General features: G+C 43.5%; 4 protein-coding genes across 8 annotated transcripts; 2 read left to right on the top strand and 2 right to left on the bottom strand.

The window, feature by feature from the left end:
- Positions 1–30427: 30427 nt before the first annotated feature.
- On the top strand, positions 30428–33805 carry prop1 (PROP paired-like homeobox 1). Its single transcript, XM_061837366.1, has 3 exons — positions 30428–30521; positions 31484–31713; positions 33368–33805. The coding sequence occupies exons 1-3, from the start codon at positions 30428–30430 to the stop codon at positions 33740–33742; spliced, it is 699 nt and encodes a 232-aa protein (XP_061693350.1). The 3' UTR covers positions 33743–33805.
- Positions 33806–34510: 705 nt separating this feature from the next.
- mcfd2 (multiple coagulation factor deficiency 2, ER cargo receptor complex subunit) lies at positions 34511–39848 on the bottom strand. 2 transcript variants are annotated; one of them, XM_061837873.1, is made up of 4 exons: positions 39694–39848; positions 38057–38227; positions 37810–37969; positions 34511–35402 (listed from the first exon to the last, which is right to left on the bottom strand). In XM_061837873.1, the coding sequence occupies exons 1-4, from the start codon at positions 39711–39713 to the stop codon at positions 35271–35273; spliced, it is 483 nt and encodes a 160-aa protein (XP_061693857.1). In that variant the 5' UTR covers positions 39714–39848; the 3' UTR covers positions 34511–35270. The 2 variants fall into 2 exon arrangements, with proteins under 2 accessions (XP_061693857.1, XP_061693858.1); XM_061837874.1 differs by having other exon boundaries at positions 38057–38224; positions 39694–39847.
- A 3-nt stretch (positions 39849–39851) lies between these two features.
- LOC133510146 (3-hydroxyanthranilate 3,4-dioxygenase-like) lies at positions 39852–44054 on the top strand. The gene is made up of 10 exons (XM_061837872.1): positions 39852–40355; positions 40539–40617; positions 41094–41177; positions 42188–42294; positions 42461–42550; positions 42617–42660; positions 42735–42880; positions 43214–43282; positions 43658–43740; positions 43866–44054. Exons 1-10 carry the CDS (start codon positions 40267–40269, stop codon positions 43936–43938), a joined length of 864 nt encoding a protein of 287 aa, XP_061693856.1. The 5' UTR covers positions 39852–40266; the 3' UTR covers positions 43939–44054.
- Positions 44055–49632: 5578 nt separating this feature from the next.
- mertka (c-mer proto-oncogene tyrosine kinase a) lies at positions 49633–70843 on the bottom strand. Of its 4 annotated transcripts, none has more exons than XM_061837609.1 (20): positions 70725–70843; positions 70545–70669; positions 69286–69601; positions 65107–65207; positions 64868–65038; positions 58769–58855; positions 57927–58042; positions 57662–57851; positions 56890–57035; positions 55462–55597; positions 54118–54268; positions 53514–53602; positions 53209–53304; positions 53029–53109; positions 52863–52955; positions 52280–52398; positions 52082–52191; positions 51063–51222; positions 50483–50619; positions 49633–50393 (listed from the first exon to the last, which is right to left on the bottom strand). In XM_061837609.1, exons 2-20 carry the CDS (start codon positions 70630–70632, stop codon positions 49952–49954), a joined length of 2829 nt encoding a protein of 942 aa, XP_061693593.1. In that variant the 5' UTR covers positions 70633–70669; positions 70725–70843; the 3' UTR covers positions 49633–49951. The 4 variants fall into 4 exon arrangements, with proteins under 4 accessions (XP_061693593.1, XP_061693594.1, XP_061693596.1 ...); XM_061837610.1 differs by having other exon boundaries at positions 70545–70659; positions 70725–70841; XM_061837612.1 differs by having other exon boundaries at positions 70763–70835.
- Between the last annotated feature and the right edge of the window lie 452 nt (positions 70844–71295).

Below are 71295 nucleotides of genomic sequence, written 5' to 3'. Positions count from 1 at the left end.
AATCCCAGTGTCCCAGGTTAACCCCATCGGTGCCATCAATTTCTCTTGAAGGCCCAATTGGGGTCTTTCCTCTTTATCCACAGCCAGTGGCTGGCCTTTTCCACCGCCTTGGAGAGATCTCTGACTGCCTGCTGATGGGCCTTCCCCTGGACTCTCATTTCTCTGAGTAGCCTGGATGTTGAGGAGGCTATCAGCCCTCTGCACCCTATTTCCACCAGGCGTACCTCTGCTCTCCAGCTTCGCTGCTGCACTTCAGCCGCAAATCCTGCATACCTCAGCCGCTTCCGCTCATACGCCTCCTCGACTGCCCCCTCCCAGGGCACTGTGAGCTCAATGATGTAGACGAGCTTGAGAGAGGCAGACCCAAGTACTAGATCTGGTCGTAGGGTGGTAATTGCAATCTCAGATAGAAAACAGAACTTCTTGTCCAGGTCTGCCAGTAGCTTCCAGTCTCTTGCACTACCCAGCAGTGCGCTGTCTGGTGGCTTGTTGGTGTGGCCGGTTTGACTTGCCTCCAATCCTTCACAGGCCAACCAGTGCCATTGCTTGGCCTGCGACACAGCTTGGGGGCACCTTTTTGCTTTCTCGTCCCGACGTACCTTCTGGACCACCAGTTTATAATTAGTCTGATATGACTATTGAAACACAGGTCTGAATCTATCAGAACACTAAGGTCTCAGAATTTGTCGTTTTCAACCTGTTCAGTAGTATTGTACCTGTACTGTGATGACTTCGGAAACTTGTTAAAAAAAAAATTCCCCAAGTCCATTTAAGTTCAAGAAATAACTGAGTTGATTAGAATAGCTTTCTCAACAATTTTGACTATGAAAAGGAGATTTGAGATGGATCTATACTCTACAGTTTGCTAAAAAGTTCCTGCTCAAAGTTTGCAATGTCATTTGCCTAGATAAAAAGCAAGCCCGTTTAAATGTAAGCCTGACCTGAAACACTGCGGTTGTGCATACTTCTGAGCTTGCTACTAATCTATAAGGACAACTGATGGAAAAGGGGAAAGATTTTACACCAAACTTGCTGTAGACGACAGCAGCGACACATCACATACCGCCCAGCTATCAATACTCATCCTTGGAATGGACATGAAACTGTTACAGAGAAACGTTTAAGATTTAAATCCATATATGGCACAACCACAGAAAAATAAATCTTCAAGGTACCCAAATGTCTCAATGAAATGATGCTGCCTTAGGATAAACTGGCAGAACTAACGACAGATAGTGCATCTGCTGTGTGTGGTCAAAAAACTGGACTGGTGGGCAGCATTTGGGAGAAGATGCAGGAGAATCATGCAGGGAAGTTTACAGTTTACCACTTAATAATCCACCAGGAAGGGTTGTGTGACAAAGCCTTGAAAATTGAGCATATTATGAGCAATGTAACTCGAGTACTGTAGTTGAATTCATAAGGTTTAAATCACCACGCCATAAGGTTGAATCACCACCAGTTCAAGTCCTTTCTGGAGGAGTTAGGCTCAGTATACGGAGGCGTGCCCGATCACGCATTAGTATAATGGGTTAGCCGAGGAAAAGTACTGAAAAGATGCTTTGAGCTGTGTTACGAGATATTTCTGTTTAGGGAGAGCAAAGGCAAAAACACAACAGAGCTCAGGTATATAAAATTTGACTCGAAGTTGGCATTCTTGTGTGACATTGTGAGCCATCTTGATGCACTAAACCTGCAGGTTCAGTGATGGGGCAAGTCATTACATACATGTAAAGTGTGGTGTGGGCTTTTAGAATCAAGTTATTCTTGTGGGATACTCAGATGCAACAGAGAAACGTGCCTCATTTTCTGTGGTGCCAAATTCCCCAACTCGTGCACAAGGTGCTGAAATGCTGTCAATGTTCGGCAACATGTATCTCTGCAAACAACTTTATCTTTGATGAAGATTAGCAAAACTCCATAAAGGAGTAGTTTTACTAACGAGAACCTTCATTTAGTCATGAGGATTTCTTCAGCTCAGTCTGACCCAAGAGTTTGATTAACTAGGATCTAAGAAGAGTTGTCAAGTATCTGGTTTAGACTCAGATGCATCAGAGTAAATCACAGTGTAACAAGCTATCCATCCATCCATTTCCTTAGCCACTTTTCCTCACAAGGGTCACGGGAGGGCTAGAGCCTATCCCACCTGTTAACGGGCATGAGACAGGGTACGCCCTGAACTGTTGAAGAAATATTAAGTTTGGCCGGCCACTTTTTTTTCAACTTTTTTTTAATTTTGATCCTCTGGGAATTTGAATTTGACACCCCTGATCTACTTGGATTTGGTGCAGCAGAGACTAGGCACATCAACAGACATCCTGGAGGCGTCTAGTGAACCTTTTAAAGCCAGCCGGGGATGGTTTGAAAATTTTAGAAAAACCAGATACATCTGCAGATTTGGTGAGGCTGCTTGCGATGATATGAAGCCAGCTGAGGAAATGTGACCGTCATGGGTGTGTCTGTCCTCAGCCCGGTGCGTACCTGCTCCGATGAGCAGATGCGCCCACCTTCTTCTCATCTCGTTAATTACGGTCCGGATATATTGCCACGTGTGCGGTCTGGTCCTTGCCAGATCGTTGTACTTCCATATCACGTTCCCGCAACTCCATGTCCTTGTCCTTGATGTTCTGTGTACCAAACCCTGCCTCTTTAATGACCCTGCCTCTTCACCTAGTGATTCTGACACTGTTGCTTGTTTGGACTGCCTGCCTGTGTACCGACCTTAAATTGAATAAATATGATCCACGAACTGTATCTGGTCTCGTGAATCGTGCATTTTGTGTTCAGCCTCGTGTTGGGGTCATGACAGAGACAACTTTTGCAGAACTCAAAGCCAAAGGATACATCCTCCAGTAAGTCTTCAACTGTGACGAGATTGGGTTGTTTTGTCGGGGATCGAGCAGGTAGTCCGGTACAGCAGCGGTAGTTGGGACGTCGGGCGACGAGAACAGATGAACGGACAGGCAGGAGTCGGTACACGGGAGAACAATCAACGCAGGCAGAAGTATCAAAGGAGTCAGGCTTACAAGGTTGGTCGGAGAACGGACGAAGGTCGGTACACACAGGTTCGATCAGGGATACCGGAGCACACGAATGGGACATGAAGATCATACGAACTGGCGCCGGCCAGTTGTCATCGGGGTCATATAAATACACAGCATAATCAGGCTGCATGAGGCGCAGGTGTGCACCTTCCAATCAGCGCAACCGCGGACACCCGCCCAGCCCAGGCTGGAGCGGCAGGATCATGACAGCTGTGGCCTCAGGCAATCTTTGAAAGGTAATTTGAAGGATTTCTATTCTGATTTATGTTTTCATACAACATTATATAAAAATACACTTTTCTTACTTAAAAACACGCAATATTGGGGAAACAAATGGGGTGGAAGTTTATGGGCTGAAAGGGATGAATGGCATTTACATTAAGTTCCATGGGGAAATTCGTTTTGACATCAGAGCACTGTAATGGGACAAACTAAACTTGTATGTCAAGGTACAACTGTACTTTGGTGTCATTTTTTCTTGTTTGATTTAATTTTATACTTTTCAGTGGTGGTGGGGCATGAACATTCTTGGCCAGGGTCTCGTAAAAGTGGCTCAAATCTATTTGTAAATCTGATGTCAATGTTTAACATTGCCTTGTGCTTTTTTCTTGTCCTTCACTGTAGTGACCACCCATGGCTGGTCACTTTGTGTTGAGGCAGCCCGAAATGCAGGCTGGCAGGATTCCTCGGAATCTGATGGGGCTGGGTCTTCCCTAATAAAGTAGATGTCCAATATTTTGGGATTTTGCTCCCAGAATTCCAGGGAGTACTGCTGGATGATCTGTGATTGTTTCCACAATGCATCTCTGTAATGTTCATTGAGCTAAGTGGATGTCTGTTAGCACACTCCTGCTCACCATTTTGAGACAGCAGTAACACGCAATTTTACACAAATTAAGACAAAAAAACTACATTATGGGGACATGTCATAATAATGGGGACAGTTGACAGTCAGACAATCAGAAGCTGTAAAATTTATGAGACTGGTAACAACACTTCTGTGTTGTCCGAATTATGAATTATGGGCATGTCCTCATAATTCAAAATGTCCTCATAGTGTGGTGTGTATTCAGGTGCAACGTCCTCATAAACCACATAAACAAACACATACACCCCCCAACACACACACATACACACACACACACACACACACACCACACACACACACACACACACAGAGGAAGCGAGAGGCGCTGATGAGAGGTTAGTGAAAACTGTCTTATTGATTTGATGTGAAGCGTCCTCTTGCATTGGAAATAACACGATGACGATTATTATTATTATTATATTATTATTATTATTACTATTATTATTATATTATATTATAGCAGAACGGTGGTGCAGCTGGTAAATTGTTGGCCTCATAGTTCCCGCGTTCAATCCCGGACCCGCCTGTGTGGAGTTTGCATGTTCTCCCTGTGCCTGCGTGGGTTTCCTCCCACATCCCAAAAACACGCAACATTAGTTGGACACTCAAGCTTGCCCGTAGGTGTGATTGTGAGTGCGACTGTTGTCTGTCTCTATGTGCCCTGCGATTGGCTGGCAACCAGTTCAGGGTGTACCCTGCCTCCTGCCCATTGACAGCTGGGATTGCCTGCAGCACTCCCCGCAACCCTTGTGAGGATAAGCATTAAAAAAATGGATGGATATTATATTATATTATTATATTATATAACAAGCAAACAAAATGCTACAAGTTTGAAAACTCTTGTTTTATTTTCTCATGCTTTTTAGAATATCAAATTTTTGATTATATTACTTGCACTGTATGCGGTTTTAATTGTCTTTTTTTAAATATTGTTTTTCATTTTTATTGTTTTTATCCCGTTTTAAATGTTTTATCTTTTTGTTTTGAAATGCCTTTAATCATGTAAAGCACTTTGAGTTACCTCATGTATGAAATGCACGATACTCATAAATTTGCTTTGCTTTGCTTTACAATGATGCCTATGACAGAAGCTCTGGGAGGTCCAATATACAAGCCGTTTGATCTTAAAGATGTTGATTGTCTTGCTCGCTTGCCTCATCTCTCTTCTGGTGGTAATGCATGGCTGTCTAGTTTTGTGGAAACTATACAGGGGTATACACTCTGCATGGGTGACTGCAGACAAGCAGCATCTAGATCATGCACTAGTATTGAACACCGAGAAATCAAGACAACTGCAGGTATGCTTCACGTACCCAATGGAACCATATTGAGAGCAGACTGAGCGTCTGGCCGCAGCTATCAGAGAGAGGTTCCCCACTCCTGTTACATCTGCACCCACTTATTTTCCCTATGTTAAACAACCCACTTGAGCACTTGACTAAGTTTCCTAAACTTTGGACTGAATCGACTGGACGTCACCCTGGACAGTCTGGTTAGGAAGAGGCTATGGACTGCTACCCTGGCAGGTCTCCCTGAACCAGTACAGACCACTCTTAAAGCTGACCCTGACCTCCTGTCCGGAGATGAGCCTAGATTTAGATGAGACTTAGTGCATCACCTCAAAATTTATTTAAGCCAACAACAGGGTGAGGATAATGAAATTACTAAACTCCAAAAACAACTTCTTAATTTAGAAGTAGCACAGGCAAGACGTAAAGGTCCAAAACCACACCAGATGTAATTTTTTGGCAGACACAACCACCTTGACAGGCAGGTGAGTTCTGGGGTAATAGCCGGGGTGGATACGCAGGAAGGCGTGGAGGGGCGGGGGAGAGTGCAACAACATCAACGTGATCAAGGATGTTTTGGTTGTTGTTCTCTCAATCACTGGATTAAAGACTGTTTTACAGCTCCTCCACCTCAAGGTCCAATGCAAGGGCGTGGTGTCTGGTGCAACGAACTGAGGGGGGCCAAGGCAGAGGCAGAAATGACAGCTTTGGCAGCACACCCTGGCAGCAGGATGGACAGCAGCAGGTTGGACAGTACTACTAGGGGTGCCCAGGAAGCCAGGGGTTCCGGCGATGCAGGTGCCATGATCTCCATCTCTGTTGCGGGGCGAATGTGAACACTCTCGTTGACACAGGGGCAACCCACTCCTCACTCAACATCTCACTCCTGGACACTTAATTGTCACAACACACTGTGCAATTGATGGGCTTCTCAGGGACTCAACAGGCCTTGCAATGGACTCAACCCATACCGACAATCTTGGTTGGACTGATCTTCCATCTTTTTTTTAAAAATGCTTCAGCTGACACTGTCTGCCACTCTGGACAATGGCTTCTGACACCTGTGAGTGAACCAACTCCAACTGTGGACATTTATTGGGCTCGACTTGAACCAGAAACACAGCTCAAACCTGGTATGAAACATCAATTTCTGTTGTGGAAGCCCTGGTTAAACACTCTTTGGGCTTACCTGCCTAAACTAGATCCATACCATTGCACACTATATTACGACCTCAACCATGATCTAGTACACATGGAAAACTTTGCATGCATACAAGGTGATGCTTGGGACGTTACATCCGCACATACATAAACAGCAAGAGAGGGTGTAGCAGCATCCTGCTCTCTTACACCAGATAAAATGACATGGTTCAAAATGCAAGAGTCAGTCCCCCACATTTCACTCGCTCTGTCTCCAGGACATGAGGCTGGGACCTATGGCGAAACGACTGTCTCAAATGACTGACTGGGAGGACACACCACTCCCTAATGTACAGATCTCCAAATCTACAGATGCATAGGGCATCATTGTTCCTGATGCACCTCCAACAACTAATATCACCATATGAGAACACGAGACCCTAACTAGAGAACACGGACGTGACTACTCTGAGTATGACGACGCCAAGTCAATGTTAAACGAACTGCCTAAATTAGTTTGGTCCTCTGGACCCTTTGATGTTGGACATTGTACTAAGACACCAGACATTAAAATCACAGTTTTTCTAGGATCTCATTTTTACAGACCTCAATATCCTTGACCCGCAGCTGCTAACCAGGGGATGGAGGACACTCTCACTGGCCTGTGGAATTCTGGAGTCTTTGAGACATCCACCTCCTCGTGGTGTACACCACTCTGGCCAGTTTTAAAAGCAGATGGTAACACTTAGCATATAGCACATGATTTGAGAGCCGTTAATGATGTTAATGACCACACCATTGTTACCTCTACCACACCCCCACAGAATGTCCTCTACCATCACACCTGGTTTGAAATACTTCATAGCGATTAATTTGGCAAATGCATTCTTCTGTGTCCCACTCGCATTCGAGTGTAGACACTTGTTTGCATTCAGATATCAGGGATGCAATTTGCAATACACCAGGATGCCACAAGGCTTCCAAAATACACCTGGAATTTTTAATCAATGCTTGAAATCATTGCTGCAGGATCTAGATCACCCAACTCCTGATGTATGTTGATGACCTCCTGTTGGCAGCCCGAACAGCAGAGTTGTGTTTGTCTCTAACTAAACTTGTTTTGGTTCGTTTGCATGAGCTGGGATTCAAACCTTCCAGAAAGAAACTTCAGTGTTGTCGCAAATCGGTGACCTTCTTGGGCAGAGTGGTGTTCTCTGAAGGATCCACAATGTCCTCGGAGCATCGTTCTTCTATTCTACAGATTCTCTTCATCCACGTGCTGATCTCTCTGTCCAACCTCTGACTAACGGCAAGGTTCTGTTCACTGATGGTTATTATTACAGTAAGCCGAATGGCTCTTTGGCTGCGGCGGCCGCCGTAGTGGAGCAGCAGCCCCCAGGTGAATTTGTAACTGTTTCCTCTTCCGTACTAACATCTGCTCCCTCAACGCATGCAGCAGAAGTGCTTCCACTCTGTCTTGCACTGGAACTGGTGGTCGGACAATCTGTCACTGTCTATTCTGACTAAGCTTACGCTATCTCTGCTGCTGTGTTGAACCTGTCTGCCTGGAAACAGAATTATTTTAAAACAGCCAAAGGTACCCTTATTGCACATTTGACACTGATCCAACGATTAGACAAAGCCTAGGCCAAACCTTCAGCAGTGGCTATCGTCAAGGTCCCTGCCCACTCCGAATCCACTTCAACCACAGCCCTCGGCAATAATGCTGCCAACTTGGCTGTCAAGCAGGCTGCGGGCTATGTCCCACAGATGTTTCCCCAATTATCTGACAAATCCTCTCCTGACCTGCCCGAACCTCCATCTCATAGTGAATTATCTATCTATCTATCTATCTATCTATCTATCTATCTATCTATCTATCTATCTCTATCTATCTATCTATCTATCTATCTATCTATCTATCTATCTATCTATCTATCTATCTATCTATCTATCTATCTATCTATCTATCTATCTATCTATCTATCTATCTATCCATTTTCTGAGGACCTTAACCTGCTGGCCAAGGAAATCAGACTTTTCCTATTCCTCAAATGTGGTGTGTGTCAGATTAAAAAATTTAACTCTTCGGTTGCGTATAGATTACAGAGAACCAAACTCTCAAGACACATCGGCCATTTGGCTATCCCTCGAGTTCAAGTCATCATGGACAGCTTGGGTGGTAACTCCTGGTTCTCTCTCCTTGAACAGTGAAAAGCTCACCATCAGAGACTCCTGTCCCAAAAACGTAGGCCACTGACATATTTTGTTTTCCCATCTGGTGTATAGGAATAGATTTGTATCGATGCTGATCTCATGAACACGTCTAAGTAGCCCCGAAATACAGTAAATAACGTTAACACGTGCAGTATGTGCACATTAGTCTACATTGAACTTAAAATAGAGGGCCGGTACCCAGAAATTGTGCCATCTCTGCACAGAAATATCCAACTTATCTGGTTGTTGTGAGGCAGCAGTGCTAAAGCCTCTCTCATTATGCTCCCCATTTTTGGACCAATCACCTGTTAAACAGTTGAGTGATGCTATGGCAGACAGTTAAATTAAGCTACAGCATTTACAGCCTCACTAATCAGTCTTTTATAGCAACAATGGGTCCGTGACAATTGAAGTGAAATATAATGTGACAAACCCATTGAAAATTGCCTTTCAGATTATTTTTATAATCATGCGGCTTTGCAACTTTAAAAGATTTACTGGCCTTATCCTGCACCTCAACAGGCACTGTGGAATCCTGTGGAATCAATTCAGTTGTAAAATACCCTCTAGCACCAACCAGATGACCAAGGTACACAATTGAGCAGCATTATTGAAAATGGAAAATAATAGAATAAATATAGAACCAGCCGTTATTTATTTATTTATTTTTACGGTTACTAGCACATTTTTTCCCCCAACTATGTGATTACAAATGTAAAGTAGACATTTGTTTCATGCATCCGTTTTCTATACTGCTTCTCCTTATTAGGTTTGCGGGGTCCTGGAGCTTCTGACTTTGAACGAAAGGTAGACTACTCCCTGGACTCGTCACCAATCAATCTAATTATCAAATATCTACATACATAGATGTAAATATGTGGAGAATGATGAGAATGGGCAACAGCAATATATAGTAGGGTCATCAGTATATATATTTTAGCTGGAGCTTATGGAGGACACACAACTGTTGAACATACAGTAGAAATTTGAGAAGAGCCTTGAGACAGCAAGAATATAAACTTGATTTGTTGAAGCATTCCAGAGCACATCCGATCTTTATGCCTTCACAACCAAGCAGCATTCTTACTTGTGTGTACTCTCACTTATAGCAGTGCCGCAAATAGGCCACAGATGAGAGTACAATATGTACTGTAAACGCAGATGACACTTTACACCAGTTTAGAGGTCATGAAGTGTGCAGATAAGTCCCTGTCTCTGATATGCAAATTAATTTGCAGCTTAAAATACAGCCATACAACGTGTTTTGAGTTAGGGAGTCGCGACATACGAGTGCCTGATGATGTCGAGGGATCTGCTGTGTGTAAGGTCAGGGTGGCGTGCCGAGGATCAGAGCTGGGTTCGCGCCAATGACCTTGATGTCATCTACAGCAGTAAAGTAGACACGGCCGTTGCACTGCAGTCGTTGCCTATGGGTGCAAAACTGTGAAATAGTTGACATCAGTGTGCTACTAGTACTACTAGTGAAAATAAAAAAAATCTACTAGTTAACATGTAGCATTTCATTAGTAGTCCTAGTAACACGGCAAATTCAACTAGTGCAGTTTTGCCGCAATAGTAACCTGTATGTGGTTGTCCTACTAGTATGCCAAAGTTGTCTGATTAGTGAGAATGAAAGAGTATAGTAGTACAGGCCCCACAAGATGGACATCAAAGTAATTAGGTTAAGTAGAAACCTATATCAGTGCTGCTTACCTTCTGGCTTTGAACTAAACTCAAGCAAGTATGGTTAAATTAGCCAGCCGTGGCTAACACTAAAGGTTGACTCAAAAGTTCCAGGAGAATCGGAGAGACATGTTTTTTTCAGATTATAGCTTTGGTCATGGTAAATGCACTGTACTTACAGGAGATAGCGCTTTATCGACACGACACAGTGCCCAACGTGTGTTACAAAGCCTCACATTCACCCATTCACACACCTATGGGCGACTGGAGGAAAATTAGAGCTCAGTGTCTTGCCCAAGGACACTTTGACACACTGACAACTGGACATGGGGATTCGAACGAGCCACCCTTCGGTCACTGGATGACCCGCTCGTCCGACTCTGGTACAGCTGGCCTATTTGGGATGCAGCCTCATGGAAATGCAACGCGTCAAAGAAATTGCCCATCAAAACTCAAGAGGCTCTTGAATTTACAAGTTGCATCTTGTTAATAACATGTCGGAGTGGAAATATTGGAGTACCTACATCATGAATGCTGGATTTTACCCTGAGAGCTTGATGGTGGATTTTTGCATAATGACTTCTTGGAGTCTTGACATACTTAGCACTCCAAGCCTCATCCAAAGATACTACGTCAAATATGTCTCCTGAAAGCTGTAATATCCTAGGGAGAACCAGTTGTTTCAATTGTCTTATGATAACTGAATATAAAGGGCAAATGTGCTTTATTATGCTAGGGTTAAGGAGGAACCTGAAAGGTGAGCTCGAGAAGAAACCAAGGAACAAAAAACGATGACTATACTTTGGCTCTGTCTCGCTGCTTCAGGGTCTTTGCGACTGAATGTGGTGGCAGGGATGAGCTCACAGGAAGCTGTTGAGGATACCAGGAGGTAAGGCAAAGAAACTTATGTTAACAGCAATTTCTCTCTACCTGACAAAAGCAAGAACATTGCTAATAGATAACTATATGAAAGTCTTTGTCTCAGAACTCAATGGCTTTATTTCTTCAACAATACAGATTCATGCTTGACCTGTGAATACATAACATATAATAGAGAACAGATGAATATCCTCTCGCTCAGGCTATTAGGGTCATGATTTTTTGAAAATGAGAAATAAGTTATCATTTATATTTTTAGATGTAAATGTATTTGTTGATGGAGAATCTTTCTGCCGTCAAAATGGATGCATCAACAGCATCATCCAGGGGTCAGAGGTTAGCTAGAAATGAAGACTTAGTGTCACTGCAATTTTCAATGCTTTCACAACCTATCTTTTAATACAATTAAACTAATTAGATACTTTAAGTTACACAAAACTTCCCACAATGTTTTATGTTGATAACGTTACAATTTTTAGCTCAAATGATCTTCTTATTTTCCATTCGGCTTGTCCCGTTAGGGGTCGCCACAGCGTGTCATCTTTTTCCATCTTAGCCTATCTCCTGCATTTTCCTCTCTAACCCCAACTGCCCTCGTGGTCTTCCCTCACCACATCCATAAACCTTCTCTTTGGTCTTCCTCTCACTCTTTTCCTCGCAGCTCTATCCTCAGCACCCTTCCACCAATATACTCACTCTCTCGTCTCTGAACATGTCCAAACCATCGAAGCCTGCTCTCTCGAATCTTGTTTCCAAAACATCCAACTTTGGCTGTCCCTCTAATGAGTTTATTTCTAATCCTATCCAACCTGTTCACTCCGAGCGAGAACCTCAACATCTTCATTTCTGCTACCTCCAGTTCCGCTTCCTGTCGTTTCTTCAGTGCCACCGTCTCTAATCCGTACATCATGGCCGGCCTCACCACTGTTTTGTAAACTTTGCCCTTCATCCTAGCAGAGACTCTTCTGTCACATAACACACCAGACACCTTCCGCCAGCTGTTCCAACCTGCTTGGACCCGTTTCTTCACTTCCTTACCACACTCACCATTGCTCTGGATTGTTGACCCTAAATATTTGAAGTCCTCCACCCTCGCTATCTCTTCTCCCTGTAGCCTCACTCTTACCCCTCCACCTTTCTCATTCACGCACATATATTCTGTTTTACTTCGGCTAATCTTCATTCCTCTCCTTTCCAGTGCATGTCTCCATCTTTCTAATTGTTCCTCTGCATGCTCCCTGCTTTCACTGCATATCACAACATCATCTGCGAACATCATGGTCCAAGGGGATTCCAGTCTAACCTCATCTGTCAGCCTATTCATTACCACTGCAAACAGGAAGGGGCTCAGACCTGATCCCTGATGCAGTCCCACCTCCACCTTAAATTCTACTGCCACACCTAAGGCACACCTCACCATTGTTCTGCTGCCATCATACATGTCCTGTACTATTTTAACATACTTCTCTGCCACACCAGACTTACGCACGCAGTACTACAGTTCCTCTCTTGGTACTCTGTCATAGGCTTTCTCTAGATCCACAAAGACACAATGTAGCTCCTTCTGACCTTCTCTGTACTTTTCCACTGGCATCCTCAAGGCAAATAATGCATCTGTGGTACTCTTTCTAGGCATGAAACCATAATGTTGCTCGCAGATACTTACTTCTGTCCTGAGTTTAGCCTCCACTACTCTTTCCCATAACTTCATTGTGTGGCTCATCAACTTTATTCCTCTATAATTCCCACAGCTCTGAGCATCGCCTTTGTTTTTAAAAATGGGAACTAGAACACTTACCCTTACTAATCATTGCCACTTCCAGGTCCTTCACACTTGCCTCTTGAACTCTTCCTTCTCTCTCATTTTCTTCATTCATCAATTTCTCAAAGTATTCTTTCCATCTACGGGCACCAGTCAACACATTTCCATCTCTATCCTTAATCACTCTTACCTTCTGCACATCCTTCCCATCTCTATCCCTCTGTCTGGCCAACCTGTAGAGATCCTTTTCTCCTTCTTTCATGTCCAACCTGGTGTACATGTTTTCATATGCCTCTTGTTTAGCCTTTGCCACCTCTACCTTTGCCCTGTGACGCATCTCGATGTATTCCTTTTACCTCTCCTCAGTCCTCTCCGTGTACCCCTTCTTCTTCGGTAATCTCTTTCCTTGGATGACATCCTGTATTTTGGGGTTCTACCACCAAGTCTCCTTCTCCCCTTTCCTACCAGAAGGCACCCCAAGTACTCTCCTGCCTGCCTCTCTGAGTACCTTGACGGTGGTATTCCAGTCTTCCTGGAGCTCTTCCTGTCCATCTAGAACCTGTCTCACCTCTTTCCGAAAGGCCACACAACATTCTTCCTTTCTCAACTTCCACCACATGGTTCTCTGCTCTACCTTTGTCTTCTTAATCTTCCTACCCACCACCAGAGTCATCCTACACACCACCATCCTATGCTGTCGAGCTACACTCTCCCCTACCACTACTTAACAGTCAGTAATCTCCTTCAGATTACACCGTTTGCACAAAACCAGCTCTTCCTTTAAAATAAGCCCTACTCCATTTCTCTTCCCACCTACTCCGTGGTAGAATAATTTAAACCCTGCTCCTAAACTTCTAGCCTTACTACCTTTCCACCTGCTCTCTTGGATGCACAGTATATCAACCTTTCTCCTAATCATCATGTCAACCCGGGCCAAGACCGATCCGGTATAGGATTCTTTAGATGAACGCCCATATTTGTTTGGCACAGTTTGTACGCCGGATGCCCGTCCTGACGCAACCCTCTCCATTTATCCGGCCTTGAGACCGGACTACATATTGCACTGGTTTGTGCCCCCATAGGGCTGCATTTAGCTCAAGTGGTACCATTCAGATATGTTTCACGGGACAAAGAAAATAAAAACACATCTGGAATTGGACTGCTTTCAAACATCACCAAAAATACAGATAGACTCAGTGAAAGTGAAGTATGATGTAAAGAAACACATTCAAAAACATGCTCTGCAAATCTAAATGACAGCAAAATAATAAAAAAGGCCAATTGAGTGTATATATATATATATATATATATATATATATATATATATATACATATGTGTGTGTGTGTGTTTATATGGTACATAGGCTAGTACTTCCATAATTGCCAATACAGACCCAGTGGGGTAATGCTGAAGTTACCCTCATTTCACAATCTATAGGGAAACGCATCAGTCGATGTGACCCGAAAACGTACACCCTCCTTTTATCTGAAAGGTACATCAGGAATAAATGGTCAAAAAATGCGGAGGTAATAGGCGTTGAATAAGAATTTGGCACATGGACTTGTAGAGTAAACACAGCCTTCGTGCATCCAGTTCAGGACTGCAATAAATAAAGTTACTTGACCGTTTGCCCAGCAGGTTACGTAATCATTGCTGCAATTAGCAGGATTACACAAAAATAGCAGGCCACTTTCTTTGAAACCAATGAAATTGCGGCACGGCATGAGCTGAAGGCGATACCAATGAATTCTTGTTGCCATGTGAAGGATTCCAACATGATCTGTCACAGCCAGATTGATTTGCATTTTTGCTGCGCTGTGACAAATATTCTTTTTATTGCAATGCGCTGTTACTGTTTGTTGTTGCGTGTTTGATCGCTTTCATGAACACGAAGCGATAAAAGGCATCCTTTGCACGCTACAGTTTCTCTGACCACGCACAGCTGAGCGAGAAGACTGCTGGGCACATTGGTGGGGGGCGTTATTGTGAGGTGGGGGTAGAGGGGTTACATTCCTTCCATCGGAGCTGTGCGTCTGCCAACCGGGTCACTCCAAGTTCAGTTCAGAATTTCCTAAATGTGTTCATACTAGACTTGGCCACATTTTGTACGGTGCACTTTTGAGCATTTGAGATGTGTGTGCATGTGTGTGTGTAACCCAACACCTGGTATTGTATGTCCTGCGGGTTATTTGATCAAAAGTGCAAGGTTAGAATAGGTTAATCTGGATTGAAGATGTAGTATGTATGTATGAGAGAGAGAGAATAACAGACAATTGAAGAGAGTATACTTGTGTCCACTTTGTCCAAATGCATTTCTTCAGAACACTGATTAAACCTTTCTCTTCTGTTTCTTGTGCTTTGCAGCTTCAGTGGTTTTTCACTCCTGCTGACATCGCTGAGCTCCTTGTTGTGTTCAACGGCGTAGAGGGGAAGTTCTGGAATATTCTCGGTTCTTGATACAGCCTGATAACTAAAACATGAAAATGCTTTAGGTTTGGCTTAACTAAGAAATGCTTTCTGGGTGAAAAAAAAAGGAATGGTTCAGAAGGACAATCTCATGCTAATGGACATCAAACAATTTTGTATGGAGAGTAGAACCAAAGGACTCACCCCTTCTTTCCATCCATCCATCCATCCATCTATTTTCTTAGCCATTTATCCTCACAAGGGTCTTGGGAGTGGTGAAACCCATCTTAGCTGTCAAGAAGCAGCAGGCAGGATACACCCTGAACCAGCCAATCACAGGCCACATAGAGACAAACAATAGTTGCACTCACAATCATGCCTGGGGGAAATTTAGAATCTCCAATTAATGTTGCATGTTTTGGGTATATGGGAGGAAATCGGAGTGCTCAGAGTAAACTTCCAGATTGGAGATTCCCACCATTTTGTTATTAGTTGTCTCCTGCCCAACTATACTAGAACGTTTTAGCAGAAACAATGTGTACGAATCTGTGCTACCTCTCACTGGTTAACAATGTCAAAAAGAATGCAGACTGACGGTTTCATTCCAAAAACAACAAACTTTAAAAAAATAAAAAAATGCACTGAACTGCAAGTAAACAATGTACATATAAACAACAAAATATGTGAGCATGCTGACAGTGTGGACAATGGCAGGGATAATATATTTTTTTACATTTCTCAGAGGTTTGATATCAACTGATAATTTATTTAGACAAAGGGGACTTTTTTTTTCTTCTTTTAAGATTTTCACATCCAACTAAACACGGTGTATGATGAAAATGATGAAGTATCCATCCATTTTCCAAGCTGCTTATTCTCACATGGAGTTGGAATGTTGGAGGCTCTCTCAGCTAACATTGGGCGAAAGGCGACCTACACCCTGAACTGGTCGCCAGTCAATCACAGGGCACGTATTGACACTGACAACACCAAAGTCAATCGTGTGTAGCACTACACCATCAGTGACCCATGAGGATAAATATTTTCATTTTACATATACATCTATTTTATTTGAACAATCCACTGTTTCAACCTCTATTGTATTGTGAAAAAAGGCAAAACGCTGGTTGTAATGTTGTCAGAAAACATCTGAGGGTTTGAGAACTATGTTGCTATCACTATCAAAATTTTTAGAATCAATAATCTTCATTGAGTAATTGTCACCCCCACCTACCCCAAGGCAGAGATAACTGTACTGATCTATTTTTGAAGTCGTATTCGTCAAATAAGTCGATTCCCCCACCAGTCCTAGTTCAATTCAGTAGATCAAAATGACTTATTTTATCGTTTCATGTTTTATGGGCAATAACCCCATGTAAAAATTGTATTACAAAGTAATTAACCACTTATCACACACATTGTGTTTGGCAGAGGAATTTTTAGTTTATGACAAAATTATGTACTGTAGAACCAATGAAATAATGGTATGAATTAGGAATTACTTCAAGAGGCTTTTTATTGGACGAGCTCATGTGCAAAGGTTTGGCCTCTTATTTTCATAAGGCTTCACTTTCATTATTCAACACCATTTTTATGATGACTTAACGTGAAATTAACCCACATGAGAAGATGTTTTGAAACAATTTTGGAATCAAATTCTTTTTCTCCTTTTCAAACACGATAGTCTTACAGTATTGCTCATTAACAAGTTAACGTGAAAGCAGATCAGCGTAATTGCTTCAGTGATAAACTTGGAATGTAATTAATACCCCCCACCCCCACCCGCTAGCGTGGCTGCAGGCTCTTTATCACGTTCAACCACATGCAGCCCATCGTGAGATGGCCATCTGTCAGTTATAAAACTGTCGTTTACGACAATACAAAGCTGGACAACATATGGTCGGAACTTATGATAATAATTGTGTGGTTCATTTCATCCTTATTACGAGTTAGGGCGATGACAGGATTTCGCCTTGAAGCAACTTTGTACTTGAGAAAATGCTTAGCAGTGGTTGAGGGTGACATGACTCAAGTCCATATTTTGACTTTAATGAAGGACTTTTTTAATAATTATTAAATAAATTTACTACATATCACAAACAATTGTAGCAAATCCCTTTTTGTGCTTCGAATATCAGTGAAAAATTAAAGATACGGAATGAGCCCTTTGTGACTTGTGGTTTTTACTAAATATGGTTTTGATTTTTTTTTTCTCAAGGCAGCATTATATATAATGGGGGGGGAGGGGTCGACAATAGCTGTCTCCACAGGGTGTGAACTAGCAGAAAAGTTTGTAGAAAAAAAAAACTCTGGAGTACCATGAAAAAGTGTCATGTCACTGTTGAAAATAATCAAACAAATCTAAATATCAAACAAAAGGATAATCCCAAGTAAACAAAAAATGTAATTTTTAAATGGTAATTTTATTTATCAAGGGAAAAAGCAATGTAAAAAGAAAAACCCCATGTGGAAAAAGTATTGCTGCCCTCCCTCTTGTTTATCATGAATAAATTGTGCATGATCACATTTTTTGGGTAATTTCACTGACCACACCGAAGCCAGACCAGTTCAATCAAGAAATTTCTTGCGGGTTGGAAAGCATTGGCCTCACAGTTCTGAGGTCCCAGGTTCTATCCTGGCCCCGCCTGTGTGGATTTTGCATGTTCTTTCCCCGTGCCTGTGTGGGTTTCCTCCCAGCACTCCGGTTTCCTCCCACATCCCCAAAACATGCAACATTAATTGGACACTCTAAATTGCCCCTAGGTGGGATTGTGAGTGGAGCTGTTTGTCTCGTTGTGCCATGCAATTGGGTGGCAACCAGTTCAGTAGCATGCCTCCAGCCCGTTGACAGCTGGTTTAGGGTCCAGGACTCTGTGCGACCCTTGTGAGGATAAGCGGCTAAGAAAATGGATGGATGAATGGACTATATATATTATATATTTGTATCCAGTACTGTTCAAAATAATAGCAGTCCAGTGTGACTAACCAGATTAATCAAGGTTTTCAGTATACAGTATATATTTTTTGCTACATGTCAAGTTACTTATAGGTGCAGCAGATTATCTGAAAACCTACAAAACCCAGGATTCATGATATACAGTCCACACTCTTTGTTGGAAGGGGTGTGTTTAAAAAAAAAAAAAAGGCAGTCTGGTGTTGACTTTACAAACTCGAAACTATTTTGTACAAATGTTTTTGTTTCTAGGGTTTTCAGTGCCGCTATATATATATTGTGACACCAGTACTTTTTTAACCTATAGTATGCCATACAGTATGTATCCTGCAAATGGTTGGTGGCCATTCAAATGTGTAGCCTGAATCTTACCCAAAGTCAGTCCAGGATACTTTCCAAGTGTTTTATCTTTTTATTTATTCTAAGTTGAATGTGTTTGATTTTTACATTTCAACAAAAAGCACAATGGGAGGTAATTGCTTAAAAAAATACACTGAATTACTTGCCCAGAAAGATTTAATTGCAATTTATCTTTCATATCTGTTATGGCGGCATCACGGTGGTTCAGTGGTAAAGCGTTGGCCTTACAGTTCTGAGGACTCGGGTTCGATCCTGCCTCCGCCTTTGTGGAGTTTGCATGTTCTCCTGTGCCTGCGTGGGTTTTCTCCAGGCACTCCAGTTTCCTCCCACATACCAAAAACGTGCAACATTAATTGGAAACTCTAAATTGCCCCTAGGTGTGACTGTTTGTCTCTCTGTGCCCTGCGATTGGCTGGCAACCAGTTCAGGGTGTAGCCCAGCTCCTGCCCGTTGACAGCTGGGTTAGGCTCCAGCACTCCCCGCGACCCTTGTGAGGATAAGTGGCAAAAGAAAATGGACGGATGGATATTTGTTATGGCTGAATTATCAGGATGGTCCTGGTCAAAAGTATTTTGTGAAACTTAGTACAGAGGAAACAAAAAACAGTACTCACTCATTACTGTCACACATAATGAGGAATTTCTTTCTGCCTCTTGCAAAAGCTCCTATTCCCCATGGAGAGACAACAGTGGTTTTAAATCCCATTCTGATCGTACAGTGCCCACTTGAGGCCATATCGCTGTCTAGCTCAGTGGTTCCCAACTATTATTGAGCCGCACCAATGGCACATACTTTCTAATAATGGAGGGAAAAAAATCTCCTGGTACACGGGCAAGCAAAAGTCTGGGCAGTGACACGTTTTTACCCATCTTGGCTTAACATGAATATGCAACTGAATTCAACCAATGACACGTTTGCAAAACGTACAATCAACGAGGGCTATTTTTCACAGAAAACCTCACTCTATAAGTCATTATATCAGTTTAATGAACTATAAGAGACCATTTTTAACAAAATTTTATTTTTCACTATGGATGCCATCAGAAAGGGGGTGAAGGGGACAGGTTTTAAATCCCACCTCTATCCCATCCCATCCCCCCAATAAAAATAATTTTCAGTTTAAATGAATGCATTTTTCATTGATGTGATTTAAGATGCTAGATTTTATTTAATCATTATTTATCACACTCCTTGAGCTGTCGCCTTACAGATGTGATTTTTCCGTTTATAGGCGGAATTCCATGTTTTTAAATTGCAAATGTAGCACCAAAGCAAAGGAGTCGGCGGCGGCGTGTCGAACACAGGAGCAAACCTCGTTGTAATGGCAGACATCAACAGAATAAACTCGTTGCAGAGGGAACTCTCTGCTTCCTAACTCCGGAAGCGCAATAAAACAAACCAGTCCGTGCGGAACCCCACAACCCAATTCGAGGTCCCGTAGGTGAATTATGTAAACACCACACAAGCCCCCCCAGAATTCACCCATAGTCAAAATCCCCGTGCCGTGGAGGGACGACGACCCAATCCTGGCGAGTGTGCACTGCAGGGGCCGCCAATGTCCACAAGCAGGCTCTTATCCCCGCGCTCCAGGACCCTGAACGGGCTGTCGTATGGGGGCCGCAGGGGTCCATGGTGGGCATCATGTCGAATGAACACAAAATCCGCCGAGCGCAGGCAACGGGGAAGCCGGGGTGCCATGTTGTGATGTGGAAACCGGTACGAACCCTTTGGTGGCCTCCAGCAGGGAGGACCATTGCCTGGCTGCAGTCCAAGGCGCCATGGCATCCGGGATGAATTCGCCCGGGACCCGCAGCGGCTGGCCATAGACGAGCTCGGCGGACGAGGACATCAAGTCCTCCTTGGGGGCGCACCTGAGGCTGAGCATGACCCACGAGAGCTTATCTAACCAGTTGCCGTCCGTCAAGCTGGCGCGCAGGGCTGCTTTCATGGAGAAATGGTGAAACCGCTTGCAGAGACCGTTTGCCTGGTGGTGATAGGTGGTAGTGCAGTGCAGCTTGACCCCCAAACTCTCCGCGACTGCGTTCCAGAGTTCAGAGGTAAACTGAGGGCCACGGTCAGAGGAGAGGTCGGACGGGGTCCCGAAGCGCGGAACCCACGTGCCGATGAACGCCTGGGCTACGTCCGACGACGTCGTCGAGGAGAGGGGAACGGCTTCGGGCCACTGGGTCGTCCTGTCCACCATGGTGAGCAAGTAGGTGAAACCGTGCGAGGGAGGAAGCGGACCCACCAAGTTGACGCTGACATGGGCGAACCTCCTCTCGGGAACAGCGAAGGGCTCTCAGGGGGCTTTTGTGGGGCGATGCACCCTAGCACGCTGACGGGCCACACACAAGTCAACCCAGGCCTTCACATCCTTCTTAAGCCCGCACCACACAAACTTCTGGGCCACCAGCCTCACGGATGGTTTCCTGCTGGGGTGGGAGAGGTTGTGGACCACCTCCAAAACAGCCCGCCACCAGTTCGGAGAGACCAGCAGCCGAGGCTGGCCAGCCGAGAGGTCACACAACAACCTGACGCCCAAGTCACCAACAGCGACTTCCTCCAGATGCAAACCCGTGTCAGAAGTCTTGAGGGCCTGCACCCCATGGTCCGAGGCCTAGTCTGCGCTCATGTGGGAGTAGTTGAACCCAGATGCACAGTGCCGACGACTGCCCTGGAGAGGTAGTCCGTGACCACATTGGATTTGCCAGCAATGTGTTGGATGTCTGTAGTGTACTCTGAGATGACCAGCAGTTGGCGTTGCTGACAGGCGGCCCACGACTCAGCCACCTTGGACATGGCGAAAGTGAGGGGTTTATGGTCCACATATCCAGTGACCTTATGGCCTTCCAATAGGGAACGGAAGTGGCGGATCGGCAGCCAGAGGCCGAGGAGCTCCCTATTAAATCAGCTCTATTTACGTTCCCTGGGGACCAGCTGACGGCTGAAAAAGGCAAGCGGTTGCCAGGCGCCACCGACCCACTGTTCGAATACGGCCCCAACGGCGTAGTCCTATGCGTCAGTAGTGAGAGCGATGGGGGCCCCGGGGGACGGGTGGGCCAGCATAGCAGCCCGACTCAGTGCAGCCTTCATGGCCCCGAAGGCTTCCACCCTCTCGGCCATCCATTCAATGTCCTGGTTGGGGGCCTTGCCCTTAAGAGCCTCATAGAGCGGGCGCATGGTGTACCCGGTGGATGGACCAGTGATAGAAAGTCACAATCCCCAGAAACTCCCGGAGCCACCGAGAGAAGCGAGGTCAGGGAAAAGCAGGGACGGCCTCCACCTTTGCTGGAAGGGGTGCGGCGCTGTTCTTGTCTATGAAGTGCTCAAGGAACTGGATGGAGGGCACCCCAAAAACATACTTCACCGGGTTGATGATCAGGCCATGCTGCTCGAGTCTCGCGAAGAGGTCTCGGAGGTGCATATGATGCTCTTCCTCCGAGGAGCTGGTGAAGAGGATGTCGCCACCCGCCACTCGGTTTAGGGACGACGTGTAGCGGTAAAGTCCATGGGCTATCGAAGCGGCGGGCGATTCCCAGGCCCTCCATGTTGGCAAACTTGGACTAAGTGATTGCTAGCTTCTCGGGTCGAGGCGTCGGGCTCTAGCGTGAATCGGGGGGCCCTTGGTCTCAATGTTGTGCTCGACCCCATGTTTAGTTGCGGCAGAGGAGAAAGTGGGCCGTGTCAAGCCAGGGAACTCACCAAGGAGGAGCTGATACTTGGTGAGTTCTGAGAGTGAACTTGAGAGACCGCAATAAGTTGCCTCATTGCGGAAACAGGCAACCGAGGAGAAAGTCAGTGCATCCACCAGACGGCCCTTCTTCACATCCAGCCCGTGGGCACAAAAAAAATCAGCGACGAGGAAAGAGAACGAGACATCGGCAGTGACAAAGTCCCAAGTGAAGCGTCAACCCCCGAAACACAAGTCCACAGTCTTTATGCCATACGTGCTGATAGGGGAGCCAGTAGCGGACAGTAGGTGTGGCCCCTGAGTCCCGCCAGCAGCGTCATCCCCAGTGGCAGTCAGGACGCTCCTCTGGGTGCCTGTGTCGCAAAGGAATTTGCGACAGGAAAGGGTGTCCTTGACGAAGAGCAGCCGGTTCTTTGCGCCCACTCTCACGGCCACTACGGAGTGTGGGCTTTGCCGTTTAACGACGCGTCGTAGTTGCAAGGTGCGCGGCACCTCTTCCCTTTCACGCCAAAATAGTCGTGGAAGTAGCACAAGCCTGTGCCAGTGCGGCCGTTGGTGGCGATGGGACACCTGCTGGATGGCACCCCCGCGCCCGGGGGCAAGTAACTGCACGACGGGGCCAGCACCTCAAGGGAGAAGGGCTGGGTGACCAGGAAGAAACGGTCGACCTCCTCAGCCAGGGTACGGGGCTCAGTGATAGTAGTGTGTCTAGGAAACAGTTCCATGAAAAGGAAATTGGCCTCTTCCGCGCGCAGCAGGTTTAGCATCATTTCCATGTGTTCGAAAGGTTTGCTGTCCCCCAGTCAATCAATAGCCAAAAGACGTCGGGCTCACTCTGGTCATGAAAGCTCGAAAACTTTGAGGAGGTGAGTCTTGAGCCCAGCATATTTATCTTGGGCCGGGGGAGATGTGATAACTCATTGCCCTGGCCGCCGTTGAGCTCCCGAGGGCTGAGACAAATGGTAATAGCGGCCGGTATCATCCGAGATCCCGCGAAGGCCGAATTGAGCCTCCGTCTGCGCGAACCACGCTGCTGCAGATGTCTCCCAAGACTGCGGCAATTTGAGGATGGCGGTTGCCATGTTCGGTTCAGTCGTGGACGCAGGGACTGACATCGGGGTCACCAGGGTATCGCCGAAGAAAGGAGTCAGAGGCGGAGTTGTAAAAATGTCAGTATTATTTACTGACAACGAAACATGACATTTATAATTCTCAAATTCATGTGTTTCAATCATTTACAAAAACAAGAAATTGAAACGTTTATGAATGGATGGTATATACATGCTATGAAAGCACGCTCGTATGCCATGATGCAAATCTGAATTCAAGTTAGTAGTTTACTTAATTGAATTCGTATTTGAATTTGTAATTTTTGGGGGTAAAGGTATGCACCTAAATAATGAACAATCATATTGTGTACATTTTGAAAACAGAATAGCATTTATTTATAAATGTACGAGATATATTCATTCATTCATAATACAATTTATAAAACTTGCACGTTAAAATTGGTGATCCACCATTGATCATACTTCCATTTCATTCAGTCAAATCACATGCCTGCCTTATCGTGGCAAAATGTTTGTGCGTCCTAATGATTCCAGGGGCTAACTTGTTGGGGGCTTAATTTGGCTGGTAGGGTCACCCAAGGCAAACAAGTCCTCAGTGAGGGCCAAGACCAAATACTGCTCAGGGACCCCTAATAATGAATTAAGAAAAAATGAAAACAGTTTTCCCTTGCCCTGAAGCAGGGCATTGGGGCCACCCTCTGGAGCCAAGCCTGGAAGTGGGCTTGATAGTGAACAACTGGTAGAACACCCCTAAGAAGCATCGTCTAAAATGTATTATCCTGAATCAGATGCACCTATGTGAGGTTGTTAGCTGCATAAAGACACCTGTCCACCCCATACAATCAGTAAGACTCGAACTTGTAACGTGGCCAACACCAAAGAGCTGTCCAAAGACACCAGAGACAAAATTGTACAACTCCACACAGGCGGGCTATGGAGAAATTGTCAAGCACCTTGGTGAAAAAAAGGTCCACTGTTGGAGCAATCATTAGAAAATGGAAGAAGCTAAACATGACGGTCAATCTCTATCGGATTGGAGCTCCATGCAAGATATCACCTTGTGGGGTCTCAATGATCATTAGAAAGGTGAGGAATCAGCCCAGGACTACACAACAGGACTTGGTCAATGACCTGAAAAGAGCTGGGACCACCGTTTCCAAGGTGACTGTTGGTAGTACACTAACACATCATGGTTTGAAATCATGCATGCCATGGAAGGTCCCCCTGCTTAAACCAACACATGTCAAGGCCCGTCTTAAGTTTGCCAATGACCATTTGGATGATACAGAGGAGTCATGGGAGAAGGTTTTGTGGTCAGATGACACCAAAATGGAGGTTTTTGGTTATAATTCCACTCACCGTGTTTGTAGAAAGACAAATGATGAGTTCCATCCCAAGAACACCATCCCTACAGTGAAATATGGGGTTGGTAGCATCATGCTTTGGGGATGTTTTTCTGCACATGGGGCAAGACGACTGCACTGTATGAAGGAGAGGATGACCGCGGCCATGTATTGTGAGATTTTGGGGAACAACCTCTTTCCCTCAGTCAGAGCATTGAAGATAGGTCGTGGCTGGGTCTTTCAACAAGACAGTGACCCGAAGCACCCAGCCAGGAAAACCAAGGAGTGGCTCTGTAAGAAGCATATCAAGGTTCTGGCATAGCCTAGCCAGTCTCCAGACCTAAACCCAATAGAAAATGTTTGGAGGGAGCTGAAACTATGTGTTTCTCAGCAACAGGCCAGAAACCTGACTGATCTAGAGAAGATCTGTATGGAGGAGTGGGCCAAAATCCCCCCTGCAGTGTGTGCAAACCTGGTGAACAACTACAGGAAACGTTTGACCTCTGGAATTGCAAACAAAGGCTACTATACCAAACATTAATATTGGTTTTCTCAAGTGTTCAAATACTTGTTTGCAGCTATATCACACAAATAAATCGTTAAAAAAATCATATATTATGATTTCTGCATTTTTCTTTTTAGATTATCTCTCTCACAGTGGACATACAGCTACGATGAAGATTTCAGACCCCTCCATGATTTCTAAGTGGGAGAACTTGCAATATAGTAGGGTGTTCAAATACTCGTTTTCTTCACTGTATCATAAATTCTGGGCCTTGTTAGTTTTCTGAGAATCTACTGCACCTACTGGTATCTTGTTTGTCATGTACCACTCAAAATATCCTGAAAATTTGGTTAGTCACTGTCCCTGCCGGTCCCTTTCCTGGCTGTACCGGTCACTGAGGCGGCGCACACCTGCGCCTCGTCTCTAGTAATTACATCCCAGTTATACAGAACCCCACGTACAGTCTGGCCTTTGCTAGATCGTTGCTTCATGCCTCGTTCCTGCACTCTTCCTGATCTCCCGTGTACTGACTCATGCCTGCCCACGGACCTGCCTCCTATGCCTGACGTTCTTGTTACTGCTGCTCCCGTTGACTGCCTCCCTGATCCCCCGGCACTGGACCCAACAAACACTTTTCCCAAACTGCCTCTGCGTCTCCCGAGTCATGCATTTGGGTCCAACCCTGTGTTCTGGTCGTGACAGTCACATTGAACCGCTATTATTTTCAACATTACTGTACAATAGACAAACAACCATTTTACTCACTGTCATGATCCTGCCGCTTCAGCACGAGCTGTGCGGCTGTGGTGATTGGGAGGCACACACCTGTGCCTCATGCGACCTGATCATCCCCCGTATATATAGGACCCGGTGACGACTGGTCCTCGGCCAGTTCGTTGAGCTTCATGCCCCGTTCCAGCATTCTCGTATCCCCGTTCGAACCCGTGTTTACCAACCTTCGTCCGTTCTCCGACCAACCTTGTAAGCCTGACTCCTTGATACTTCTGCCTGCGTTGATTGTTTCCCCGTGTACCGACTCCTGCCTGTCCGCTCATCTGTTGTCTTCGCCCGACGTCACAACTACCGCTGCCGCACCGGACTGCCTGCTCGATCCCCGACCTCTGCATACAATAAACGTGTCTCTTCTTGAACTACCTTGCGTCTTCCGAGTTCCTGCATTTGGGTCCTACCTCTCGTTCAGATGGGACGTGACAGAACGAACTGGCCCTCACAGGACCCAGCAGGAAAGACCCGGCGTCGCCGGGACCGACGCAAGGTAGACCGTCTGCCGGAGGACCAAGCCTGTCCGATCCGGATAGGCTCCCTGATGTCCTCCGATTCCGTGTCTTACGCTCCGCCAGCGAAGTACGAATACGTCCCGAACACGACCCGTCCGGCTCCTCATATTCTTCTGGACTCTGACTTTTCGGAAAATGAGGAGGACCGTGATTTGTATGCCGGGCTGCCTGAGTACGACTCCGACGACTTTGATTTTGAGTCTCTTTGCCCGGCTTTTGATCCCAGTCAGTTTGCCCCACCTTCCCGCGTTTCCAGCACCCGAGTGACTTCGCCCGGTAGATCCAAGTGCACCTATCGGTATGAGGGAACCCGCTTGGCCATCTACCCGGGAACTCCGCGGGGCGGCCAGAGGAGACTCCCCGGCCGGGCGCTCCCTGGTTTCTCTCGCTGCGCGGCAACGAAGACACAGTCCTCCCACTCCTCCCCGGCAATGGCGAGGCTTCCAGCCCAGAGGGAGGAGGTGCTGCCAAATCACGAGGCGTTCCGCCGCGAACTGCGGGCGGAGATTGAGCGGCAGAGCGCGGAATTGGCGGCTCTCACGGCCCAGGTACGGCAAGGATTGGCGATCCAGCCGAGCTACGCTGACGTCGCAACGGCGACGGACTCGTTGCTGACTCAGGTTCACGTTGCCGTGGAAACCGACCCGCGTCCTTGTCAAGTGCACGCCATAGTGGGAACAGACTCGCCACTTCAAGTGCACGTCGCAGTGTTGGCGGTTCCGAGCAGAGCTCACGCAGCAGTCGGAACTGACCCGCTCCCGAGACACGCCCACGTGTCAGTTTCGACTGACTCTCCGCCTACTCAGGTTCACGTTGCCCTGGAAACGGATTCGCCACCGCGCCACGCCCACGTTGCCGTTTCAACGGATGCAGTGCAAGCTCACGTGGCAGTGGGGACCGACCCGACGCCGCCTCACGTTGCTGTCCAGGAGGTGGCGACGTCTCCACAGCCGCTTCTCGTCCGTGCTCTTGAGTGGCAGTGGCGACTGGCCCGCGGACGCTCCACGCTCCTGCTCTGTCGGCGACCTTCCCGCGGTCGCTCCCCGTTCCTGCTCTGTCGGCGACGGGCACGCCCTCACGTTCCTGTCCAGGAGGTGGCGACAGTTCCCCAGCCGCCTCACGCTCCCGTCCAGGAGGAGGTGGAGTTGGTGATGCTGCTGCCGCCTTCTCACGTTCCTGTCCAGGAGGCGGCGGCGACGGGGTCGCTGCCTTCTCAAGTTGCTGTCCAGGAGGGGGCGGTACTGGCGCCGCCTTCTCAAGTTGCTGTCCAGGAGGGGGCGGTACTGGCGCCGCCTTCTCAAGTTGCTGTCCAGGAGGGGGCGGTACTGGCGCCGCCTTCTCACGTTGCTGTCCAGGAGGGGGCGGTACTGGCGCCGCCTTCTCACGTTGCTGTCCAGGAGGGGGCGGTACTGGTGCCGCCTTCTCACGATGCTGTCCAGGAGGGGGCGGCGACGGGGTCGCCTTCTCACGTTGCTGTCCAGGAGGGGGCGGCGACGGGGTCGCCTTCTCAAGTTGCTGTCCAGGAGGGGGCGGTACTGGCGCTGCCTTCTCAAGTTGCTGTCCAGGAGGGGGCGGTACTGGCGCCGCCTTCTCAAGTTGCTGTCCACGAGGGGGCGGTACTGGCGCCGCCTTCTCAAGTTGCTGTCCAGGAGGGGGCGGTACTGGCGCCGCCTTCTCAAGTTGCTGTCCAGGAGGGGGCGGTACTGGCGCCGCCTTCTCAAGTTGCTGTCCAGGAGGGGGCGGCGACGGGGTCGCCTTCTCAAGTTGCTGTCCAGGAGGGGGCGGCGACGGGGTCACCTTCTCAAGTTGCTGTCCAGGAGGGGGCGGTACTGGCGCTGCCTTCTCAAGTTGCTGTCCAGGAGGGGGCGGTACTGGCGCCGCCTCTCAAGTTGCTGTCCAGGAGGGGGCGGGTACTGGCGCCGCCTTCTCAAGTGCTGTCCAGGAGGGGGCGGTACTGGCGCCGCCTTCTCAAGTTGCTGTCCAGGAGGGGGCGGTACTGGCGCCGCCTTCTCAAGTTGCTGTCCAGGAGGCGGCGGTACTGGCGCCGCCTTCTCTCGTTCCTGTCCATGAGGCGGCGGCGACGGGGTCGCCTTCTCTCGTTCTTGTCCAGGAGGAGGCGGCGGCGACGGGGTCGTCTTCTCTCACTCCTGTCCAGGAGGGGGCGGTACTGGCTTCGTGGTGGCGGTCATGGCTCTAGTCCTGCTCTCCATCATCTTCTTCACTCCTGAGTTCGCCCAGCCGCTTCAGGACCTGGCCTCGTTGGCAACCAATCCCTGGTCGTCTTGCAACGACGGCGTGGGAGGTTCTCGTCTGGAGCAGTGGCCTGCCTCGTTCTGATTCCTGCCTCGCCGTTTGGTTCCTCACAGAGGTCGTCCGCCCGAATCGCCCCGTGGGGACCCTGGTGCTTGGCGTCCGGGTCGTCCTCCTGACCTGTCCGCCCGGACGCCTTGTGTTTGGTGGCCTGGATGGCCACCAGTCTGGGGTTCGGGGGGGGGCGTGCCCTCCTCCGGATCCCCTTCCGCCCACCCCTGCCTGTGTTAATTAGTGTCTGTTTTTTTTTCGTTTAGGCACGTCTGGGAGCCGTGCCTTTGAGGGGGGGGGTACTGTCATGATCCTGCCGCTTCAGCACGAGCTGTGCGGCTGTGGTGATTGGGAGGCACACACCTGTGCCTCATGCGGCCTGATCATCCCCCGTATATATAGGACCCGGTGACGACTGGTCCTCGGCCAGTTCGTTGAGCTTCATGCCCCGTTCCAGCATTCTCGTATCCCCGTTCGAACCCGTGTTTACCAACCTTTGTCCATTCTCCGACCAACCTTGTAAGCCTGACTCCTTGATACTTCTGCCTGCGTTGATTGTTTCCCCGTGTACCGACTCCTGCCTGTCCGCTCATATGTTGTCTTCGCCCGACGTCACAACTACCACTGCCGCACCGGACTGCCTGCTCGATCCCCGACCTCTGCATACAATAAACGTGTCTCTTCTTGAACTACCTTGCGTCTTCCGAGTTCCTGCATTTGGGTCCTACCTCTCGTTCAGATGGGACGTGACACTCACAATCACACTTGTGTGAAATTTAAAGTCTTTAAATAACCTAACATGGACGTTTTGGTAATATTGGAGGAAAATCAATGCAAGTACGTCGAGGACATGGAAACCAGTCACATCATCAATAAACCGGTGAGCCTGTTTCATCAGGCATGATACATGCCCGTGCCATAACACTTGCCTCTACCATTAGAAATTTGTCTTGGGGCAAAGTCATGTAATCCACAGGTCGCAGCCCAGGGATGCTCACACTTCATTGTTGTCTCAATCCAGAATTTACAGAGAGCAGGATGGTGAAAGTCACATAGCCAAAAGGGACAGGCAGACAGAACTCGTGGTCGGAGGCAAAAGGCTGGACCAAACACCCACAGAAGCAGGTAAACGTGGGATGGTAGAACTCTTCCTGTGGGATGCCTCGTTAGCCTAATGGTGGGCTCAATGCCAATGGCTATAAAATCTCCTCCTTGCTCACCAATTTAAAGCTTCTGTCAGACAGCTGTCAAATGCCATCTTAGCAGCAAATATTAAGTCCAGAATCGCATCTAATTTTTATCACCACATAACCACTGTAATCTGCCACTAACAAGAATGTGGTTTCTGATTGAAAAATAGCATCTAAAAAAACTCTGCAAAAGCATGCAGGTAGCAACCACTAAGTTATTACACTAAAAACACCTGCCAAAAATAACTTCAAATCACAATGTTTGATTTCACCTCCAATCATGTCACAGTTGACCGAGTCTTTCATCCACACCCACACAGAGAAAGGTAAGGAGACACGTGACTTGAGGGTTACGGGCGATGGGTTGAGTATGTGAGTGTTGGATGGCCAGATGCCACTTAGCATCCAATCACTGAGCAGTGCGCTGATGGCCCAGGTAACAGCAACGGAGGATCCGATAAGGAATCACCAGGACTGTGCGGATATGTACGCTAATGTGGCCACTGTCAGCCCCATTGCAAGTAAGTTAGCAAAAACATATTTTTAAAAATGTGATTCATATTTAACTAATGGAGAAAGGGGCTAATTTTCATCAGTAATTTATCATTTTTTCATTGTAATTTTTACATTTTCATAACCAGTAAAAAACAACAATCTCGTTACCATATAGAACTGAGTACAGAATATGTACATTTGATATGATTACAAAATATTATCTTTTGTCTATGTATTACTGAGTGATAATATGATAATATCACTAGGTGTGCAGCAAGGTAGTTAGGTTTTCATCAAATTTGTTTTTTTCACGGTGGTCATATGTGGGTTGGGGGGCAGTAAGATTATACACAAACTACATGGGGCAAGGCCCAAAGGGGAAATTTATGACCACACACACCCCACCCAAACAAAATTGTAAATTTCTGAGTGAATAATTCACGTTTAAATAAAAAAACATCATGAAACATGCAACATGGTACATTATATAAAATATACATTTGGATTGCCTGAGTGCCGTACAAAAATTTAAAAGAAGAAAAATACCACATATAAAATGAACAGTTAGGTCACTATAGGGTGGTGATGTGCACACAGGAAACATGGACCAATTATCAAATTGGCCTTTTTTTGTGTGATTGTGTTAGTGTAGTCCTCCTGTCTGACAAATTGGTCCCTTTGCTTGCTGGTACTTGTGCTAATAATCTGCATCAAATCCCTTCATTTCTGGTATCTCTTTCTCACGAGCTTGTGTTTGGCCACAAAGCTCTCTGGCTCTCAGGTTGCTTCGTGGCAATGGGAACCACGAAGTCGGTGTAATCCCTCTTTTATTGAAAAAAAGTCATCATTGAGGTAACGGGTTAAGTCGTGCTTTTTGCAAGGATGCCAACCTGGGAAACACAAGGACATCACGAAACAGGAGCTGAAACTGTCTTGAAATCCAAGAAAAGGTACAAAACCTCCCCGTCTTTGTCCTTCCTGAAAGCAGATACTGGAGATTCGGTGAGCAAGGATTCATTGTGTGAGACCTCCGCAGTTGCGGGTGTTAGTCGGCGGACCCGAGCCATTCAGTCCCCGGTGAGGAGACGCCTCCGCACAATCTTCAGCCACAAGCAGCTGCAACAGCTGGAGATAGCCTTTGCGCAGAACCAGTATCCTGACATTTACTACAGAGAGGAGCTCGCCCGAATCACCAGGCTCACTGAGGCTCGCATACAGGTATGGTACACGCTTGGAGTCGTCCATACAGTTGGACTGCTGGACATGCAGACTTCCCTACTCCACAATGTGGTTTAGATTAGTTGCTAATCATGTTTTATCCACTGGGAGCAACACATAAGTGCACAGTATGAAACGAGTCTGTCGCCATAATTATTTAAATTATCTCCTATATCTGAATCTGTAGCTTTGGTAAATAAGAGAGGACCAGTGAAGGGGGGAAAGCCGGTTTTTAGCAGAACTTTTTATCCCACACTAACCACAGTAACAACTTTCTTTCAGCTTGTCCTGTTAGGGGTCACCACAGCGTGTCATCTCAGATAGCGAAGCACTCTGACCAAACATGAAGAATTTCATCATTATTTGCAAAAACGCTGCAAATTCATGCAGGTTTTCCCGTTTGGCCAAGTTGCCCAAATGTGACCTGGGTGTCGCACTGGCAGGTACACCAAGCCAGAGGATTTTTTTTTCTTCTGCAAGAAATACCATCATACCAATTCGGGTGTTGCCTTCACTCAGCCCTCGTCAGTGTTCGTCAGTCTATGTTTTTCAAGAATTGGCTGTATGAACTGTCTATTGACAATGAATATAGACTTTTATAAAAGCGTTCCCTCCTGTGATTTTATTTTTTTGAACGATAGTATTGTATTGCACATTTTTTATTAACTCATACCTGGCACTGGAAAAAATATCAATGACGTCATCAGGGCGGCATGGTGGTTCAGCTGTTAAAGTGTTGGCCTCACAGTTCCGAGGTCCCCGGTTCAATACCGGACCTTCCTGTGTGGAGTTTGCATGTTCTCCCCATGCCTGCGTGGGTTTCCTCCGGGGACTCCGGTTTCCTCCCACATTCCAAAAACATGCAACATTAATTGGACACTCTAAATTGCCCCGAGGTGTGATTGTGAGTGCGGCTGTTTGTCTATATGTGCCCTGCGATTGGCTGGCAACCAGTTCAGGGTGTACCCCAGCTCCTGTTCATTGACAGCTGGGATAGGCTCCAGCACTCCCGCGACCCTTGTGAGGATAAGAGGCAAAGAAAATGGATGGATGGATTAATTACACAGTAATTGATTCAGATTTTATGATAGCAGCTAGCTGTTAGCGGCCAGCTGCTGGTAGACTCGTGACAGCCGGTGGACTCCATTTCCAAGGCAGTTTGATCGTTGCAAATGAATCAACACCCTTAACTTTGATGCCAACAGCCTCACACAGTTCCGGTTCCAACCAATCCATTTATAACGGACGAGGCTTATTAAAATATTGCGGGCAAAACACTGCAGTCGTTTCAATGTTGATTCTGGCCTGTGGCTGATGATGTTTTCGTCCAACATGGCGATGCCCATACATTGATTAAATATTCCATTTCATTCCCAAGTCTATGATCGCAATATCGATCAGAGTTCTGTGTTTTGATTAGTGCTGAATCACATAATGTATTCTACCAAAAAATAAATAACTTAAAAAAGAGGGGCCTCCTGAAAAATCAGTTGGGATAGGATCCAGTTCACTTGTGACATTGCGACCCTAATATTTTTCAGCAGTATCGAAGATGGATGGGTTACATTTGGTACTTATTTTATTATCTTGATTGGTACTTTGGTACTTCTTCACATCCGCTGAACCATTAAGTGTTATGTTGGTGTGTCAGCAGGTGTGGTTTCAGAACAGAAGAGCCAAACAGCGCAAGCATGAGGGGGTCTCCCAAAAAGCCCACCCACTGGGTGTGATGTCCAGCCACACGGCACTAATGGGCAGCATGCACGTGGCACCGCCCGTAGCCCGGCAGTACTACGCCCAACCCCTGGCCCACATTCCCCACGTCGCTACAGTCCTGCCTGCCAGGGTTTACCCCTATCATCACTCCCAAGGTCCTGTCAGCCAATCCCCATTTCCATCAGTCCCGCCACAGGCGGCTTCTCAGCACCAGCATGAAGAATGGTACAGCCACGTGAGGAACAACCTGACCTCAGCGATGTTCTCTCTGACATCTGTGCAGCCCCTGGACCCTCCCTCTCACTGGAGCTAAGCACGGCTCTGCAAATAAAAATCATCCATGAGGTTGTTTGCTGTTCCTCCAGCGTTCCTCATAAGCCGGTAGAATCCTCAGTTTGGCTGTCTCACTGAAAACATATCAAATATCATTACTCACAAAAGTACATTTTCTTCTGTACTGTTTTGAGTCTAGCCCTCAATTAATAACAAATGGTTACTTTCTTTCAAGCTATTTTCACATTTTTTATGTTCATACCCACAACCACCAGACAGACTAAACTCAGTGGGAAAATTGACATTTGTGTCCTAGTCAATGTATTTGTTTTTTTTCAAGTCAGTTGTATTACCTGCTGTTTTTGTTTTTTAAATTTGTCATCTGCCTCTAAGCAGAAGTTTGTCGTTGGCAAAATTATTTGACGCAAAGTAACACTGTTTCTTGTGCACACAAGATGTATTTTGAATATTGCATTACCTTATTCCGTTACAAGGAGTAATTCAATATACCTTTCAGAAGCAAATTAAAAATAACAGCTACAGTACATGAAATAACTGTGTGACATCAACATTGTAATTGATGACGACAACTGTTTAAACTGATCTTTCTGACTTCGGCAATTAAGAGTTACGTTTTTTTGTTGTTCAATTCATTCTGCAGGTTGACCCAATAAAGTACAGTTATGATAACAGAACTAGATCCAAATAGTTTCTTTATTGTAATTAACCACATGCTTGGTTTGAAAACTTGGAATTTGATTAATTTATTTGCAAAATTAGCTGGTAAAATGAATAAAAGAAAACAGTCTTCTGTTAACAGATTTTAATATTTACATTCCAGTGAAAAACATCCTTATTATGCTCATATTAGTCAATATTTGTAGTACACAACAGCCAAAAGAATCAATACAAGATGGGAAAATATATATTTCTAGAATTCATAAACTGTACATTATCAAAAAAAAAACAGATCGATTTTGACAGATGTTTTCATCTCGAGGCAGCTAATATGTCGAGTTTTAGCTTTATGATTTAATAAACAGCAGCAAATCAATCTCATCCAGTGATCGAGGCAGCATTGCACAGGCACTGTGTTTACATTCACTTTTCCTATCACGTATCCGCTGGACGCATGAACACAGCAAGCATGACAGCCATTGGCTCCTATGTCTACATTTCTACTTTGATCATCATATCAAGATACAAATTTCAGGAATAAGCAAAGTTTCCCCCTAACGTTTTTTATGCACTAGTATTGTACCGCATCCTTTTGGTTTTTGGATTTATCCCTTCAGAGTGCAACCTTGGCCAGATACACCAAAGGGACTTTGGGGGGGGCATTTTATTTGCGTGAAGCAGCCTTTACATAGGCACTAACTATAGGAAACTACGAGAGGGAAATTTTGCTTGCAAGGTTTAACCCAAACACAGGTACGTTTCCCATTTAGCGGTTTTAAATTGGCTGATTTGCAAGAAAGAATGGTGCTCTTACAGGGGGCCATGATGTTCTCCACAGCTTCCTTACAGCGTGACAAAGAAGTGACGCGAGTATTAAACGAGGTGATGCATCATTCCAGTGATTTAGCAAACTCTGCGTAGTCGATGTAACCGTCGTTGTTCTTATCATCATCCCTCAGAACGTCGTCGATGAGCTTTATTAGATCGTCTTCTTGTATCGGCTGGCTGTCCTCGCCTCGCTCCTAAAAAGGAAACACAATTAAATTATGTAAAGTCAGCCACAGCAATGTGAAAGCATATTAAAAAGAAATGATCAGGTTTGATTTATTTTAACTTCCTTTCCATTCGTCATATGTGGGGAATTAGATATGAATAAACATATTTTTAGCCAGTGGGAGGTGCGAAACAAAAGATGCATTAATCAGTTCCAATGGTTAAACTCTTTTGTTAAGAATAAGAGCAACACATCCACTCAAAACAGTAAAAAAAAAAAAAAATTATAGTAGCGATAGTGAGAGTACGATCACCATTGAAAAAAATAACTACGTATTAGAGTGGAATGATTTTACAGCAGTGCCTGTATGTTTACTTTCAAGAATTACAACAGCTTGCGTGGGAAGTAAGTAGCTAATGTTTCCATACATTTTTAGTCACACTTTTAAGAGGAAAAGCAAATGTACAGTGAAGAAAATGAGTACTTGAACACCCTGCTATATTGCAAGTTCTCCCACTTAGAAATCATGGAGGGGTCTAAAATTTTCACCATAGATGCACATCCACTGTGTGAGATAATCTAAAAAGAAAAGTCCAGAAATCACAACGTATGATTTTTTTAACGATTTATTTGTGTGATATAGCTGCAAATAAGTATTTGAATACCTGAGAAAACCAATGTTAATATTTTTGGTAGTCTTTGTTCGCAATTTCAGAAGTCAAACGTTTCCTGTAGTTGTTGATCAGGTTCCCACACACTGCAGGAGGGATTTTGGGCCACTCCTCCACACAGATCTTCTTTATATCAGGCAGGTTTCTGGGCTGTCCCTGAGAAACACAGAGTTTCAGCTCCCTCCAAAGATTTTCTATTGGGTTTAGGTCTGGAGACTGGCTAGGCTATGCCAGAACCTTGATATGCTTCTTACAGAGCCACTCCTTGGTTTTCCTGGCAGTGTGCTTCGGGTCATTGTCATGTTGAAAGACTCAGCCATGACCCATCTTCAATGCTCTGACTAAGGGAAAGAGGTTGTCAGGTTTAAAAAGCTTGACTCTCTATTAAAAGAAGGCGAACAGACAAGGCTTCAAGTTTTACTTGCTGCAACGGGAGCGACAGGACTTCTCCCTGCTTCCAACCAACTCCAACTCGTGTCCCCTTGGAGCTTCTTTTTATTCACATAAATCACTTGATTAGTGTGTGTGTGTGTGTGTGTGTGTGTGTGTGTCTGATTGACTACATCTGTCCGATTGATGACATCTGTTTTCAAGACAATGAGTTCAAAGGTAGAAGCTAGGTGGTGATGTGGAAACCAACTATAGTATGTACAAAATGAAAACATATGAATGATTTCTTTAACAGAGGTTGTTCCCCAAAATCTCACAATACATGGCCACGGTCATCCTCTCCTTAATACAGTGCAGTCATCCTGTCCCATGTGCAGAAAAAGACCCCCAAAGCATGATGCTACCACGCCAGTGCTAGAAAAAGACCCCCAAAGCATGATGCTACCACCCCTGTGCTTCACAGTAGGGATGGTGTTCTTGGGATGGAACTCATCATTCATCTTCCTCCAAACACGGTTAGTGGAATTATGACCAAAAAGCTCAATTTTGGTCTCATCTGACCACAAAACCTTCTCCCATGACTTCTCTGTATCATCCAAATGGTCATTGGCAAACTTAAGACGGGCCTTGAGATGTGCTGGTTTAAGCAGGGGAACCTTCCGTGCCATGCATGATTTCTACCATGATGTGTTAGTGTATTACCAACAGTCACCTTGGAAAACGGTGGTCCCAGGTCTTTTCTGGTCATTGACCAAGTCTTGTCGTGTAGTCCTGGGCTGATTCCTCACCTTTGTAAGGATCATTGAGAGCCCACGAGGTTATATTTTGCATGGGGATCCACTCCGATTGAGATTGACCGTCATGTTTAGCTTCTTCCATTTTCTGATTGCTCCAACAGTGGACCTTTTTTTCCACCGAGCTGCTTGGCCATTTCTCCGTAGCCCTTTCCAGCCGTGGGGAGTTGTACAATTTTATCTCTGGTGTCTTTGGACAGCTCTTTGGCCTTGGCCATGTTACAAGCTTGAGTCTTACTCATTGTATGGGATGGACAGGTGTCTTTATGCAAGTAACGACATCACACAGGCGGAGGTGCACTTTTAAAGATGGACTAACAAGTCTTTGCGGGTCAAAATTTTAGCTGATAAACAGGTGTTCAAATACTTATTTGCAGCTGTATCACAGAAATCAATCGTTTAAAAAATTCATACATTGTGATTTCTGAATTTTTCTGTTTAGATTATCTCTCTCACAGTGGACATGCACCTACGATGAAAAGTTCAGACCCCTCCATGATTTCTAAGTGGGAGAACTTCCAATATAGGAGAGTGTTCAAATACTTATTTCCTTCACTGTATGCACGAGCTCAGCTCCTACCTCTCTGTGGACATGAGTGATCGCCGTTGCTAACTCCAGTCCGTCTAAAAGGTTGTTGCCATCGTAATCGTGCATCTTAAAATAGTGAAGCTGAAGCTCCTGAGGTGACATCTCTTTCTCTGGTTTGTCAATCACACCCTCGAGATGCTCCATGATATGGCTGCGAGACAAGGGACAAATTGCTCTACACTGCTGCTGTGTGTCCCCAACAGTCCAGTAGAATGTGCAATATCGCGGCACAGCTCACTCTTTATCCTGGACCATGTTTTTATCGAGGCGGCCGTGACCATGCATCGATATGTGAGCTGCACTCTCGACAACGGGGGGCTCTCTCTGGTGCTGAGCGTCCCCATGACAGTGGGCACAAAGGAGAAGACACAAGGAAAGGAAAAGGAGGAGACTGTGACGTCTCATTCTGCTGGGAGGCACAGAGACATACGGAGACATTGTTGCATGAAAGATGATTGTGCTGCTGCTTAGTATATAGCAGTGTTTCAAAACTTAAATAGAATGATTTAAATTTCAAAAACAGATCTAGTCATATAATGCAACGATTCCCAAATACAGTGCTGCAGCACATTTGTGTGCTGTGAAAAAAAATAATGCTATTTCACTTCTTTGGTCCCAAAATTATTTTTCAATTGAATATAGAGATTTTTTAAAAATGTAAAAACTTATGCCAAGGCTAAATAAAGGTTGAGAAACATCTGAATGTATAATTAACCTATGCATGTTTAGGAGATGTGGAACGAAGGCGGACAAGCCACACTTTAAAAGCCAAGCAAGCATGGGAACACCGTCCAAAGTTCACACAGCAAAGCCTGCGCTGAGATTTGCACCAGGGACCTCGTAACAGTAAAGTTAATTGTGCTAACCAGTAAAAGATACAGTTCGGCCAAACTTCAAAATAAATGATCCAATTTCATTCAACTGTTCTGAAGATTATTCATCGCAAATGACCCATGCCATCTACTATGTGATGGAAGAAGAAACTATCAACCAATATACTCACCTGTCATTCAAATTTCACAATGATTAATTCAGTCAACTTAAATGTGTTCCCAAATTGAGACTTAAATATCATTATTTCAGTATAGTGTACAGTGTGTATATGGCGGCACGGTGGATCAGATGGAAAGGCTTGGCCTCACAGTTCTGAGGTCCAGGATTCGATCCCGGACCCGCCTGTGTGGAATTTGCATGTTCTCCCCGTGCCTGCGTGGGTTTTCGCCGGGCACTCCGGTTTCCTACCACATCCCAAAAACGTGCAACACTGATTGGACACTCTAAATTGCCCGTAGGTGTGATTGTGAGTGCGCCTGTTGTCTTTGTCAATGTGCCCTGCGATTGGCTGGCAACCAGTTCAGGGTGTACCCCACCTCCTGCCCATTGACAGCTGGGAGAGGCTCCAGCACTCCTGCGACCCTTGTGAGGATAAGGGGTTTAGAAAATGAATGGATAGATGGAACACACACACGCGCGCGTTTTGTGCCGTTTTTGTTTAGAGGTGTCCCGTCATTTTTTTCGCCATGTATTTTATGTGGCTTGACTCAATCTAGAATGGCAAACGCTGACAAACGGAAATTCAAAGCTACACTAGCCGGACAGCATTAAGCTCAATTGCATTGCGTGTCGTGAATGATTTAAGACTTGAATGAACCTAAGCAAAAATTTGGCTTCCGGGATCAATGGTGTTTTTGCCATAGGCGGCCGTGCCACGTAGGTTATAACAACGATGCTCGAGTACATTGAAGAAAAAAACTGCACTGTCGTGATCAAAACCCGCTGCCGATTTGTACATTTACGATGCTTTCGATTCATAATAGTGGATCCGTTTCCCGTACAAGTGTACCACACAGCTCAAAATACTGTTTAGGTTTTCACCTGAATATTCGGCGTTGCATGCGCTTGTTTCTCCCTGGCCGGTTAACTATTGGCAGTGACAGCTTTCAGACCTCGCGACTCGCAGTCGTTGCACTTGGACACGACACCCATCGTGATTGGTTGACGTTGACAAAGAAGAAACTTGTGAAACAAGAAACACAACACTTCCATATCCGGTCAAGTTTCGCACGAGTTTTCCCACACCGATTAATTCTTGGAAATGTAATTTAAAAAAAACGAGGATTATACCTGTGGTTAAAATTGATTATCACTCATTACCTCTGTGGAATTGTTCACTAAGGACCATAAAGTCATCAGTTTTCAGTAGGTCATTCTTTTTAAAATCGTTTTTTCACCACTGAAAAACGCTCCAGTTTGTTTCCATCCAAATAAAAAAATGTGAGGTGTGATGTAATGACAAAAATAAACGTGACCTTTCACCATTCAATACGCCTCTCAGTTTACTACACCCACTCTTGCATTTTAGACTTTTAGTGACAGTCAGACTGATTAATGCACTAAAAGAAGCCACAGTGTCGAACTAAAGCAGCAAGGTCCCAATTGATTGAAATAATGAGTAGCAGCAAGCTTTTTGTGAACGTGGACAACTGGATAGCGGAGAACCAGAAGGCTTTCCTGCCACCAGTGTGCAACAAGCTCATGTGAGTAAGGACTTTATTAACAATATGATTACATAAGTGCAACTCCAGAGCAGATTTCAGAGGAGCAATCATCAACAAATAGAATAAAATCTCACCAAATGCCAAGATTTGAGCCAGATTTGAGGCAGTTAACTGGTGATGTTTGCTTAAAAGCATGCATTTACTGTTTTTTATTTCTTCCAGGCACTTTTCCCAACTAAACATCATGTTTGTTGGAGGGCCAAACACCAGGAAGGATTATCACATAGAAGAAGGGGAGGAGGTATGACAAACACTGATTCACAATCAATACTACCATATACACAATTACAAACAATACAAATACACACGATAATGGCATAAGTGCTGCCGGTAGTTTGTGATTTTTATTTTCCATAAATCAATGTCACACAGATCACACCCCTCCTCCATTAGACACTGCTGTTGGTCTGGACATCAAGACAAAGGGCAAAGTCTCATCTAATTTTGCAATATTAATGAATCACCAATTACTTTTCACTCGATTCATGTTTGTTAGCTTTTGTGTTGCAATCTGCCAGTGAAGATGGTAGTCAGTTGGTACCGTCGTACAATATGAAGCACCCAGTGCTTTCACTCAATGGTGGTTCAGTAGTAAGGTCACTACAGAGGGAGAACTTTTCTCCTCATCCGCAAAACGTTTTACTCGTGCATGATGTGGAGGTTCTATCGGAATATATTACTGTATATGGTTGTGGCAACTTTGTTTATCTCCAACAGCTGTTCTACCAGGTGAAGGGTGACATGTGCCTGAAGGTGATTGAAAACGGCAAGAGAAAAGATGTGCACATCAAGGAGGGAGAGGTGAAATTCAATACACTTCATTCACACGACCAGAGATGCAGCATTATGCATTCAAAATGAGCAATGGATGTGGAGCAACTAATTGAATGGGGTTATTATAATCACTGCTGCTGTTTTCTCTGTGAGTACGTGGCCTCCTTTTGGGCCCTATAGCTCGCAAAAACAGTTGGGTTGAAGAATTACTCCTGAGTCAGTTTCAAGAACATGAGAAACAAATCCTCCCATGGAAATTGCATAGTTTACTCAGTTGAAACAAAGCCTGAATTGAACACCAGTCAACCAAAGAACACAAAAAGAGACACAGACATTCTCATCACATTCACATTGTCACTTAGTGGGAACTGAACACAATTTGTTGGCTTAGAAGTTAGCCAAATGTACCACTACACCATCGCTGACCTAATACATACACCATCAATAAGCTCCTTTTAATTGTTCTAAGAAAAATCACATCCTGTTAAAACAATTCCTTGGCACAGTCTGAACATTTTCAACACATTATAACTGAGTCAGTACACTAAGAAAAGCATTCCAAGATCCAGCCATCCATCCATTTTTTGAGCCGCTTAGCCTCAAGAGTGGCGCAGGAGTGCTGGAGCCAATTGCAGCTGTCAGTGGGCAGGAGGCAGGGTACACCCTGAACTGGTCGCCGGCCATTCGCAGGGCACATGGAGACAGACAACAATCGCACTTACAATCACACCTCGGGGCAATTTAGGTGTCTCCAATGAAAGCATGTTTTGGGGATGTGGGAGCAAACCGAAGTGCCCGGAGAAAACCGACGCAGGCATGGGGAGAACATGCAAACTCCACACAGGCCTGGCGGGGCCGTGATTGAACCCCAGGCTTCAGAACTGTGAGGCCAAAGCTTTACAGTTGTGCCACCGTGCTGCCATTAAAAGATCAAGCTTTTTTAAAATTTGGCTTTTTTGTTGTTTTGGGAAAATAGTTCTTCAGTTGTCCCATGATGGCATGTAGCAGTTTCTTAGTGCTTCTCTTCAAACTTTCAGATGTTTCTGCTTCCTGCTCGAGTCCCCCACTCACCTCAGAGACAGGCCAACACTGTCGGACTGGTGGTAGAGAGGAAACGGCTGCTGACAGAGACCGACTGCCTCAGGTTTTGGAGTGAACCTAGTTGGGGGGGTGGCAAATGAAAAGAGCAGAAGAATACACTACAACAAACTGTAGAATTCCTCACATGACATAATTTAATTTTGTCATTATGCAAAATGCATGTGTGCCTGATTCAAAATCATCATATAGACATGTGGTGATGCCTTCAGGTACTATGTAGACAACACCACTGACATCCTGTTTGAGAGATGGTTCTACTGCGAAAATCTTGGAACCCAATTGGTGCCAATAATCAAAGAGTAAGTGTTATTTTATGATCCCCCACTCTTTATGGCTCTATTTAAAATACATTTTTTTCCCACCAGGTTCATGGCATCAACGCAGTGCCAGACAGGAAAACCTGATCCGAGTGAGATTTTTGTGTGGGGATCTGTACTTGTTCATTTTTTTTCCTGAATGTCAATATCATTATTCCTGGAACAGACCAAGTCTTTGCGGAACCGCCATTCCAGCTGAACAGAATGAATGTGATGTCACCCTTCTCCTTGAAGTCCTGGTTGGAAAAACGAAAGCTGTTCCTTAGCAATGGCAGCAGCATTAACATATTTGGAGATCAGTTTGAGACTGAGGTACAATCTTGGACCTTATCACAAGTGAAGGATGCCTTTCATTTTGAAAAGTACAGTTGAACACCTAGAAAATATCAACAATCAATTAATAACATGCACTCGCACACCTGTCACATTATGTAATATCTGTAATCTCAAATAACATATATTTGCATACACACAAGAAAGCTTCTCTCACTAAAGTAAAGGTCCCATAATGATTCTTCATGTTGCTTTTCGCCATTATTTCATATTTTGTGTCTTGTCATAAAACAGTCACTGCCAAGTGTTTTCAAAGAAGAAGGTGATAACATCACACATTCGAAATAATACAGTTGCTTGTGACCCTGACAGGCAATCGTGTATGGACCTGGTTTTTCTGACGCTTCCTCGCCACAAACTGATCACTGGATTTGGCAACTGGTATGTTTCTTTCCTTGCTTGTACTGTTGTGTGTGCCATCTGATGGCTCCATGCCCAACAAGTTCAGAATTTCCAACATGCAGTTAAGCCCACAACCCTCATTCGAAATTCATACACAATCGTTTCCATAATTTTCAAATATTCTTGTATTTTTGTGCATAATGTAAAAGATTCCAATCAAAATTAATTAGGCTTCTATTACAAAATAGTGAGAAGAAAGAATTCCAGACATGGGACTTTCAAAAAAAAAAAAAATGTGTCACAGCGTTTTCTCACTTTCTTGCAAAATACCCATTCACCCAATAAAAATTCACATTAACATTGTTGACTGTAACATTGTAGCAACATTATATCTCTTATGCTTTTCACCATTAGGAGGGATCCTCTCGAGTAACCATGAATGAAAAGGAGTTTAATCTGTCTGATGGAGACAGTTTACTCATTCCTGAGCACACCCAGTCAGTGCACTTTGTTATTTGATATATCATTGAGACACAAATTTTCATTCAGTCATAAAATTCACATGAAGCCCATCTGTGATTCTGATTTTTAATACGGTATATGTTCAAATCTTTTTCTGTAGGTACCAGTGGAAGCGGAATGAGGGGACTGTAGCACTGGTTGTGGTTCAAAACCCGGAGCGTAAAAGACCCTGAAAAGATCTGCGAGCATCACTCAATATACAGCATACTTCTAATTGAAAAATTGGATTGCAAAAGTGAAAGGTGTTCAAGTCAGATGAATCATAAAGATAATAAAAAATACAGTTGCAAGAAAATATATGTAAACTCCTTGGATTTAGATGGATTTCTGCTGCCTGCTAAAGCTATCTGAGCTAGGTTGGGCATAAAATGAGAGCTGAGCTTCATCTATTAAATCCTAACAATCACTCTTGACAAACATCCATCCATCCATTTTCTGAGCCACATATCCTCACGAGGGTTGTGGAAGTGCTGGAGCCTATCCCAGCTTCAGACCCCTCCATGATTTCTAAGTGTGAGAACTTGCAATATAGCAGGGTGTTAAAATACTTATTTTCTTCACTGTATCTTAGTACATCTTAGTACGCAAATTGGTGCCGTGTTGTTCAGGTTGAAGCTGCTCGGCCTAAATTAGCCTAGCGCGCTAACAACATTACCTACGTAGCGTATACAACGAAGACCAAACATCGAATGTGGACTCAACCTTCAACTGCTCGAGGGAGGGCCCTTGTGGTTTGAATCCTTTCCATCCACATATCCTTTAAATCACCATATCCTTTATATTTTATCACAGGTAGTGTGTGATTTCTGTACCTTATGTGCTGACTGTTTTTATTTGATTGCTTATATCTGACTTTAACTTTAACGTAGATTAGGTAGTATGTGAATTGTGTATCTTGTGTGCTGACTTTGTTTATTTGATTGCTTGTTTTGACTATCTGCAGCCCGAAGGGGGGCACAATTCCTGTGCGTCCTGTAGGCCGGTCCCAAGTCCGTAAAAAATGGAGAGGGTTGCAGCAGGAAGGGCATCCGGCGTAAAACTGTGCCAAACATATATAAGCGTTCATCAAACGAATTCCATAACGGATAGGTCCTGGCCTGGGCTAACTACGCCCAGCCCCAGCACTGTTAATCTGCACTGTAGGTAGGTAGAAATTCAGATAATGTAGGTCGAAGACAAAAAAGAGGAGGAAAGCGGCTTGGTCAGCAGAAGAAGAAGAGGAAGGCACAGACCCTACACCTGTGTCTTGGGACTTTGAATGTTGGGACTATGACAGGAATAGCTCAGGGGTTAGTTGACATGATGATTACGAGAAAGGTTGATGTATTGTGCATCCAATAGAGCAAGTGGAAAGGGAGTAAGGCTAGAAGTTTAGGTACAGGGTTTAAATTATTTTATCATGGAGTACATGGGAAGAGAAATTGAGTAGGGGTTATTTTAAAGGAAGAGCTGGCTAAGAATGTCTTGGAGGTGAAGATTGAGTGATGGGGCTGAAATATGAAATTGAGGCTATTGTGTATAATGTTATTAGCGGCTATGGCGCACAGGTAGGATGTGACCTCGAGTTGAAAGAGAAATTTTGGAAGAAACTAGACAAAGTTGTCCTGAGCATCCCAGAGAGAGAGAGAGAGAGAGAGAGAGAGAGAGAGAGAGAGAGAGAGAGAGAGAGAGAGAGAGAGAGAGAGAGAGGGAGAGAGAGTTGTGATTGGTGCAGATTTCAATGGACATGTTGTCGAAGGAAACAGGGGCAATGAAGAAGTGATGGGTAAGTATGGCATTCGCAAAGGAACTTTGAGGGTCAGATGGTGGTGGACTTTGCAAAAAGGATGGAATTGGCAGTGATGAACACTTGTTTCCAGAAGAGACAGGAACATAGAGTGACCTACAAGAGCAGCGGTAGAAGCACGCAGGTGGATTATATTTTGTGCAGACGATGTAATCTGAAGGAGGTTACTGATTGTAAGGTAGTGGTGGGGGAGAGTGTAGCTCGACAGCATACGATGGTGGTGTGTAGGATGATTCTGGTTGCGGATCGGAAGATTAAGAAGATAAAGGTAGAGCAGAGAATCAGGTAGTGGAAGTTAAGAAAAGAAGAATGTTGTGTGGCATTTCTGAAAGAGGTGAGACAGGTTCTAGATGGACAGGAAGAGCTCCCGGAAGACTGGAATACCACTGCCAAGGTACTCAGAGAGGCAGGCAGGAGAGTACTAGGGGTGCCTTCTGGTAGGAAAGGGGAGAAGGAGAGTTGGTGGTAGAACCCCAAAATACAGGAAGTCATCCAAGGAAAGAGATTAGTGAAGAAGAAGTGGTACACAGACAGGACTGAGGAGAGGCAAAAGGAATACACTGAGATGCGTCATAGGACAAAGATAGAGGTAGCGAAGGCTAAACAAGAGGCATATGACGACATGTACACCAGGTTGGAGACGAAATAAGGAGAAAAGGATCTCTACAGGTTGGCTAGACAGAGGGATAGAGATAGGAAGGATGTGCAGCAAGTAAAGGTGATTGAGGATATCGATGGAAATATGTTGACTGGTGCCAGTAGTGTGCTAAGTAGATGGAAAGAGTACTTTGAGAAGTTAATGAATGAAGAGAATGGGAGAGAAAGTAGAGTAGAAGAGGCAAGCATGAATGACCAGGAAATGACAGTGATTAGTAAGTGGGAAGTTAGAAAGGCACTACAAAGGATGAAAAATGGAATGCAGTTGGTCCAGATGACATACTGGTGGAAGTATGGAAGCAATTTGGAGAGATGGCTGTGGAGTTTTTGACCAACTTATTCAATAGAATACTAGCGGGAAAGAAGACGCCAGAGGAGTGGAAGAAAAGAGCGCTAGTCTCCATTTTTAAGAACAAAGGCGATGTTCAGAGCTGTGGAAACTATAGAGGAATAAAGATGAAGAGCCATACAATGAAGTTATGGGAAAGATTAGTGGAAGCTAGACTCAAGACAGAAGTAAGTATCTGCGAGCAACAGTATGGTATCAGGTCCAGAAAGAGTACCACAGATGCATTATTTGCCTTGAGGATGCTTGTGGAAAAGTACAGAGAAGGTCAGAAGGAGCTACATTGTGTCTTTGTGGATCTAGAGAAAGCCTAAGACAGAGTACCAAGAGAGGAACTTTGATACTGCATGCGCAAATCTGGTGTGGTGGAGAAATATGTTAGAATAGTACAGGACATGTATGAGGGAAGCAGATCAGTGGTGAGATGAGCTGTAGGTGTGTCAGAGGAATTTAAGGTGGAGGTGGGACTGCATCAGGGATCCGCATTGAGCCCCTTCCTGTTTGCAGTAGTAATGGATAGGCTGACAGATGAGGTTGGACTGGAATCCCCTTGGACCATGATGTTCGCAGATGATATTGTGATCTGCATTGAAAACAGGGAGCAGGCGGAGGAACAATTAGAAAGATGAAGGTACACACTGGAAAGGAGAGGAATGAAGATTAGCCTAAGTAAAACAGAATATATCTGTGTGAATGAGAGGGGCGGAGGAGGAAGCGTGACGCTTCAGGGTGGAGAGAAAACGAGGGTGGACGAGTTCAAATACTTGGGGTCAACAATACAGAGCAATGGAGAGTGTGGTCAGGAAGTGGAGAAACGAGTCCAAGCAGGGTGGAACAGTTGGAGGAAGGTGTCTGGTGTTCTATGTGACAGAAGAGTCTCCACTAGGATGAAGGCCAAAGTTTATAAAACAGTGGTGAGGCTGGCCATGATGTACGGATTAGAGATGGTGGCACTGAAGAAACAACAGGAAGCAGAACTTGAGGTTGCAGGAATGAAGATGCTGAGGTTCTCACTTGGAGTGAACAGGTTGGAAAGAATTAGAAATGAGCTCATTAGAAGCCAAAGTTGGATGCTTCTGAGACAAGGTTAGAGAGAGCAGTCTTAGATGGTTTGGACATGTTAAGAGGAGAGAGAGTGAGTACGTTGGTAGAAGAGTGATGAGGATGAAGCTGCCAGGCAAAAGAGTGAGAGGAAGACCAAAGAAAAGGTTGATGGATGTTGTGAGGGAGGACATGAGGACAGTGGGTGTTACAGAGAAAGATACACGAGATAGGCTGAAATGAAAAGATGACATGTTGTGGCGACCCCTAACGGGACAAGCCAACAGGAAAAGAAGAAGAAGAAGTCATTGTTCTGCACTGAAATATGCTATCTTTGGAGGAAGTGACGCCAGACGCTGTTCCAGTCATGAAGACACTGCGTGTTTCCGGAAGATAACTTGTTTTTCTTCCCCAACTTACATCTCTTAGCTTTGTTTTACTTTTTGAGTCTATTTTGACTTTTTTAGAGGGGAGTGGATTTGTTTTTGAGGTTTTGCAGAAGACGCTTCTTGTCAGGCTACATTTTGCAGAAATATTTGAAGTTTTTAAATCTCTCAAACGCGTGTGGGAAAATGTCTTGAACCTTTTGGCCAATTAAAAAAAAAAAGGTATATTCAGCACAAGCATAACACCTCTCATCACCAAACCACATCTACAGTGAAGTATGTGGTGGGAGCATCCTGCCAATAGACCGTTTTCGACCTCGTGACTACATCCGGGGCACCTGGCCATGTTAGATTGGTTCACTCTACTGACACACCGTTTACTCTATTGCTTTTGCATAGAGATCAGAGTTGCAAAAATGTTTGTACGACTGTTAAAAATGATGCATGATGGCTAAAAAGACTTTGGAAAGTTATCGGGGCTCATTAGATGTTGTTTCAAGAAACCAATACAACAAGAAGTGTGCTTTGATCGACAATATCGACCCATATGCCTTAGAGAAACACAAATGGAGCACACAACTGTGGGCGCTGGTAACCTATCCAGACGTCGTCCACTATCTCTTCTACTCGACAAGCGCTTATACCATGGACCAACTCAAGCATTACAAAGGTGTGGAGGCCCACAACCAGTTCATCAATGGCTGGGTTCGTTATGTGACGGTATCCATTTTAAGCAACCTGTGTCTCCACACTGCTAAGGTTAGTATACTGCACAATGCAATTTAAATATGTACTGCGTGATTACAGTCAGTGTTGTGTTAAATTATGTTGATTATACCAAAAAGAGAGGTGTAGATTCTTATTTTCGTTTTTGTTACCAAGAGGGAGCGAAAGAGGTTCGACCGGGAGGATGCAGGATGAGATGGTGGGTAATTTTAAAATTCCACCTTGGCACAGCCTGATCCAGGATGAAAGCACAGACAATACAGTGCACAAAAAGCTAATTCTGTATTTTAAATATAGGAGGCAACATAACATTAACCTTTAAACGATTTGGCAGCATCATCACTTCCAAATTCTATTTTTTTCCAACAAAGTTGGTTGTAAGTCATATTAGTGGTGGGAAAAGAATTAAAATGTTTTGTCTTTGGTCTCATTTTTTTTTTTTTTTTTTTACACCACAAAAACCTGGCATTTGAACACGTGTCGACCAGGGGTCACCAACGCAGTGCCCGTCAGCGCATAGATGGCCGCGAGGACCACTTAAGGTGCCTGCGGGGCATGTTCCAAAATTAGCACATGTCACAAATTATTGTTTGGGCTTTAAAATTTGAATTTTAAAGGTTTTGTAATGTAAAAAAATTAAATATTTTATGTATAACGAATTCTGACTGAAGCTTGAAGCAAACGGGCCATGTAGCTCGTCATTCAATCGATGCCCACAAAGTAGAACTCAGCCCCACAAAATTTGGTGAAACCTGGCATAGACTTTTTATATCCATGGTATGAGTGTATTAAAACTTGAATTATGCTTATGCCTATTTTTAGTACAAAGATCCGAGTCCTATTTTGCCCTATTACTATAATAAAAAAAATTAAATTAAAAATTTCAACCACTATGAGGACCATGAGTACAATGATCAGAGGACAATTTTCCTGAGACTATAAATTATTTATTCTTACAGTATACAATATGCATTTATACACATTATTTACATTACAATATTCACATCAACCAACAAAATACTACAGTAAACCATTTCACAGTCTAGTGAGTTCTAAGCTTATGTGCAAACATGTTTTTAGGCTGACATCAACATTGACATAATACTGTGAGTTGATCAAACCCTACTTTGCTGTAAAACTAAATAACACTACAGGTCCTCCCGGTGCAGCAGGGCAAAAATGTTTAGTACTCAACCACTGCTTAATATTTGATGCAATACATTAAAACGTCTTGGTACCAAACTTTACAGCAAGCGGGAAGCATGACTGGAGTTGTTATCTGTCCATGTAGCCTCAGGAAACATGTTGCCGTTTGAGCGACTTGAAGATTCACTTGACAACAGAGGCGTGTCCAGTGTTGCAGATCTCAGTGACGTATCTGGGGAGATCACCACCACGTAACGACAATCGTCGTCCTCGTCCCCCACGCTCCCGTGAACGTCAACCGCTACTACAGAGTTTTCTGCTTCCTCTCGACTGCAGGAAGGGGAGGAGCCGAACACCGGATATTCTGGAGCTTCTCCATCAGGGCTTTCATCCTGGAAGCTGGTGTTAATGTAGATGATATCCTCTTTGCTAAAAGACTCCGGAAACCTTTCGGTGATTTTTTCCAGCTGTTCTCGCAGTTGGAAAAAAAGGGGTCGGTCCAGGGGATCGGCCCTCCAACAGCTATACATGATTTCATACCTAGTCACAATGAAAGGTGACAGACAGAAAACAACACAAACACCTCTGGTTTCAAGTGGAAATGTTTCAATTGAGCAGAAAACACTTACAGGTCATCCAAACAGTCTGTTGGCTGCTTTAGTCTGTGTCCTTCAAGGAGGTAGTCATAAATTTCGTGATTCTGAATGCCAGGATATGGAGTCATTCCTCGTGTAGCGATCTCCCACATGGTCACACCAAATGCCCACTGCAGGACGAAACATAATGTTCAAGTCGGATTTCAACTACCGAATATAGGCACAAAGCCAAATTAGTATTTACAGAGTGTCCCCAAAACATTGAGACACTTAGTCATCACACCCTCAAGAAGAGTATGAAAATATGGAATTGGTCCCCAAGTTACGTCTTAATTTATCTCCATTTTGGCTCACAGTCTCTTTTCTAGTTAACCCCAAAGATGTTGGATGGGGTTTATGTCCACTTCTTCAACACCAAGCTCATGCAAGCGTGTCCTTATGGACCTTGTCTTTGTACAGGCATGAGGGAACAGAAAAGGAACTTTTAAAAATTGTTCCCACAAAGTTTAAAGTAGGGAATTGTCTGAAATAAAGAATTAAAATTCCGTGGTGGCTGAGGGGGTTTAGTCAATCACTTTCTAGAAATGCTTAAGCATTTCAAAATGGTGCTTACCACATCACTTTTGACAGTAAATACTCTGTCTGCCAGACTCTCAACTGCTATCCATTTGACAGGCATTTTGGCAATTCTTCCCTGCCTGTAGTAATCGCCACTGTAGATCTTCTTGGATAACCCAAAGTCGGCGACACATACTGTCATGTCATCTCGCAGCCTGGGACACACACAAGTACAACATACTGTATGTGATGATAAATAAGTAAATACAGAGGTGGGTAGAGTATCCAAATACTGTACTCAAGTTAAAGTACTGTTACTTTAGAATAATGTGCCTCAAGTATAAGTAAAAAGGAACCCCACAAATACTAACTTGAGTAAGAACGTACACAATCAAAAACCTATAATCAAGAGTACCTTGTAACTTGTGATTTTTTTTGTTTTTTTTGATTCATAACATCTGCCTCACAATTCTGAGGATGCGGGTTCAAATCCAGCCTTGCTATGTGGAGTTTGGATGTTTGCCCAGTGCCTGTGTGAGATTTCTCCAGGTACTCTGATTTCCTCCCAAATCTCAGAAACATGCATGGTAGCTGCATTGAGAACATTAAATTGCTTGTCGATGTGAATTTGACTCAGAATGGTCGTTTTTTTTGTTAGTGTGCTTGACTGGCAACCAATTCAATGGGTTTTTAGAAGTGGGCTGAAATATCCAAGTTTCCACAGTCATAATTTAGGAGCTGCATAACAAAGCTGTCTGTAAACACTCGTGCGGCTGTCCCCCCCGGAATGAGTCACTTTGATTATGTGACCGTCTGATTGGTAAATTGGAGTCAAAAGACACTGGTGATCCTGGTGGATTGGCCACAGCAGCGACCTATGTGGAAGTCGGTGATGAAGTCTAAAAATAGATCACTATCTCTAATGAATGAAAGTAGCGAGCAACATTTTGATGAATGTAACGGCGTAAAAGTCAAAAGTAATTGTTACTTGAGTAAATGTAACGAAGTAGCATGGTACTATGCACTTTTGAGTACACATTTTAAAAGTACCACACATGCAAAATAACAACTCACATGCAGTTGCGAGCAGCCAGGTCGCGATGCAGAAAGTTCCGACCACTGAGATACTCCATACCAGAGGCAATGTCCACCATGAACTTCAAGAGAGCCTGTGTTGGTAAGAACTATAGGATAATAAGTAGGATGGCAGACTCAGTATCGTGAGAAGTTCTGACATTTTTCCAGTTTTCTGCTGTTAGACAGATTCCTTACTACTGAATTCTCTCCCAAGCGTGAGCGCAGCAGAAATGTGTGTAGGTCACCGTATTTCATAAAGGGCAGGATGACCATCGGCTTGGGGAAGTGTCCGGCACCCGTTTCCAGGCACACGCCTATAGTGAGTGATAATTTCACACATAAGGACAGAATAAACCGGCCATCCATTTTCTTAGCTGCTTATCCTCACAAGGGTCACGTGAGTGCTGTAGCCTATCAAAGCTATCATCGGGCAGGAGGCAGGGTACACCTTGAACTGGTTGCCAGCCATTCGCAGGGCACAGACAGACAGACAGACAACAGTCGCATGCACAATCACTCCTAGGGACAATTTAGTGTCTCCAATTAAGGTTGCATGTTTTTGGGATGTTGGAGGAAATTGGAGTGCCCGGAGAAAACCCACGCAGGCACTGTGAGAACATGCAAACTTCACACAGGCGGGGCCGGGATTGAACCCCGGTCCTCGGAACTGTGAGGCCAACACTCTAACCAGTTGCCCCAACGTGCCGCCGACACAATCATCAAAATCTTTTTTTTTTTTTTAAATTGTATACAAAATATGTAATTTGTAAATTCTCACCAAGCAGCCTGATGACATTAGGATGGTGGAAATCTTTCATGCAGGCTGCTTCATTCAGAAACTCCTCTATTTCTCTCTGGGAAAAACTATCCACTGTTTCAAAAACAGTAAATAATTACCAATTCATTGAAATTGTTACAACATGGCTGTAGAAAAAAATACTTGCATTTCATTGTCTTCACTGCCACTTTTTCTGACATCCCATCTGGTTGTTGTAAATGCCCCTCCACCACTGAGCCAAATTCACCTTGTAGGGTAAAAAAAAAAAAAAAAATACAGTTCAATTCAAGTCTATTCTACAATTTTTTGTTGTGGTTAGTTTTTAATCCCCCCCACCCCAATTGACCTTCTCCAAGAACCTTTCCTATTGACAGCAAGTTCCTCATGACCATCACATCCTGCAGTTTGGTGTGGAGTTCATCACTGACACCAAGGTTTACGACTGGAGACGAAAGTTATGCATGTTTTGATGGACCGTTTCAGATTTTCTTCTAGATTAGAAATTCAATTTTCAAAAGTCATTTATATCGCATACATGTGAATTAATGTGCTAAAATGACCATTCAAATAAATTAAAATGGATATATTTATCCATATATTGCAGTGCAAAAAGATTTACTTTCTAAAATGATACCGAGTTTGTGAGCATACGTGTTATTCCAACAGCAGACCGGTTGTAGGATCTCTGAGGTTTGTACTGTACAATCGGCTGCTCCTTTTGTCCACTTCCCAACATCCTCCTGCAGGGGGAGACAAAAAAGCAAAGAGGGAATAATGACTTATTCCCCGCACTTATTTACGTCATTTCGTTGTTGTAGCGCTATAAACACGTGGTGAGATTAAGGACAATAGACTTATAGAATCTCTCTGAGCTGTTTCGGGGGATCTGCTGCTTTTTTTCCTGATTGTGTATGGTGACAAAATCCTGTCTGCATCTTGATAGGCAAGACTGAGTCACTTCTTGAATGTACAGCTAGCTTGTGTGCAAACCAGCAGCTGCACAGTTAGGCTGAATTCAGGTGCAAAGTGTAGTGATTAAGAGGAAGTGGAAAAAAAATTAGGAAGAGTCACGTTTTTTTTCAAGTCTCTTGAAGCTCATGATTGTAAAATGATGACTCAGCTCACCTTATCAACTACTGAGCAGCGTCACATGACAAGACGGAAAAGGAAAGCAGATCCATTTGAAAAATAAGGTCATCACATTTTGGTTTTTATGATTCGACTGACTATGAATGAAAAAATTTCATACACATACGCAAGCCAAGAGTCAGATGTCCTGTTGTGAATACAGATAGCCACCCAGAGGACAAGCATCAAAAGACAGACTCCACACACCACGCCCAGAACAACACTGACTGAATCTGGAATCTTGGTCCCGGGGCTTGAGGACGGTGATGGACCATATTCTGGGACAGAGAATTAAAAAAAAAAAAAAAAAAGTATTAATTTCAAATTCCATTTCCAAGCCATACAATACATCAATCATACAAGTCATATTTTAGGGAGGGAACTGTTAGAACAGAATCCATTCAAACATTAGTCATCCTCCTATTTGTTCATATTTCAAAACCGATTGTCAAAGGAACTAGTAGCAGTGTAATTAATCAGTTCCAGAGTCAAACTGTTGCCATCATCTCACATTTAATGACTGCACAGGTTACAAATTGCATTTTAACATGCTTAACAGTCATCGACGTTTACAAAAAGTTAACTGCTGTATAATAAAACGAAAACAAATAGAAAAGAGTCACCCTTTGACGACACATGATGGACATGTGGTGTAAAACAACCAAGAGAGTGCAGACTTCCGATATCAAAATTTTCAAACATTACTGAGTGGTATTCAAGAATAAAAATTGACAAAATGTGATGGACATGGGGACAATTCTCACTTCACATAAACACTATACTGACTTTGTGATGTACATTGACACTGTACTCCCCTTCTAATTTTTATCATTGCTGTCGACATATTGTAACTCTAGCCATATTGTACTGAGCTGCCAAGAAACAAATGTGTGTAACCCGGAGCAATAAACTGAAGTCTCACAAGATACTCCATGCTAAGGTCTTGTGTGGTTGTTATGCGTGACAGCAGTCTACCTTCTGAAGATTCTTGTTACTTCAGAGCAGTGATTCTCTACCATTGCCGTCTCAGATCATTGTTTGTGCCATTGAAAAAAAGTTCATTAAACTGGTCAGAAAATTATCATCTAATTATCAATCCGTCAAATAATTTATTTTTGCTTTTCTAACCATGCCGGAAACGTAAAGTGACCGGCAGAATAATGAAATATTCCTCTGCTAGATAGCAAAGGTACAAGAGTGTATTGCTTTGTGTTTAGTTAAACAGGCAGATTTCACACTGAGCAAATTGAGACGGCATCATCATAATTTCAGATTAAGTCTCGATATACCTTTAGTGACTTTTCTTTCTTGTAAAATGTAAAGGTTGTAAAATGCTTTAGAGACATTTTTCAAGACATTTTAATTGTGAGGTTCCACTGTCGTTTCTCCTGCCCATTTCGTATTTATATACAAAACAACTTTGGGGAAGTTCATCAAGTTGGACTGGGGGGTAATCAGAAGAGCAGCTTACTGTCCTCTGGCACAAACAGCCAGACCCGTGGGCTGACCATGCCGCTCCCAGCACGTGTGCATGCAGCCACCTCCACACTGTAAGTGATGTTGAAATCGTGCACTGCTACAAAGGCTGTGTTGGTGTAACTGTGGATCTAAACAACACAATGAGATGAATAATGATGCTTTAATTACATGATTATAATTTGTTCTGCACTTATCTTTCAGAAGTTAATCATTACATGTGAAGAGATAAGATTCAGAAAAAAACAAGGTCAGAGGTTAACATGGTTCAATAGAGTCAGTGACGACTATAAAAATGAAACATTTCATGTGTCAAGGCGTGCTGATGTAGTCCCTCCCACCTTCCTCTTTTTTTTTCGTTCTCTATACATTGTGATGTTTTTTTCACATCAAAAACTAAAACCATAAAATCTCCCTTGCAAAAGAGCCTCATTTTAAAGAAGAAACCACCCCTGTGCCAAAACATTCCCCAAAATAGGGTGAGCTGGCTACCAGTAATAATACCCCGAAAAAAGGAAATTTTTTTGACCTGCTGCAATAGAGGTTACCATGTGACAGACTGTGTTGTATTTCACAAGAGTGCATGGTGGTAGCATCTTCGGTTCCTCTGCGCTGGCAATATGCTGACTGTCCGACAGGCCATGCAGAACCCATGATTCACACGATCTGTCATGTCTGTGGCAGCAAGCTGAGCATGCGCTTACAGCACTGACGCTTGGTATACACTTATGCACACTCATTTCCAGTCAGTGTTGATATAGGAAAAAATTGTTGTGACGTCAGCAACAGCGCATAACACAAGGGAAATTCAAGACTACAATACATATCCTGTTGTATTCATATTCAATTGAACCTGAGATGACTCACAGCGACATTGCAAATTAAGAAAAACTGCCTTATTTTTTTTTACACTGGCTTCCTTAACTTCCCTACTGACAGGAATACCAGGAAACATACCATTGTCTTAGAAAGCACCACTGCAATGCCACAACAGACAAATGCATTGTGGAAAAAAAAATGACAATTGTTCTAAACAGGTAGTAACACGTTAATAACTGCTCGAAAGTATATAAAATCACTTGCATTTTTTTCCCCTTTACGTAGCTTGTTGACCTATTGGTAAGACACATTGTTTTCATTATAGTCATTCTTTTGTCATTTTGTTAGTATGAGAAAGTAACGCTTACAGCGATGTAAGACTGGCATATTTGATGGAAATGCCCAATTTAGCCAATCATTTGGTGCTTGTGACACACACAAATGTAGAAACAGTTTTATGGATGGATGTTTCTTGCATACACAAATAAGTAATATGTAAAATATGTGTCATTTGTAGTAGTAAGCAGTAGAACACAGGGAAAGATACAACTAATGTACCTCAACTAAGCATATGTTTTCAAAACAAACAGAAGCAGTTACTCACTTTGTTCACTTGTGTCCCATGTCGGACAATAATGTCATAGCCTTGCAGGATACCGTTGATCTTATCATCCGGTGGAGGCTTCCACCTGATCACCAGCCATGTTTCATTCAGGTGCATGGTGACATTTCGAGGATAAAATGAGGGCACTGGGAATATTGGATAAAAGATTGTTACAATATGATATTGGAATCGGACAGCATACTACTGTACTCTTTATGGGGAAAAAGCCAATTATATAAAGCATGTCCTGTATAAACTTTGATAACAGTTTGGTATGTGGTCCTTTCCGGGCTAGAATAACCCCCACAGCGGCCCTTGCAGGGAAACTCCACCCTGTCGGAACCCTTTCAGTTAACACCCCACCTATTTCCTACATGTCTCTTTAGGAAAACTGGAGGAACTTGCCAGAGGGAAACCAGGTAATATGTTCCAGTCCCCACATGCAGTGGGGACAATGATGAAGTTTTACATACTTCAGGAGAAATAATATGAGCATAAGTGCGCACGATTGGGTGCTGTCAAAATAATTGCGTAAATGTAAATGGCTGAGTCGTAGAATGTGTGGTCCATATTCAAAACTTGCTTCATATGACTAGTGTTGTCAGGTATCTTTTGCTGTGGACTGAAGCAATACAAATACAATGAATCACTACCGAACACTATTAAGGCCATGTTCATTAAAGCAACGGCCAATGACGTAGACAACATTTATCCTGAACGGAAACGAGATTTCCTTGTAAATAGATGGATGGTTCCTTAAGTAGTCACACACCTCCCTCTGTTGTGTTGCTCTGAAGCCAAGGGGAGATGGGCGAAGACCCCACCTCATTGCTGCAGGAAACACTCATGTTGTAAGACGTCATGGCCTGCAGCCCAGGGATTTCACACTGGAACGGCGGCACCGTGACGTTGATGAACCTGGTTATTGTCACCTCCCCTATCCTGCGGCTCACCTCTTTCAACTTGGATGGCACAGAGAACATCCAGTGATATGTCTGACAGGAATTAAAACCTCAACGAGCAGATCTGACACTCACCCTGATTTGGCACTTCACCAACGGAGAGAAGCCGTCATGTCCGGGCACCCAGCTCACCATCAACTTACTGGATTCCCTCGCAATCACAGTCACGTTTGACACAGCACTGGGGTGTACTGCAAAACACAATAAAACCATTTGCAACATTGGCAAAAGCACAATACAGCTCAAGATTAAAACACACACACACTAAAATTAGAAACTAAAATTGTTTTAATGTGGACAAATGTCAAGATAACGAGACTGTGACAGCGGCTGTACATGCATCATCCATCACGTCATAGTGAGAGTGACATGCAACAAAAATGATACATTTTGCGTATAATATGCCATTTGTATTTTGTCTTTCCATATGTATATTGTCATTTGTTTTAAAGTTACAGTCACCTCCCCTATCTTGTGTTGTAATGTAGATTTCATACTACATTAGCCATTAAAACCATAGTCACAGTTTCAACACAACAATGCACTATATTTTAGAATAGAAGCAATAAAACGTTTGGCATCTGTAGTCTTGACTTGAATTGTTCTTTACTAAATTGAAGTCTCATGTGGTTAGTGGATGTCCTGAGAGATATGTTGATAAGATTATAAATTTGATATTTAAATTGTGTTTAACTTTCGAGGCCTATTTTTCAGAACAGTTCCAGAAATGTTGATTTAACTTGCAATTGTATGACTTATGGGGCCTTTCCACTGCCCACTGTGTATAACAGCATATTGTACAGTAAAAGAACTGAAATAATGGATTCCATGTGGACAACGTGCGCATGTGAGAATTGGAGATGAGATTTGAGCTGTAATTGGGCAATTAATAGCAATAGCATTGACAATATTTTTACCTTTTATGTTGACGTTTGCCTCTCTGGATGTACTGACCCCCTTCAAATTGTAAGCTTCGCAGCTGAACTGAGTATACTTGTTGACACCTGCAGCAGACACATTAGAAAGGATGAGTTACAGTCAGTGTGTACAGTTTATTTGGGGATGTCAAATAAAGCAAAATATTCTCTGTGTGGACAAAGGTGTGAAATAATACATTAAAGGTGCGAGCTTCTTCATTATACTCCAAAGTTTAAAAATAAATAAACTCTACTGCGTCATCCTGGCTTTGTATCTCAAGCCCTGCTCCTTTAGCAAAGTACTGGAAAATGTGTGCCTTTTGTGCTCCGTTTCACAAGCAAAGCTAGCCACAACACAGGCAGAGAGACATCGAACATCTCTGGAGCAGCAGTGTAAACAGTGCCTCACTTTTTACACCACACTTCTTCTTTTAACCTTCAATGATGTGCAATTAACTGAGAAGTTGCACAATTCAGCAAGCCTTTGAGGAGTTAAGTGCAAATACCTCGGCGAATTTCGAGTCCAGCTGTAAAAATGCCATGACTGCATGCCTCACTCTGAAAGTGCGCAGATGTTGGAAGCAAAGTGGGAAGTGAGCAGGTTCAACTCAAGTCACTACGGGAACAAGTCATTCTCGTTAAATGTGAAAAAACAGCGGGAAACGTCAATTATGACTGACTGACTCAGGGAAGGGAATCTGACACCAAAATCTCAGCATTATACAGTGAAGAAAATAAGTATTTGAACACCATGCTATATTGCAAGTTCTCCAACTTAGAAGTCTCAAATTTTCATCGTAGGTGCATGTCCACTGTGAGAAAGATAATCTAAAAAGAGAAATCCAGAAATCACAATGTATGATTTTTTTTCAAAGATTTATTTGTGTGATACAGCTGCAAATAAGTATTTGAACACTTGAGAAAAACAATGTTAATATTTGGTACAGTAGCCTTTTTTTGGAATTAAGAGGTCTAACGTTACCTGTAGTTGTTTGCCAGGTTTGCACACACTGCAGGAGGGATTTTGGCCCACTCCTCCACACAGAGCTTCTCTATATCAGATAGGTTCCTGGGCTGTCGCTGAGAAACACGAAGTTTCAGGTCCCTCCAAAGATTTTCCATTGGGTTTAGGTCTGGAGACTGGTTAGGCCATGCCAGAACCTTGATATGCTTCTTACGGAGCCACTCCTTTGGCTGTGTGCTTCGGGTCATTGTCATGTTGAAAGATCCAGCCACAACCCATCTTCAATGCTCTGACTGAGAAAAAGAGGTAGTTCCCAAAAATCTCACAATACACGGCCGCGGTCATCCTCTCCTTCATACAGTGCAGTTGTTCTGTCCCATGTGCAGAAAAACACACCCAAAGCAAGATGCTACCACCCCTATAGCTTCATAGTAGGGATGGTGTTCTTGGGATGGAACTCATCATTCGTCTTTCAAACGCGGTGAGTGGAATTATGACCAAAAAGTTCCAATTAGGTCTCATCTGACCACAAAACCTTCTCCCATGACTCCTCTGTATCATCCAAATGGTCATTGGCAAACTTAAGACGGCCTTGACATTTGCTGGTGTAAGCAGGGAAACCTTCCATGGCATGCATGATTTCAAACCATGACGTTTTAGTGTATTACTAACAGTCACCTTGGACATGGTGCTCCCAGCTCTTTTCAGGTCATTGACCAAGTCCTGTCGTGTAGTCCTGGCTGATTCCTCACCTTTCTACAGATCATTGAGACCCCAGGAGGTGATAGCTTGCATGGGGCTCCACTCTGATTGAGATTGACCGTCATGTTTAGCTTCTTCCATTTTCTAATGATTGCTCCAACAGTGGACCTTTTTTCACCAAGCTGCTTGGCAATTTCTCCATAGCCCTGTCCAGCCGTGTGGAGTTGTACAATTTTGTCTCTGGTGTCTTTGGACAGCTCTTTGGTCTTGGCCATGTTACAAGTTTGAGTCTTACTGTTTGTATGGGGTGGACAGGTGTTTTTATGCAGCTAACGACCTCACACAGGTGCATCTGATTCAGGATAATACTTGGAGTGGATGTGGACTTTTAAAGGCGGACTAACAGGTCTTTGAAGGTCAGAATTCTAGCTGATGGAAAGGTGTTCAAATACTTATTTGCAGCAGTCGCACACAAATCATTAAAAAAAAAATCATATTATGATTTCTTGATTTCTTTCTTTTTAGATTGTTTCTCTCACAGTGGACATGCACCTACGATAAAATTTCTAAGTGGGAGAACTTGCGATATACCAGGGTGTTCAAATACTTGTTTTTTTCAGTGGAGTATAACACTCATAAGATCCCTAAAATTTGGATCTTTACAAAACTCTTTTCATTATGCAAATAGTCGTTTAAAATTTCTGATTTATTCAATGAGAAGTGTAAGATGCTGCAGCATTAGTTTCATGAAATGATGTGGTAGTCAAAAAGCGAAACCAGTTCCCACTCTTGATTTGGTGGATGTGGCTCAAAAAGTGATGGGTGAAAAAATATTTTCAAATAAAAGGAAATTAAGATCATACATAAATATTTTGCTTTTACAGTAAATTACCCAAACATCACGAGTAAGTTGGCAATTGATTGAGATGGAAACAACCAGTTTGGAGTAGCAATTGGTTGGTTGGGAGCCTGGGAGTAAGATAGGGAGTCTTGCAGCATACAAAAAGGTCAAGCAACCTACAATTACGAGGTTTGTGGAAGCTGCCTGAAACATTAGGTTTCTTTTTATACAGTATAGTACTGACAAATAGAGACACTATTTTCCTTCTGTATACCACCCCCTGTTTTAGCCACCCAACTTCATCTTGGTTCACGCGAGGTCAACTGCCGGATCATTTTAGGATGCATTATATTGCAATCACGTAGACTCTCTTATTGATTAAAAATTGCAAATTTTGCCATATATTTTAAGAAATAAGACAAATACAACATCTAGTTTTAAAAAAAAAAGTGTCCATTACTACATTATAGCTCAGTTCAGTGAGCAAACGATTGACTGAGCATCTGTTTTGGTTCAGGTTTTATTCTTTTGTCTTGTTTGCTTTTAGTATGTTTTTTAGCTTTTTGTAAATTTGTTTAGCCCTTACTCCAAAGAAGGGACAAATGCATATGGGGTTTTAAGAGAGTAAGATGACAAGAGGAGAAGAATATACTGTACAGATGTGTATTGAACATTACATGCACTGATACACATTCAAAACTGTAAATAACTCCAGTGTCAGTGACGACAATCTTGGTGGTACAAATTCCTTTGTGTCAGCATAGTCGAGACGCTAAGGCCACGGAGATACAGCAGAATAGAAACAACTAAAGGACTAATGCAGCCCGAGTACACATAAGGTTGTGTTAACTGCTCATGAGTAACCAGAGTACAAGGTGAGATGTTAACATTATTTAATTTCCCATGAGGAAAAACAGGGTGTAGCTTTAAATTCAGAACAAATAGTTCAGTCGTCATCCCAAAACAGATTGTGTTGTGTTCTTTACGGCCCATTAATGACAGTTGCCATGAATATGCACACACTTGTTGCATAAGACAAGTGCGACGTGTGCGATGAAAGTATTGCGCTCTGGTTAGCCTTTAGCCCCCAGCCCCTCCCTGCCCGACAAGTAGGCTGTCCCGTGAATGAAGTCTTTGTCTCCGGAGCCAACCCCCGAACAGAATGCCTGTATAACCCCACTTCAGCCCCATCCTGCCTCGGCCCTTGCACACACTGGACCAAACCACAAATCTGAACCTTTAACCCATTCCGCTACTGGCAATGTCACCACACAGTGGGAGCGTTTAGTCTGAAGGACACATTGCGCCAACAGGCTGTCCTTCATCTAGCAAATGTTTTTTCAGGAAAGAGGAACCATTTAATGCAATATGAAACTTATGTTCCTAAATAGCTGCTTATTTTTTTTAAACTAAAATGTTAAAATCAAGTTGTGTTTTACCATGTCAATATGTCTACTTTGAAAGGTTTTAGTTTTCCATTTTCTCCAGCCAACAATCCTTAAAAAAAGGAAATAAGGGCCAAAATATTAGTGTGTGTTTAGGATAGAAAATAACTAACTTTGCAACAAAAAAATGGGCACTGTTAAATACACAGTCACACTGATGATAGCCTCAATAACACTAAGAAGAGGAGGAGTAAAAGTCTCTTTGTATAAACAATAGAGATGCTGAGGTAGCAGAGATGAAGCAGAATAGAAACCACCAACAGGCCAATGCAACCCAACTACACACAAGCGCACTTTGTCCGCATAGGAAGTACCTTTATGCTGATGATGGCTTCTGCTTTGTTAGAATACTTTCGAGTTTCTCCAGTGAGGTAGTATAGCAAATGTTGGGTCTGTCCAAGACTCACACATTAATCTTGACTCAAAAGGCATTATATTATTTTACATTGGCACTTTCTCCTGATCACACACCAACCTCGTTGGATTGTTTGACTGGTGAACCTCACAAAATACATCTGAAGCTTAAGTGCCTGAGCCTCAAGGATACAGTATATATTCTGAACAATACAGTGATATTGTACCAAGAAATAGCAGAGATAAATAATACAAACATCATCTTATAACCATTCAACCAATTAAATTACAATACAATACTCTAAATATATCTACTAATTAATATGTTGTACAAAAATTGCAATGTTTTTAAGAAAAACACTTGCACCTCTAGACACTAATTAATCACTAATACTTCTTAAAGGTCCCACTGACATCCCTATATACATTGTAAAATAGATATTGTAATGAAAAATACATATTCCATTATTCACTTCAATGTCTTTCCGAAAAAATAAATATGAGCAGAGAGTGTGTCATCCATGCGCAAAGTTGCGGAAGTCTCATTCGACATCGAAGTGGCACCCATATTGCCTACAACGTCATTCATTTACAGATGTCACACTGGGACAGTTGCCATTGAGAAGACGCAATGCCACCTGCTATGGGAGATGAACAATAGAGATTTTCAGATTTTTCCAACGCCCCTTCTGACATGGAAGCTCTTTTCGAAGAAGAGAACATTTCACAATCGAGTGAAGTGACCAGGGCAATATTACCCTATTGCTTCAAGCCATATTTAGATGATATGCGGATCACTTCTAACAAACAACAGACTCCCCAACAGTATGTATGACAGTATGTAGCGTACTCAGGAGGACCCATGCTGGGCGAAACACCAGTGGCCGGTAAAGGGACATCTACTTTCTCCTCCCGCACTTGCCAAACCACCTCCCCGCCTCATCCACCTCCGCGGTGATGAACAACGCCGCCAGCGAGCGATAACAACGAATGCTGCAGCCGTGAGCGACGACCGTGAACACCGCGACCGCCGGCAACGAACGCCGCGGCCGTGAGTTACGATAGAGAACACCACGCTCGCGAGTGACGACAACGAACACCGCAGCCGCGGACATTGACACATTTATCATCCCTGACTTACGTACTTTAATAAGTTATTATTGGATGTTTTGTTACCACTGAGAAGATGACATCGACCCCCCCAACTATTAATTTTTTTCAATAGCTCTATACATACCTACCTGTCATTTGGAACCCACAAAGCTCTCGTCCTTTGCACCTGTGCAATCCATTTTTACGACGAACCTGGTCTTTTGGAAAAGTGTAAAGAGTAAATCCATCCTCCCAAGTGTTCAACCAATAGCTAGCAATACAACGAGCCGTCATTTTGGCTAACATGAAGGAACAAAGAGCTACCTTCCCGCAGGTAAAACTGGTATAAACATACGAACATGCCTGAGTGGGTGTCTGCAAATAAAGTCACTTCCTGCTTCTTCTCCAAAACAAATCCCTCGGGAGGGTTTTTTATGGCAGGGGTTACAAAAAGCCATTCATGTTAAAATCATGTTTTGTGGTGAAAAAACGGATGTGTCCATTCTGGCTGCCTTTTTAATAAAAACCTACTAAAAATCATGCTTTTGGAGTCAGTGGGACTTTAAAACAATATAGTATAGAGTTCATGTTTTCTATGTGCAGCAGTCATAAAATGAAAAGTGTTCTGCTATCTATTGTATTGATGTTCAGTTGTTGCCATTTTTACCTCCAAAAGGCAACAATTAAATATTTTGGCTCACCTTCCACATTGTAAGTGTTGGGGGATTTATAGTAGACACCATCAGGTATTCCATCACGCAACCAGCGAATGTTAATGGGGTCTGGAGGTCCTACCGCCTCACATGATAGAGTAAAAGGAGTATCCTTTGTTATGTTTCTGTCCTCGGGTTGCTGGATAAATGTCGGAAGACCTACAAAGACAATTCATGATTGTGATAAATGTGGCGCTCCAACGAGTCCCCGAGGCCTTTGGATTTACCTTCTACTCTGATGGTGATAGGCTGAGACTCCACTGTCATGTTGCCAATGCCGAGTCTGCAGCGGTACTCTCCAGCATCAGCCCTCTGCACCTGGGTAATGCTGTCACAGATATTATGTACTTCAATAAAATGGTTTCCATGCAACAAAACAAAACAAGAACTGTGATGCCGAAGTAACAACTGCAGACCTTGGAAACTAAATCGGTGAAATCCAACCCGAAATTTGAAGTAAAATGTAGTCCAAAAGCCATACAAAATCCAGAAAGAAATCCAGAACCAAGTACTTCCCTCACTTCCCAGTTTAGATTTTTTAGTGTTTTTGCCTTTTGTATGTGTGTATACAGTATCAGTAACGATAAGTCAAAGACGAAAAGAACAATGAAAACAGTAGAACACCAATTCCTAAAGTCAAGCCAGCCTCTCTTTGAAAAATGAGCCACCTCCCACTTTCATTTTTGGTTCAAATCACATCAAAAGCAATTTTCAAAAAGATGACGACAAGTATATTTGCATCATCATTTTAAAGAAATGTGAACTACAACTGACTGACGATCGGTTCAGGGTATGGTCTGCCTTTTGCCCGAGCTGGGATTGGCTCTTGCGCTCCCAAAACCCTTGTGAGGATAAGCAGCTTGGAAAATGGGCATTGACATTTGAAGAGAAAGTTATTTTCATAACTCCCCTTTTACCTTCAGAACATCTCATTAATGTAATATGCTAAAACTGTGTTCTGCCGTGTTTTATATAGTGTATTTACATTTGTTTTTAAGCAAAGCAAAACACATTTGTAGAGCACCTTTCATACACAAGCTACTTCAATGTGCTTTACATGATTAAAAGCGTCTAAAAGCAACCCAAAATATTAAAAACAAACAACAAAAATAGAGATATAAGTACAATGTACAGTGCAAGAAATATATAAATACGGAAATACTCTAAAACGCATGACAAAAAAGAAGTTCTTAACCTGGATTTAAAAACACACACTTGGGGCTGACATCACCTCTGTTGGAAACTTATTCAATTTTTTTTTGCAGCATAATGGCTAAATGCTGCGTCACCATGTTTGCTTTGGACTCTGCACTCCACTATTTGACCTGAGTCAGTTGATCTCAGAGCCCTACTGGGTTTTGTCTTCCATAAGATTTGATTTAATGTATTTAGGACTTAAACCAATTAGTGATTTCAAGACCAGTAGCAGAACTTTGAAATCTATTCTAAAGCTGAATGGAAGCTACACTAAATACTTTAGAAATTGAGTTATATGGATTCTGGATGAGCTGCAGCTGTTCAATGCTCTGCCAAAAACAATTAGCTCAGTTTTGTTGTGGTTTGAGACAAAATGGCTCATCCACTTATTTACAGTATCTGCTTAAAGCCCGGCCGGGTGTCATCCATATAAACATTCTAAAATAGAAATTGTAACGAAAAATACATATAACAGTATTCACTTCAATGTCTATACGGAAAAAAAAAGTGAGCGGAGAGCGCGTCACAAAGTTGCGCAATTGAGTGTCCCTCGACATCCAAGTGGTCGCCATATTAGCAAAAAATCTGATCCACTTCCGTGGCGGAGATGAGCCATCGCGGCTCATCGCAGCCAGCCAGTGTGGCTCATTTTCGGCGCCGAGGTGGGTTATCACGGAGCCGAGCCGTGCTGCTCTAGGGGGTTGTTCATAGCCTCCGCAGTATGCGATGAACAACACCATCGAGCCGGGGCGCTTTACTGCATTGTCGTCGGACACGGCTGAGTGAAGCATTGTTGGCTGCGTTCTTCAGAGCCGCCGCCGTCCGGGAGCCCGAAGCGCAGCCTTCGCTGGCGAAGCGACGCAGCAGCCCGACGCCGTCCGACGCGCACATCGACACATTTCGTACGCGGATCTTTTGTTACGTTATGAGAGACTGATTACGTGGTCCGTCCCAAAATATTATTTTTTTTAGTAGCTGTATGCACACCTACCTGTCATTTGGAACCCAGAAGCTCTCGTCAATTTTTCACAACGAACCGGGTCTCTTGCAAACTTCTGAAGGGTAAATCCATTCTCCCGAGTGTTCAAGCAATGTCCAGCAATGCAATGAGCCGGCATTTTGGCTAACACGAAGGAACAACGAGCTACCTTCCCGGAGGTAAAACTAATCGAAACAAATGAGCCCACTTGGGGGCGCTTCTGTTCTTAACGTCGCTTTCTGGTTCTTCTCGAAAACAAATCCCTCGAGAGGATTTTCACGGCGGGAGTTACAAAAAGCTGTATACGTCAAAATCATGTTTTGTGGTGAAAAAACGCATGGCTCCACATTGGCTGCCGCTTTTTCATTAATAACATACTAAAAATCATCCATTTCATGACAGTGGCCCTTTAACCGTAGCTACTTTAAAAGCTTTAGGAAACTCACCAGACTGTCAGTGATGGTGTCAACTGCTACAGTTTTTTGGTCAACTTTATATTTATTTAATAGTTGTCCCTGGGTGGCTTCAGATGTAGAAACATTTTATCATTTTGCTGATTTGTGATGATGGATTGTATTTTTTGACTAAGATAATGGCCAAATGCATTGCATCTATCATCAGTTAGGAGTTCTCGAGCTAACTAATTCGGGGGCTGGAGCTTGTCACTCTGAGCAAACAGAGTGCGAGTATTGCTGAAGTTCTTACTTATGATTTCAGAAAAGTGTTGCTGTCTAACCCTGACTAACTCTTGATTAAAATCACAAAGCCTTTGTCTGCAGTGGTCATAGTCAATTTGGAGTTTTGTTTTTCTCCACTTACATTCTTCTTTCCTAAACTTTGATGGAAGCGAAACTTACATTTCTTTTTTAACCACTTTACAAAGTATTCTACACTAGCTTAAGGCAAGCAACTTCAAGAAGTGAACTTTGTTTTGAGTTCAGGGGGTCTGCTGTATAACGAGACCACACAAAAAGCAAATATGCCCCAAATAGCCAGAGAGTAGAACAAGGATGTAATCAGAGTAATCTCATGGGATGTCATTCAATAATACAGTGAAGTGATTGCTCAGTCTTCTTCCAGGGATGAGAATGCCAAATGAGAAAAAAGTCTGAAAAGTAGCCAGGGGTCTGGGGCCCACAGGCCCCCGGCAGCTAAGCAATTTTAGCAATTTGTTAGCCACAAAACCATTAATTTCAACACTGAATTTAACTGTATTTGTGGAAAAAATGTCCCTTGTTTGGTGCTCTACCAGTACAGCAAAAATTGAAATATCAGTTTCATTTCTTCAATGCTTAAATTATTGTACTTATTTGAAGCACATTACATATAAGAGTTTCACCATTTGCTAAACTTCAGAATGAATTTTCAATCTCTTTCATTGTTTAATATGGATACACCATTATATTTTCTTTTTGATATGCAGTCAGTTATTCATAGAATTAGTATAGTGTAGAGATGAAGCACAAGTTTTTAGAACAATATGAATAAAAATGACCTTACCACATTTGTGCTGTAGGCTGCTTTATCCATATTTATCTTCAAGAATTTAATCAATTCAAAGTTTTTAGTATTTCAGTGAATAGTTTGCTCGATCTTCATCCTTTTTTTTTTTTCCAACACTTTCGTCATCGTAAAACTTTGAACACACTGTCGCTCAGTTTGCGCTAAGTCCCACGCGCCATTACTTGGCTAACTAACAAGTTACACTGCGATTTCTGAGAACCGAGAACACACATACATGGCAATGGTGAAACTCGATTAACCACTAACACGATTGGATCGTTATACTGTATAACTCTGTTGTCCAATCGAGTAATCTGCCGCAAACAACTTTTAATGTTTATGTCGCAAAATTCAATTATTTACACTACCGAGCAAGTTAGAACGGCATATGTGCTAGCACTAAGCTGAACTTGCAGCTCGGAGCCCACCACCGAGAGGCAGGCGCACGACACCCTACCACTACCCCACCCCCGAAATTTTCTCAACAGATTTGTGCTTATCTCGAGATTGGTCATTTTGGTCTGAAAAAGTCGGATATCCGCCGATCGGTGGAAAATTCTCATCCCTGTTCTTTGCTGTTATGTCCTTGATCTCATCTCTGTGCATGGAGAACAAAATCCAATATTTCTGAAGAAAAATGTTGGGCTTTTTTTTTTTTGTCTTTCGTTTCATTTAAGAGCGTTCCCCATAAAAGCAGATGGCTAGAAATAAATTCTTGGCCACATACCTGACAGTGGAAAGGAACGTCGTTGCCCTGTCTGTGATGGTCTGCAGTTCATTAATCAGCACCTGCATGTTTGAAGCCAGGTCTTGACCATCCTTCATCCACAAGATGGTCGGCTCCAGTTGAGTATCAGGAATATCAATGGAGCAGCTGAACTTGGCCTCGTGTCCTTCTGACAACTGGATGGAGCCTGTGGTGGTCTTGAAATGGAGATGCCTGAGCTCATCCGGACTGAGGTACCCCTTTGAAGCAAGGCTCCGGATGACCAGGGATTCAGAAGTCCTGACGGGCCACTGGAGATGCTTGCTGGACTCCTGGGCTATTTGCACAGATTGAATTTGAGATTTCAATTAAACCGGCTAAGACTGTATTGTTTCATATATATATTTGTCTAAAAATAAATTATTCTCTCACTATTCCGGCATTTCGCAAATAGAAATAACTTTGGTAATCCTAGTTGACCTAAAACTGGAAAAAATATTGGGGAGGGAGAGAAAGAGAAAGGGAGAGAGAGAAAGAAGATAAACTATTTAAAAGTATAAATGTACCCAAGACCGATTTCCATCAGTTTATCTTGAGCAATAATTCCTTAAATCACTATTATTCCTATTATTAATCACATTTGATAATCAGACAAAAAATACTTTGAAAGAAATGATTTACTGAGTGTTTTAAGCAACTGGAACAAGATAAGTTTAAAATGATCATCAGTACACTAACAGATAAAAATATAATTTACAGTATGTGGGATAACTAAATTAAACACAAAAAAGCCGTGATCTTTTACTTTAACCCTCCGTTGACCCATGTTGCATTTTTGCACATGGTACATTAGGGCCCCTTTTCCAGTTTACCGACTTGGCATTTGCCATTTTTGACCAGTGTTGTACATTTTCAGATAAGCTGCAACCCTGCTTGGTTAACGGAGGGTTAATCAATCAATGGTCAATGTTTCCGTTCATCCTCACGAGAAACTTAAAATGAAAAAAACCCTTTCCTATTGTTTCAATTAACACGTAAAAAAAAAAAAAAAAAATCCAGATTTTGACCACGATAGTGAAATATAGCACAGAAAAACAGAACAAAGTGAGTTTTGCTCGTCAGCTGTTCCTTAAAGTGCTCCACGGACTGGCACTTGGAAGGCTTTTAAATTTGTCCCTGGTTCATTCCTGTCACGTACAAATACCCTTGGATCGAGTAAAACCAGCTTGTGTAGAGAGGCGTGAACTAAAGAAAGGACTCCAAGTAAACGAACATATTACCGCTGATGGCATTCCAAAGGGTCAGTGCTATGGTAGCAGTGGAGAGTAAAAATCCAAGGTAGACTGATGAAGTCAACTTCTTCACCATTTTTCCTCGAGAAGTTCTGCGTCCAAGCTGCAAAAAGCTACCAATTGAATAATTAGACCAGCGTAGAGCCGACTGCACGACGACTGACCTACATCACACAAGTAGAGGTTTGACGGAGTTAGCTTCGGACCTGTTGATACAAAATCACGTTCGCTCCTGGGAAGAAAAAAAAAAAAAAAACTAATGGTGACGTCATAAGAGGGATACCAGGGAGGCGGGGCGGATGGGAGGAAAGTCGAGAAACAACAGCCTTTCGTGTTATGAAGTCCATTTCCACGTATATTGGAAATTTGCGTGATAATAATGATGATTATGATAATAATAAAAATGTTTGAAATATAAAAGACCTTCCCCCTATTATTTATCGAGACAAAATTAAGCCTACGTATGTTACTTTAAATTTGTACGGACCAGAGATTAATTATCAATCTTATATTGATTTATATTTTTTAAATTTTTGTTTTACTATAGAAGCTTTTGAAACGGACACGTTGAAAAGGTGTAAAATAAAAATGTCCTCATGTGCAACTCTGTCACCTTGTGGTAATTTTTTGCTACTGCAATCTTAATTGTAAATTTTATTGGATGAATAAAACTAATAATAATAATTGTAGTAATAATAAAAATAATAATAGGGTGAAATTTCCTTCCATTTATTAGCCA

The sequence above is a fragment of the Syngnathoides biaculeatus genome, chromosome 12 (genome assembly GCF_019802595.1).
Source record: "Syngnathoides biaculeatus isolate LvHL_M chromosome 12, ASM1980259v1, whole genome shotgun sequence".
NCBI classification, from domain to species: domain Eukaryota; kingdom Metazoa; phylum Chordata; class Actinopteri; order Syngnathiformes; family Syngnathidae; genus Syngnathoides; species Syngnathoides biaculeatus.
The sequence above is the reverse complement of the archived record's forward strand: the minus strand, read 5'-3'. Positions and strand labels throughout refer to the sequence as shown.

Excerpts from the sequence above, each read along its gene's own strand:
- LOC133510146 (XM_061837872.1), top strand. The coding sequence starts at position 40,267 with ATGAGTAGCAGCAAGCTTTTTGTGAACGTGGACAACTGGATAGCGGAG. Across the intron at positions 42,295-42,460 it reads ACAGAGACCGACTGCCTCAG|GTACTATGTAGACAACACCA; the intron begins GTTTTGGAGTGA and ends TGATGCCTTCAG. Across the intron at positions 42,661-42,734 it reads GACAGGAAAACCTGATCCGA|ACCAAGTCTTTGCGGAACCG; the intron begins GTGAGATTTTTG and ends TTCCTGGAACAG.
- mcfd2 (XM_061837873.1), bottom strand. The coding sequence starts at position 39,713 with ATGCAACGCCGAATATTCAG. Across the intron at positions 37,970-38,056 it reads AACATGGTCCAGGATAAAGA|CCATATCATGGAGCATCTCG; the intron begins GTGAGCTGTGCC and ends CTTGTCTCGCAG. Across the intron at positions 35,403-37,809 it reads TCACTCATGTCCACAGAGAG|GAGCGAGGCGAGGACAGCCA; the intron begins GTAGGAGCTGAG and ends TTTCCTTTTTAG.
- mertka (XM_061837609.1), bottom strand. The coding sequence starts at position 70,632 with ATGGTGAAGAAGTTGACTTCATCAGTCTACCTTGGATTTTTACTCTCC. Across the intron at positions 57,036-57,661 it reads GAGCAACACAACAGAGGGAG|TGCCCTCATTTTATCCTCGA; the intron begins GTGTGTGACTAC and ends CAATATTCCCAG. Across the intron at positions 53,110-53,208 it reads AGGAAAGGTTCTTGGAGAAG|GTGAATTTGGCTCAGTGGTG; the intron begins GTCAATTGGGGT and ends TTACCCTACAAG.
- prop1 (XM_061837366.1), top strand. The coding sequence starts at position 30,428 with ATGGCCCAGGTAACAGCAACGGAGGATCCGATAAGGAATCACCAGGAC. Across the intron at positions 30,522-31,483 it reads CACTGTCAGCCCCATTGCAA|ATACTGGAGATTCGGTGAGC; the intron begins GTAAGTTAGCAA and ends TCCTGAAAGCAG. Across the intron at positions 31,714-33,367 it reads TCACTGAGGCTCGCATACAG|GTGTGGTTTCAGAACAGAAG; the intron begins GTATGGTACACG and ends GTGTGTCAGCAG.